This window comes from Pelodiscus sinensis, chromosome 3 (genome assembly GCF_049634645.1).
Source record: "Pelodiscus sinensis isolate JC-2024 chromosome 3, ASM4963464v1, whole genome shotgun sequence".
Lineage (NCBI taxonomy): Eukaryota > Metazoa > Chordata > Testudines > Trionychidae > Pelodiscus > Pelodiscus sinensis.
The window spans coordinates 97,889,125-97,961,213 of NC_134713.1; the positions used below are offsets into that span (position 1 = coordinate 97,889,125).

The following is a 72,089-nucleotide window of genomic DNA, read 5'->3' on the forward strand; positions in this document are numbered from 1 at the left end:
CTTAACTGGTCTCTGGACCAGTCCTATTGCAAATTCACCTCTGGGCTTGGCTTTTTCTTAGATTTTACCCAAACACATAAGTGAACTAGTCAGCTATTTTTCCTGTAGGCTGAAAAGGGGGGGGGGAAGCACAAGATACAGATATGGTAGTTGACACCAGAGAAATACCTTTTACTCCGGAGGGAATTGTGTGCCACTGCACATGTGCAGGGTTCATGGCCCCTGCAGGTTTCTTTGATTCCCTGCAGAAAAATGACTTGCCATGGGTGGGGGAAGGGGGAGGAGTAAAGGGAAGGTACAAGAGTGGTTATGAATCCCTCTCAGCAGTGCAGGCATGTTGGCCTGGGCACTCAGAGTAGCTGTTAGAGAAGTAAAAATCAATGTTGGAATGGAGGCATGGGTGGGTAGTCGGACCTGAGACACACACATTCTGTACTTACAGTACACGCAGCATGGAGGGGCTGGGCTTTGGGATGTTTGAGGAGATAGATGTGGAAGAGACTCCATTCCCCTTGAACGAAGCAGCCTGCCCACCTAGTGAGTTCCTCCAGAAGTATAAAATGGGTATAATAATTGTAAGGCTCCTTTAGATTGCCAGAGTGGTGTAAAGGAATGTTAGTATAAAGGACAACAAGGCTTTATAAATACTTATGGTACTTTAGTGATTAGAATTGGTCTAAATTTTTGGACTGAAAAATATTTCCTATCAAAATGTGCTCAGTGAACTATTTGTTACTGTCCTTTCTGGAGATGGTCAGTAGCCAGCATACATTTTGAATCTGAATCCCCAGCACTCATTTCTGCTTCAATTGTCTGATGTAGCACTGAACATTTGGATGCATATATTTGTTGACTAATAGCTGGAAGTAAAGGGTCGATACTAGTTATTAGAAGGGATTTCCTCCAGTGTTCCCTACTGCCAGTCTCACTCCATTGTACTGTAGTTTAAATAGAATTTCCAAAATAAATGAAACCAGCATGAATGTATAGTGTTACGTTAAGAAATAAAATATGCAGAATCTTGCAGAGTTTTAAAATATTGCGCACACAAATCTTTAATTTTTGGTACAGAATTTCTCCAGGACCAACCTTTTTTCCAAGGGCCCCATCAGTGGTGTGTTTTAATTCACCGATTTCTATAGAAATTAACTCTAGTTTTCCTTGATTGCGAGTGTTCATGTCAGTGAAAGATATAACTTTACACTTATTGTTCTTGGTGACGTTTATTAATGGTTCCCCATTAAAAATTCAGTTTGCTCCAAAGTAGAAAGATTGAGTATTTCAAACGAAATATCTCTACACATTGTTCCTTAAACTTTTTAAGACCGAGGAACACCGAACAATTTTTTTTTTTTTTTAAACAGGGAACACTTTTTGTTGAGGAAAAATTAAAACGCCCCCAGGGAAAAGCTGTTGAACGCGCGCACACACACACGCACAAAGAGGGTTGCCCTTTCAAGGGTGGCCATTCCCCAGGGAAAATTTGTTGATAACTCCCCACCAAAAAAGGCACTTATTCCTTTAAGGGCAGTCATTTTGAATTCTGTCCTCTCTGTGACACACCTCCAACTGCCTTCTTTGAGAAAAGCCGCTCTGCACAATGCACCCATGAAATAAAGATGAATGTTAGCATCAAAATTATACATTTCCAGACTTTTGCTTTATTTGGATCCCTTTTAAAAAGCTTCTGGCAAAACAATAAGATCTACAGGGGACATTACATTTAGATCGCAATCGTCAAGCCTTTAGAAGCATTTTTATAGTAATAAAGACTTGAGATATAAAACCTAAACATTCTAGCTTCAATTTGATAGCTTTATGCTTCAGAGATCCAGCAGGGGATCTAATTAATTACACCAAATTATATACAACAACAACAAAAAATCTGTTCTCTCAAGATGATTAAAAAGATGCTATTAAATTAATATTTTCAATTTGTAAAAATAACTACATTTTCTATCAAAATGCAATGGAAAGTTTGGCAATCCACATTTCTTCTAAGCATTTTTATCTTTATTCTTTAAAAGAAAAAGTGTTAAACATTTTTTTCAGAAAACAAGATGTGATTACACAACACAGCATCAGTATAGAAAATATGGATAAAGCTTAAGCACACGTGATAACAGTTTAAAAACATGTAAATGTACATAATATGGGTATTCTGAAGGAGTGGCATATGATTTTGCAATTAGTGTAGTTGTACACATTTATGCTCCACCATGCAAAAGCACTTCTAGTTCCAGAACATGCTCCAATTGTATCTGTTCTTGGTCACATACAAAACACATATGATGTATAGAGGATTCTTCAATACACTATTGGGAAGATACTGGAGAATCCTTCCTTCAATATAAAGATTTTTCTTTAATAGCCTAAAAGAATATGTCGAAGGCAAACCATCATGTGATTTAATGTGAGGCAATCTGACTAAATATTCTTGCTACATCTTCACAGTAAAAGGGAAGAACTCCATTTTCACAGTGGCAGAAGGGATTTTGAAAAGGAGATCTCATAGCCGATTTGCATTTTTTGGAGCCTTTATAGTCAGAGAAATGCTCTCCATACCTATGATAGTTTCCATTTGAATTCTCTTCAATTTCAGGATTCTGCTCTAAGAAGTCACACTGGTAATCCCATTAAGATGCTGATACTTTGAAACGACTGTGCTGTGGACACCAAAAGGGACTCCCTGAGTCTTCAATAATTCTCTTCCTGACTCAGGCCCTTCATCAGTATGTCTATATGCAATCACAGATTCCTCTTCATCAGCATCTATGAGATCCAACAGTACGTGAGGTTTGTCATAACCAGAAAACATGCTGCAGCTCTTTAGGACATTGGACTGTTGCACCTCAGTATTGGATGGCTCTGGGCTTGACTGAATACTACATAACTCTGTTTGGCTACTATTAGAATGAAAATAATTCTCTTTCACTTTTGGGCTTTGTTCATCATCAGGCGTTATTTCAGCAATGCTTTCTTGGATAGACATCTCTTCTGTTTTGTTTGATATCTCCTGGAAGATGACATCGTCTGTTTCTTCACTGCAGTCTTCAGAATTAGGGGTCTCTATTTCTTGAACTTGGTCTACTTGTTCCATCAAGTTTACCTTGTCACTTTCTGACAATACAGGCTTGGATGATGATGCGGTTATGACAGAGATATATTTTGCTTCTGGTTTTGTTTCTAAAATGTTGTGCGAGTTCAGGTTTCGTACCACAGTGACCTTAAGAGTAAAGAGGAGGTACTTTTAGTTGTACATAAATCACATGTTTAAGGTAATAATCTAGTTTATTGTGTCTCTAAATCAAAGTTTAGAAGCAAGACAAAATAGCACTTTAAAGGAATACATATGGTTATTTAACTACATTTCCTTTCAGTAATTCAATAGGAGTTAAGTGGAAGTCAGCAGCTGACATCAGTGTATAACTGACACCAACAAACTTGTTGAATTTTAGGCGAGATGCCACAAACGTGCAAAGTCTACAACCACACGTGAGGGATCTAAAAAGCTTCCTCATTCAGATTAAAGAGGTAGTGGTATGTAAGGAGAAGAGGAAGGGAAAAAAAGCAGGGAATTCCTCTTACTCCTGTTATTTAAGCAATCTTACAAGCTTCACCTACAAAGGAAGTCAAATCCTGAAATTAGCCATTTACCTTCACCCACTTTTAGCCTACCTACTTTGCTTGCAGAGAGCTGGTTTCTTTAGATTATTTAGGATTTGTCTACCCTACCACTTGTCAGCAAAACTTGTGTCAGTCAGGAGTGTGAAACCCCCCCCCCCCCACATCCTTGAGCAACATACATTTCCTTGGCAAAGTATTGATATGGACAGCGCTATGTGGGCAGGAGAGGACCTCCTGTCAATTTAGCTAATGCTGATTATTGGAAGTGGCTTAATTATGACTGCAGGAGAGCTCTCTTCTGCAGGCAAAGAGCAGCTACATAGTAAATCTCAAAGCAGCATAGCAGTGCCACTAAGTTCCATAGGTAAACAGTCTCAGTTTTACCAACAACAGCAGAGCCCTAAAAGCATCCCCTTTATTTTGTTTAGGTATGTTAACCTTTCAGGCCCTTCTCACATACTGCTAAGCACCTGTTCTGAGCCAGAAAGTGGTATTTCTCCTTGAAAATTAATCCACAAGAAGAGCACCTGTGCTTTGTCTGATTTTTAACTTTCTGAAAACGATGAATTGAGAGGTGCTTTAAGGCTCTCAAATTAATTTCTTGGGACTAGAAACTGAAGAAAATAACGTAATGTTAAACTGTCATGAACCCTGCTGCCTTTCTGGCAGCAATAAACATTTACCATTTCTTTGGAAATAGGTATTCAAGGATTTTTGTTGTTTGTTTTGCACATGCACGTTCTAAGTGTTCTGAAAGTGGCCACTGGGTAAAAAGTTGCTAAAGGACAGTCACAGAAAATGTGTGAAGAGAGGCACAAGAGATAGGAGTGTTCATGTACATCAAAGTATTTATGAACTGCTGCGGTTAATCCCAAATGTATTGTACCAGAGTGAAGGATAGAGAAAAGAATCTTAGATTGCTACTTCTAGGACACAAAATAACTAAAGGTACAACATGTCAAAAGTATCGTGGTCCTGGAGTGAACATAGACTCAACTCAACTTCTGGAATCAAATTACAGTTAACTCCTTTCAGGCACTGGATGTTAAGATCTAGATATACACTACGCAGAAATAAGAACCACAAAGCTCCTCTCTTTACTCCTAAAATAATTTTATGCTTTGACATTTATTTAGTTCCTTGAAGTAGCTACAAATCCAACTCCAACAGCTCTTTTAATTGGTGGGTAAAGAGAAAATTCCATATATAAGCCTGAATATGAACTACAGGAATTAAACTGAAAGGATATTCTATAAAAGCTGTTAGCAACAAAGAACAAAAGGTACATTTGTGATAGGTAAAACATCTGTATTTTGGCTATACTACAGCTTCCAACATTTTATCATACAAGCAAAGAACTCTGCAATTTTTTTCTAACAGTAGAATGTGCCGATGAGTGAAGAAGAGAACCTTAATCATGGTGGTAGTGAGACGGGGCGTCTACTCCGCACTGGCCCTTTAAAGGGTTAAAACCCACCCCTGAGTGAGGGATGGAGTCATGGAGCAAGCATCTGCAGCAGACAGCAGCCAATTAGGGCCCAGCTGTGGGCTGTATAAATAAGGGCTCCAGGAGGGAGGAAGGGAGAGACATTGTTGCTCTGACTGGGGAGCTAAAGGCTTCTTGATTTAGAGCAGGGCTGGGCTGGGGAAAGACTGGCCAGGCAAGCTCCTAGGCTGCAGAACCTGAAGCAAGGCCTCAGAGTAGTAGGGCTGCGGAGAGGCAGCCAGGATAGGCAAAAGCATCCATCGCTTTGCCAATGATGAGTGGCCATTTCAGACTGCAGTTTGCCCCTGTGGCAGGAGCTAGATGAAGACTGGCAGCGGGTCACTGAGGCAAGGTGGGCATAGGGGAATTGAGGGTCCCCAGGGGGCAGGACTCCAGAGTGTGGGGGCCACTACGGTAGGGCAGTACCCCGGTAGGAGGGTGCCACAGTCTGGGAGAGATGTGAGCCCTGACCTAAAGTAGTGGAGAACAACCAGTAACAGCGGGTGAGACATCAGCCAGAAGGAGGTGCTCCAGCACCTCAAAAATGCTAATTCCCTGAATGACCAGCAGGGAGCACTCTTGGTGGTGAGGCCTGCCCTTTTACAGGTGTTAACAGATGTTCAGGCCAGAAGGGACCATTATCATCCATCTAATCTAATCTTGACTTACTTTGAGTTTTCAGTGTTGTGTTATGCTGCCTTGACATTAGTGTTATATTAGCAGTGGATATTATGACGATAGAGACTTTGTTTAGTAACACAGAGATTCTTAGAGCTCAGGCTTTTGTAATTGACAGTGGAACAGACTTTTCTTCAGTTAGTTTTTGAACAAAATAAGCCTTGGCGTGCACACAGAGTTATGTCTACATTGCAGCTAGATACCTGCTGTTGGCCTATGCCAGCAGACTTGGGCTCACAGGGCTTGGGGTGAATGGATGTCAAACTGTGGTGTAGATGTGAGGGCTCAGGCTGCAAACTGAGCTCCAGAACTCTTCCTCATTCACATGATGCTAGAGCCCAGGCTCTTTAGACCGAGTCACCCGGCACAGACCAGCCGCAGGGGTCTAATTGCAGTGCAGACATACTCATATACTTACCTATTTCTCTAGTCACAAAACAAGGAAGTAACTTGAAGGAAAAAAGGTTAGAAGCAGAGGTTGTTTAATATCACCGGATAGATTTCCTGACTAAGTCTAAAGGTTCCTTATAAAACACGACTCTGACTTAAAAAAATAATTTAGCAATTAAAACAAGTAGTTTGTAGCTCCCATGACAAAAACATAAGCACTACTCTTCCCATCGTATAGGCCTGTCCAGTAACACAAAGAAAAGTGCAATTAAGACATAAATTAAGGTTTTAAGAATGGAAACTAAATACTTGAACCTGGCCTACTGAAATTAACTCATTTAGAAAGGAAACAGTCCTAATAAAGGAAATTCAAAGCATTGAGCTACAGTAAAAAGGCTACAGGTGTGTAAATCCAGAGCATATTTAGGATGAGACAAGTGCAAAATCATTTAATTTAAGAATTTATACATAGCGACAAAAGCTATTTAATTAGTTAACATTGTGGCTATCTGGTATGAAATTTTGTTTACTGATTGTTTTCTCCTACATGTTGCCCACTATGTATTTCAATAAAAATACTGGCTGTAAGACGAAGCTCGTTCGATATTAAAAGGTGCTATACAATAGTTGACTAACCAGATGGTTCTACTGAACAGTTTTGCGAACTTACCAATGACTTGGGTAGTTCAATTTTTCTCTTCTTTAGTTGTTTGCAAAGGCAATACATTGCCAAAATAAGTCCAACGGCAAAGACAACAGCAACACCAATTATAATCATTTTGAAGTCTAGAAAATTAGAGCAAAATATAATGAGAGGTTTGCAATCCAGGATGTTATTTTGACGTTCACAAAAGTCTTAGAAATGGCACACAATTTTTAGAGTGATTAAGTCCATGAATTAGGGTTTTCACATTTGAGTGTATATTAATATTAAAACATATGGCTTGGTCCATGAGAATTCTTTAGAAATGGCAGTAGGGTTTTTTTGGGATCATGTTTCCTTTAATTTTGAAGAGGACGAGGAAGTACATGACTAAACTGTGGCTTTTTTTTGCTCTTCCTTAGAAAAATTCAATGTAGATAAATAACTTGATTTAAAAAAAAAAAACACACCCAAGTGCTCCAAAACAGGAGAATTATAGAACTATTGATTACACATGTAATAGTATATTTGGCCCCTTAAACAGACTTGGGTCTAGCTTTCCCATTCCAGTTTAGGTGTGCCCTCATATGGAGTAATGAGGATGGGACTGTCCCAGGAATTATGAATGAGAGAATCTCAAAGACAAGAGAATTTAGAACTGAAGAGTTAAGAGAAGGATCAGAAGAAGAGCAAAGCTGGGTGGAAAGCTTCAGAGAGAGGATGCCTGTAAAGAAGGGAACACTGAAAAGTTCCCTAGATCAGCAGTGAAACCAGAACAGTCTGGTGAAAACAGAAAGGCCAGAGGGAGGGGATTGTCACGTAAGTTTTTCCAGGCCAGAGAGGGATGAAGGCCCAGAGAAGCAAAGGGAGATACCCGCTGGCTCTCTCAACTCGAGTATTGAGGCAGAGATGGATGAAGTCTAGAGAAACACAGACTAGTCCAGGAAAGGGCTAAAACCATACCTGAGGAGGAAACAAGATGAAGTACCCCAAGTAAAGGGGTTGGAGTGAGGCATAGTGGGACACACCAGAGCTGTACCTGGGATTCTAAGCAAGGTGAGAATACTGTAGCATTATGAGATGCCACAGGTATACTTGGTACATAAATGGACTGTTGGAACTTGAAAGATTGAAATGTGCTGTTTTGACTGTGCTGGAGAATTCTGGATTACAACTGAGACTTTTTGTCATGAACTAGTCCTGAAAAGGGCTATTTATATCCTGAAAACTTATGTAGCATTACTAGGAGAAAGGGGAAAACTAAGGCTGGTGCACTAGTCATATCACAGGCTGCAGCAAGAGGGCATCCTAGGAAGGGGACGCCCTAACCATGTGATGGCAAATACAGGCAGTTAGCCCCTAGGAAAAACAGGAAGTGCAAGTGCCCAAAAGGCAACTACTAAGGCATGAGGTGACCTGCAGGGACATAAGGGTGTACCCTGCCGGTGGTCACCTTAGGACAGGATCTCATTATTCACATATCAATTTTAGATCACAAGAAGATACAATTTATAATATTCATGAGATAAAGAAAATCCCATTGGTCCTCCAATAGGGAGTTCCTCGGTATATTAAGGGTTGCTGGAAGAAAGTCTGGGGGATGTTCTCAAAGGCACAAAAGGAAGTTGAAAGGGGCAGTTCCCACTCCATTCATTTATAACACATTTCGGTTACCAAGCTCTAAGCCTCAGATAAAGCACAATACAATGCATCCAATAACCAGCTGGGAGAAAAAGGCTCTTTTATTTAGTCTAAGATTTTCCTTTACTTTCAGCCTGAATGTGTGCACAAAGATGTTTCTGAGGTTGAAGCTTACTGCTTACATTGTAAAGAGAAATATGGAATAGGAAAGGCTCTCTAGTGCAGTAGTTCTCAAATTTTTTGGCCCACGTCCCATCTGGCTCAATGTAAACTTTTCCATGGACCACATGCTGCTAATGGAAACTTGTTGTTAACTATACAATTACACCTGAGCCATTTTGTTTGTGCTGTAGCTAGGGAGAACAGTTTAATTCAACCAGTAAGAAAAGAAATATTAATCGAAATTTTTAAACAGATTAAATGTTTTAAACTTTCCCATGTTAGTTTACAAAACTATTTTAAAATAAAGTAAAATACTGTGTCTAACACAAAAGGTTTCAACATTGTCTTTATTACAAGAGGGCGGGGGACCTTTTTTGGGTCTGGGGCTATTGACTCGGGGGGGGGGGGGGGGGAATTAGTCAGGGACCACACAAGTAAGATGCAAAAAAAAAAAAAAAAAAAAAAAAAACCCTCCAAAATCCCCAACCCTCACTGTTGTGACCCCCAACTAAGAAAACTCACTCTCCTGGTGCTTCAATTGCCGGGGGACAGAAAGGACTGAGGTTCAGGGCTTCCCACAGTCCAGAGTAACTCTTCTGGGGTTAGCGGATTTTGTGGACCCCCTACGCTTTGGGATGGGGCCAAAACGAGGGGTTCAGCGTGCAGGACAAAACTGCCAGTGAGTGGGATAGGAATGAGGGTACAGGATCTGGGCAGGGGTAGGGTATAGAAAGGGGTGAGGATGCAAGATCTGGGTGGCAGGTAGGTTGCAGGAACAGGCTGAGAGTAGTGTCTGGCCGAGGTGAGGGGGCAGGAGCAAGGGAGAGGGCAGTGTGTGGTCTGGAGGGAGGATGCAAAAACAAGGGTGGGTGCAGAGTCTGGCCAGTGGGGAGGCTGCAGGAGTGGGTGGAGGACGGGGGAGTAGGGTATCTGGCAAGGAGGGAGGATGCAGGAGCAAGGGAGGATGCAAATGATCTGTGGCACGAGCTCAGTACCCAGCCAGGAAGGAAGTTGGTGCTGGCACTACAACCTCATGGGAGGACTGCAAGGTTGGAGCATCAGTGCGGGCTCCCTGCTGGCAGGGTAGGAGGTGTGGACTGAGCTCGAGCCACGGACCACCTGCAAGATGTCCCCAGTTGGAGAACCTCTGCTTTAATAGGATCTTAAGTGGTGTAAGACACATATAACTAATCCACTGTTTGGGCTGCTAAAATTATTAAGACTGATTTTAAAAGTGTAAATTGTGGGTAACAGCCCCGGAAAATCAATCGAGGTCCTCACAATAGTCCAGAGGTTCTCAAATTGGTTTCAGGGAGTTTTGATTACCCTATCCATTCTACCAAATGCAAGGCAGAGCACAGCAGAGAAATGAACAAAAATACCATGCTATCAGATTTCACCAGGGTCTGTTATTAATGGGAATTTTTAATAAAAACTAAATTAAGACTAAGAATTTGCATACTCTCCTTAACTCACATGCAATATGTAGGTATTATGGAACACACAGTAAAGAAGTTTAGCCAGCCTCCCCCATTTTTAAGTAAACCAAACAAGTTCAAGAGGTAAATAATAAATAATAATAATAATAATAAAAGAGAGACTTGCTTTATATCTTTATCATAAGCTTATGGTTATCTTAAATTCAGAAAGGTCTACACATTTTACTGGTTATAAATTTCAACTAGCATTTGTGCAATTCCAAAGTTTATCTTCGAACAACTAATATAATGATTCATTATTTCCTAATTACACAAGTCTAGCTGCAACTCGAACAAATTATGGAACCAATCAAGTAGATAATGACAGGAAGGGCAGAGTCTTCAGAAAAGTGGATTAGACTTTTATAAATTACCTCGTGGCTGGGTAAAAGTAACATGAATGCAACTTTCATTTGATTGGGAAAATCCTCTATCTGAAACCATTGACGAATGTCCTTTAGCTGACACACAGTAAGTGGACCTCATAGAAATGAGTGGAATGTATATGCTACATGTATTCTTCTTACATAGGTCTGTTTGAAACTCTTTGATCTGAAAGAAATGTAAAAAGTTAGATTAGGGCCTTAATTTGAATTTATAATATTGACTCAACATGTAAAGACAGCATTGTCACCTTAATGCTAGAACTTAAAATGCTAGGGATCAGACCTGTTACTGCTACAGATCTGTGCACTGAAACAGCTGTGCATCTCTGCTAACAGTTATTTGCAAGCCAACAACCTTAACTTCTAGTAGTATTAACAAAAATTAATTGCACAATAATGAGACTCCAGCTGACCCCAGGCATTTCAAAGGGGCAGCGCCGTGAGAACCGGCCTCTGCTGGAGTCCCCAGCTGACCCTAGGCTTGAGTGAATGCCTTCTACTCTCCTTTTGGGTGTCAGTAAATAGTGTATTAATATTTGCAAGGAGAGCATGACTATTTATAGTTGACTCAGATTCGTTCATCATTTTAAAGCTAAGGTATGTGTGGATAATATGCAATATGTTTACTAACTTGAGCTGGTAGAAAGGATGATAATACATGTACTCCACGTGTAGTGTTAATTTTCTTTTTATTTGTTTTCATGTTAAATAAACATCATAAGCATTGCTCCTTGTTAATTATCCCTTGTTTTAATATATTTTCTTCCACCCTATGGACTGTTTAATATATATATTTATATCTAGGTTGATTTGTTTGTACTGGTGGTGTACATCCACACACTACCTTAATATCGGTGTTGCACATAAGAAATTTCACCCGCTCAAGAATGGAAAATGTAGAGGGAACACTGCCCAGGATGGCTGATTCACTGAGCATACAGAGCAGACTGGATAATATCCAGTGAATGAAGTAACTCAATGCAATAAAGAAAATTTGGGTCAAGCCTTATATGGAATCACATTCTACATATCATTGTCATGCAGTAAAATTAATATAAATTAACAGATATACTTTGAATCCATAATGTAGTGACTCATTATTTGGGCAGGATAAGTGGAATATAGTAAGTGAGATAGTGGACAAGACATTTAATTAGGTGGATAAAAAGCAAATACTGAACAACTCCTTCCATTCAATATAAGGTGCTCAAACACCACAGTGAGGGACAAGAAAAACCTAAATGGATTAGGTGTGAAAGGCACATTTAGTAAAACAGGGGCCCTATAAAAATAACGGCATGTGACCATGTGATTAAAAATTACTACAATGAATACTCAAAAGACAGGGCTGTGATTGAGGTTCCACAAATCAACATTTCAAGGATTCACTTGTGTATTAGCAATGTTTACATTAAAGATATTTCTCAGTATCCCTTGGATGTGTGTGTAATTTAAAGTAATAAAAACTTATTTGTTACTCTATCCCCTTTCTAAAGCTATGTATTTGTTTTTTTAAAAGGCCAAAAGGTATAGAATCATGGAATACTAGAACTGGAAGGGACCTCGAGAGGTATGATCTAAAACTTTCAATTTCAGAGGTATGATCTGAAACTTTCAATTTAAAACATACCGGATCTTCACTGGACCGCAAAAACACCGTGTAGGTGAAGTCTTTCTTTCTTCTAACAGTGGGAGGTAGTTTCCGATATGGGTGGTGAATCTCAACCTTGATTTCATTTGTCTCAATTGAAACATTCAGAGTAGGTGCTCCTATTTTTCCTGAAACAAACGTGTACCTTCATTATTAGGCTGAAGAATTCTGAACCGGAATTCAACGACAAATGTGGGGCTAACAGATAACAGCATTCATGGTTTATTTTCAAGAGGAAAAAATTACTTCCGAAGACATACCAAAATAATGAAAACGATTACACACCTAATGGGAGGGATGCTGCAGAGGAACTGAGTCTTGGTTAAAGGAATATACTTTAGGCTGGGCACAAACCTAGCAAGAATGGGTAGTATCAGTGAGGTCTGCCAAGTGGCTTATAAAATTTAATAGAAAAATGTAAGCATATAGTTGTTTGAAAAAGTGTCAAGTGGGCAAAAATTAAAGTACTGAACAGAAAAAGAACATGGCAAGTGAACAGATGTGAAGAATGTGTAAATAGGCCTATTTTGGTTAAAGGACGGCTTTTTATTTCAATGTAGCTATATCAACTAGGAAATTAAACTGGAGTAAGCCATTTTTAAACCAAAACAAGAACAAAAAAAACTGTTTATACAAGAGTTAGTTTGCACAGATACAAAAATGACAGGAGACAACAATTTAAATGTAATCAAGGGCCACAAAAGCCACTAAAAATCTTTTGGCAGGCCATTTTTATTAAGAGGCTTCCAGATGAAGCAGAAAACAAAGCTGTTGTGGTCCAAAAACCAGCAGCTCTTGTTATCTGGAGGGCAGCTCACTTGGCTGTTGCTGTGAGAACATGTGCCAGAGCAACAAGTCCTGCACTGATACCACAGTTCTGGGCTCTGCAAAATATATTAGGCTCTGTGCCCACCAGGAAGGGAGCAACCCCACCAAAACTGGAGAGCTGCAACCTCCTGGCTAACTCCACCAGGTCCTGGGGAACACCCTTCTCTAGATGGTGGAAAGAGCTCCATCCTGTTAGCCATCTTCTGGCTCCATGATGGCAGAGCCTCTTGTCCCTTTCCTCTGGACACTGGAAGAGCTGCCTTCTCAGGTTCAGAATTAGGTAGGCCTGGGCACTAGGGCTGCCAGGTGTTCAGTTTTCTACTGGACAGTCCGGTAGAAAAATTCAGAAAATACTGGACATGTGCAATGTCCGGTATTTTCTGAAATTCTGGCTGGGCGCCAGACGGAAGCCTGGCAGGGGTGGGAGAGCAACTGGGAGGCGGGCTGCGATTGCCGCTGGGAGTCCTGTGGTCACGTGCAAAAGCCCAGCGGGGGGAGTGGGGGCAGCAGCCGGCACTCCCAGCTACTCCTCCCACCCCGCTTCTATTAGCAACTAGAGGGAATGACTGCCGGGGGCGCGGCCTGTTGGACTCCGGCTACAGCCAGTGGCTGCACCCCCTCTCCGCCCGTCAGCTCTGCTTCCCGCCCCACCCCTCCTGTCCAGCCCTCCCAGCCCCCGATATCCCCCAGCTCTGATGCCCACCCCTCCCTTCCTCCCGGACAGCCCATCCCGTCCCTCCTCCTTCCCTCCCCCCGCCCACGATCAAGTGTGTCTGGTATTTTGTGGGGTGTCTACCTGGTAACCCTACTGGGTACTACCACGGGAAAGCCTAGGTAATCTATGGTTACACCCCCTGGTTAGCAGGCCAAATAAAATGTATCAGAGCACCAGTTGTGGCCCAGGGCTGCCCATTGCTTGTCCCTGATTTTAGCAAATCCAGTGTAACTTCATATATATATATATATATATATATATATATATATATATATATATATACACACACACACACACACACACACACGCACACCTTAAAATTCTGCCCTTGACAGAAAACAGAAAAACAAAGCAAAGCAAATGATGTATACATGAGTCTAAATCACAAAATATAGGACTATTGCTTGATGAAATCTCACTCAAATATTATGCAGGATCTACAACCACCACATAAAAATCAAGATTATTAAATTTGGAAAGAAAAACAAGCTAGGACAATAAGCAATCTCAGTAATTACCATGGTAATAGGATAAGAAGTTGCTTATAAAAAATAGTACCAATTTATGTCAGATTGGGCATTGGACACGGACGAAGGGCCTTGCAGACACTCTCTCTTTTTTGCTGTAAAGCTAAATGAAATGCTATTACAGGTTGAACCTCTCTGGTTTGGAACTCCCTGGTCTGGCAGGATGACAGATGTTGCTAGACCTGAGAGCCCCAGCTGCAAAGGTTGAGAATGGGCGGGCGGAGGGGGGGCACGGAGCGGAGCAAGTCTGGTCAGCAGCAGCCTGCAGGGGCTGAGAGTGGAGGTTAGAGAGCCCCAGGAGCAGCTGCTGTCATGTGTGGAGCTGGGGGCAGCAGAGCCAGGCTGGTGGGCTAGAGGAGTTCAGGTGGTGCCAGATTATCGGATATGCCAGAGTATTGGGACGTACTCCAGCGGGGGGCTGTGATGGGTCTGCCGGGACCTGCACTGTGTCCGGGAATGGTGCGGTGAGGGGCAAACCCTCCGCCGTTTTGCAGGAAGGCGGGGGAAGCCCCGCACTGCCACCGAGTTTCTGGGAGGGGAGCGGGCTCCCCACTCCCGAGACTGCAGTACTGTAGTTAACACCAAGCAGGCGAGTGAGGGGCAGTACTACGGGACCAACCCGGCAGCACCCCAGCTGCTCTGCAGCTTCCCCAAGACCGCCACTAGTCAGTTTCAGCAGCAGCAGACTTGGGGAAGCGGCGCAGAGCAGAGCAGAGCAGCTGGAGCGCTGCCAGGTTGGTCCCGCAGTGCCGTCCCCACCCCCCTGTTCGGCGCCCAGCAGCACCCCAGCTGCTCTGCTCCGCGCTGCTTCTCCAAGTCCGCTGCTGCTGAAACTGACGAGCGGCGGACTTGGGGAAGCTGCAGAGCAGCTGGAGTGCTGCTGGGTTGGGCCCACAACGCCGCCCCTCACTCCCCTGCTCGGTGATAACTACAGAACTACAGTCTGGAGGGTGCGGAGTCCACTCCCCTCCTGGAAACTCTCGGCGATGGCGCGAGGCTTCTGTCGCCTTCCTGCAAAATGGCAAAGGGTCGCTCCTCGCCCCGCCATTCCCCGGCCACCCCCCAACCCACAGTCGGTTGCAGTGCAGGTCCCGGAAGACCCATCATAGGGGTATAATCCCCTTTCCCTCTTCTCCCCTTCCCTTTCCTCGCCGGGAGCACCCATGGGGCTCACAGCAGCTCCAATTGTCCGCCTGGCCGGAGCACTTCCGAGTTCCAGTTGGTGCCGGACTATCGGGAGTGCCGGACAATTGGAGTTTTACTGTACTACAATGCTTAAAACTTTAAACACAGGACATTATGCTATGCAGTCATACTACAGTGGACTTCCAGGTAATCATTTTGGTTGATCAGCAAGTGGATAACCGAAGGCACAACGAACAGGGATAACTTTGTCTAGCATTGTAAGACAGCACATCAGGGGTGCAAAATAAGGAAAGTATGCTAGTGAGTCCATTACCAGCACCATTTCTCATTAAATATTTGGAAAGGCGCTTAGATATTCGTGAATGGGCCATACAAGTAAAGAATGCTAGTAAGCAACCTGTATGTTCATCCCAGCCCCAAGTTATTACTATGATATTCTGAACCAAATATACAGTATTGCACCAGAAAGGTTTTTATAGTCATCTTTTAATGTAGAAGAAATGCTATGAATTCATTTGAATTCATTCAAATCACGTTTCTGGATATAAAATGTATGTTTACATTTAAACTTACCATCCCGTCGCAGGACAAATTCTTTAGTCTCAACAAACTCAGACTCTTCAGACTCAATTAAAGCTTTAACTCTAGCCCAGTAAGACTGACTGGGTTCTTCTATTTCATTAGAGAGGTCACAATAATGTTTTATTGTTTTCACGCAGGTGCTGACTGTCTTATATTTCCCTAACCTGTAAAACAGATTGAAGAGTAATTAAGGTTATTTTACAGTCTTTTACAAAACAGATGTCAGAATGGAGAAATTCTGTCTTCATTTATACACATACTGAATTCCATAGGGACTGCATGATTTCACTGTGTAGAAATAAAACTTTCCTGGTGATTTAGCAAAATGAAAGGAATCACTACATGAATGCTTTTAAAGTAGAGATGTAAAAATAATTAAAAAATGTAACCATGATACAGCTAAGAATCCTAGGATATGTCTACACTACCCTCCTAGTTCGAACTAGGAGGGTAATGTAGGCATACCGCACTTGCAAACGAAGCCCGGGATTTGAATTTCCCGGGCTTCATTTGCATAAGTGGGGAGCCGCCATTTTTAAAACCCCGCTGGTTCGAACCCCGTGCAGCGCGGCTACACGGGGCACAAACTAGGTAGTTCGAGCTAGGCTTCCTATTCCGAACTACCGGTACACCTCATGGTACACCTAGTTCGAAATAGCGGGGTAGTGTAGACATACCCCTAGCTATTACATGCACTGTGTGCACTGCAGTATAAAGTTGAAATAAGCAAACCCACCCTGGGCTTCTGGTCCTGCTCCTGGGGAGGCTTCACTACAGACTTTGCAGCTAGCTTCCTAGAAGCAGAGGCCCTCACAGGCCCCTCTCCCAGGGAGCTGGTATGTAACCTGTGGTGGGGGAGCTGGGCCAGGCCTGCTAAGGACAGGGGCTGCTCCAGCTGGCTGGCCCCTTTCTGGAGTGGGACCTACTGGTTAACAGGAACTGGTAAGCGGCACCTGTTAAGGGTGAGTCATACTGGTTAACCAATTAGCCAATTAAATCCCTATTTTAAAGAAAATAAAGTATAGGCATAATGCACGACACAGACACTCACTCATAAGGTTTGATTTCCACGATAAAGTGAGGGATTGAAGGCATGCTCATGTAATCCCAGCGCAATCTAGTTACGAAGTTCAAAGATTCTATTACAACGTTTGTTGGCGAAGGCACTAAAAAAAGAAATAACACAATCAGTATCTTGATGGAGTAGATTTTGTGATATATGAGAACAATCATCAGTAATCCTGAAGTAGTCAAAAAGCAATGCATTTACAAAAAGCTGTTTCAGAAGTCATTGAAGGTAAGATGCTACTTGCTGCCAGGGCCTACATGAACAGGACAGAGCCTGGCAGATCCGCATTGGCTGGGGTAATGGCTTATGTGATATGCTACCTATTTTCCCAACAGCTGCCGGGTAAAGGTATGATGCTGTTCCTGGACCCCCATCGAAGGCTGCCTATGAGATATGATAAGGAGCATTTACTGTTTCTTTCTCTAATCACAGATGTCAACTCCTGTGATGGTTGTAGAATCCCATTATTTCCACTCTTTTCAGCCTCTTGGCTCTTGTAAGAGAGATTGTTTTATTATAACTACATTGTTTTCCAGAGGGTTCTCAATCATTTTTAGGTTAACATAAATGGGAGTATTGTGAGCAAGACACAAGAAGTCATTCTTCCACTCTACTCTGCGCTAATTAGGCCTCAGTTGGAGTAATGTCTCCAGTTCTGGGCATCACAAATCAAGAAAGATGTGGAGAAATTGGAGAAGGTCCAGAGAAGAGTAACAAAAATGATTAAATGTCTAGAAAACATGACCTATGAGGGAAGACTGATAGAACTGAGCTTGTTTAGTCTAGAAAAGAGAAGACTGAGAGGGAACATGAGAGCGGTTTTCGAGTATCTAAAAGGGTGTTATAAGGAGGAGGGAGAAAATTTGTTCTCCTTGGCCTCTGAGGATAGGACAAGAAGCAATGGGCTTATATTGCAGCAAGGGAGGTTTAGGTTGGACATCAGGAAAAACTTCCTGTCAGGGTGGTTAAACACTGGAATAAATTGCCTAGGGGGGTTGTGGAACTCCATCACTGGAGATATTTAAGAGCAGGTTAGACAGACACCTGTCAGGGATGATCCAGAGTGACAGTGTTTGGTCCTGACAGGAGGGTAGGGGACTGGACTCAATGACCTCGAGATCCCTTCCGTTTTAGGATTCTATAATTAACCTCGTCCTGTCTTACCTTTCAAGAGGGAAGCCTACTTGAAAAAAATAGGCTTGTCTCAAGTGTTTATTATACCTTCTGTTGATTGCATATAATTTTTTTAATCACTTTGGAGCAACATGCTTTTGCATACCACTATGAGGTCAGGTGCCTTTCTTTGCTTATATTCTGGCTATCCACTTGAAGTGAGCAGCAATGGTTCTAAGAGAAACATTTTGCTTCCCCTATCTTGTAATCGTTTTAAGTATCTAAGCATGGACAGAGCCTGAAAATCCACTTCCCTTGGCAAGTAGGAAGTTTTTCTAAGCAGGTGTCATCACTTCTGTAGATACAGCTTGTGAGTATCGGACCAAAGCCTCATGTAAGCTGGACACAATTTGCATGAGAAACAGATTCCAAGTTAATAGGTTTTTTAAAGTACATTTCTAGCTTTTATAATTTCAAAGAAATTTTAAAGAAAGAACCAAAGAAAAGCAATGCAGTACTGTCTTCATCAGTTTGCAAACCGAGTGAAACAGCATCTAAAACTGCTTCTCCTATATCACTGGATCAACCTCCTCTGAAATTTCATGAGAACCTGGATGCAAAATTAGTACTTCAGTGCCAGTAATCTAAGCAGAAATATCCAGTTTATCCATCATTTACTAGATGTAGTTATGGCTATTGAATTAAAGAAGGAGTGGCTGTTAACGACTGCTGAAACTGGCATCTGAAGAATGGACAATAGCAAAACTTCTTTTGATTCCATTTGGGGACCGACAGGCTTTTAAACCAGATTCAGAATCCCAGTGTCTCTTTCAATACCTCTAATATCACCCATACAGGGTGGGAAGAAATGCATCACCTCCTGTTCATGGCCCCTTAATCGCTGGCCTGAGGCCACAACCTCAAACTACTTCCCAGGCTTTCCCTAGTGCCCAAAATCCCAAAAGCTCCCCACCTAGTAGCCATAATCTCCCGTTTCCTCCTGATAACTTTTGCAATGCTGCCAATACAAGTCTCTAGAATGTAATATTAGCTCCACTTCATTTTACGCTGTACTAAAGTTTTAATGTCAATACAGCGCAATGTATTGATTGCATTCATTTTTATATTAAAGTATCTTCCCTGTCATTTTTAATTACTTGGAACTGAACCAGAATTTCCAGTAAACCAAGGATTTTGCTGCAGAATTCAGGTTGTTTACTGCAAAGTTAAACAGCCGTTCATGGTAACTTAATAGATTTATTCTCTGATTTTCATTCCATGCGTTTCCCCCCTCAGTGGGAAGACAAACTCTGTTTTACTTACTTTTATGGAATCTGATCAAATGGGTCTGCCATGCTGTTGACTTAAGCATCCTAATTAATGTGTGTCTTTATTATGCTATTACAGAAATCTGTCCAGTTAGTTAAGTTTCAGTTTCTTGTCCTTAACATTGTTAGAGATGGGTGTCTGGAAGACTGATAGAATTGGACAGGGATGAGATTGGATCTTAGAGCCGTGAAAGTGCCTCTTTGCAAACATTGGAATGGTTAATATTAAGGGTAAGAAAATAGAGAAATCAGGAAATTCAGCAGTAAATTGGGTCATGCGACACATCCTGTGTTAATATTCAACATGACCCAGTTTACTGCTGAATTTCCTGACTTCTTCATGCTTAACTTCTCACTGTTAAAAATGATTTCACATCTCAAATGCTGTTGCACTTTGTGCACATTTTCTTTATATTTAAAGCATTAATCAGAAGCTTTTATCTTTAAGTAACTCACCATGTCTATAACCAATATTGATTGGTGTCCCAGAATTGTGGCTAAGCAAGCAGAGCACAATGGGATATTATAGAAGGGAGAAATGTTTAATTATGTATTTTGTTTTTGGGGGGGAGGGGGCAGGTGCATAAAAATAATGTACAAGTTCAAGACCATGATACATTCTCTGTAATGGGTAAAACTAATATTCTGGAAAATTCTGACTAATGATCATATGGAAATGGTTGCTTTAAGCATTACAATGGTTAGCATTCCTGGCTAAACTTACTGTGAAGTTTTTGTGCGCTCTACTTGAGAATAGGGACATAACTGATTTAAACAGGATTTTAACTGGGATCCTGAGAGCGGTGGGGGTGGGGGGATCAGCCCCCAAACCCACTGGACTGAAGTCCCTGGCCCCACAGGGCTGGAGCAGCCTGCCTACGGTGGGCCCTGGGCAGGGGGGCTGCTCCCAGGCAGCAGTTAACCAGTTACCTGTTCACATTCCTAATTGAGAAGGCCTTGTGTTGTCTGTCCCCCCTCTCCCTCTCTATATAGTGTTTTCTGCTGGATGACAGAAATGTTCCTGCCAACCAACAGAATGATGGCATCACATTATCAGTATCATCAGCATCAACAGGCTGTCTTAGCAAGGCGAAAGTGGCCAGAGAGAGGGGGGTAAGCGAGCGTAGTGAACAGAGTGTACAGGCTCCTAGTAGTCCTTTTAGTTTTGTAGCCTTTGTTGGGCAGGGGGCTTCTAAATATTGTGAAGTGTTATCTTCAGATGAAAGAAAATGAGACAAAATGGATGAGTTGAGGTGGGGAACTGGTTTTGATAAGCTGAGTGAATAGCCTAGGACCAGTGAAGTAAGGAAAAATGGGACTAGGATGAGAAAGTAGAGGCAAGGAAGATGCAAGACAGTGCAAGTAGGAGGGGATGAGGCAGGAAGGAACAAAGTTCAAGGAAACGCAAAGAAAAGTCTGTGCCCACTATGGTATATACTCTTCAAGAGTCTGGAATGGAATCCACAATTCCCAAGTCTCACTATTCCTATGCTATTGACACAAATAGCAGGTTTCACAGATGGTAAAGTGTCTCATTCCTCTCCAGTGCTGGTCCCCCATTGGATAGCCTCGTACTCCTATCTCCTATTCTCTTAGCTCAAGAAGCTGAAATATCTGAAGTGGACTTGAATGTTCTAACCATGCAAGTGTCAGTGTAAAGTCAGCACTCAAATGTTAGGAAATGCCAGAATTAAGGTGACCTGCACAATTTTAAATTCACCTTCCATTGTGCACATAATAGGATGTGATCGTGTAATCGAAGATAGTTTTTTCACCACAGCAACCTGCCTCATTCAATGCACAAGATGGACTACTCTGGAGATTAATATATTCTTTAATGAATTTGTTCCAGAAGTTTGAAGGTGTTCTGTAGTGAACAACTTAAGGGATTTCAGGTAGAGAAAGGATGCTCTCATGGTTTTAAGCTAAATGAATGGTACCCTGAAGAACTGGATTCTATCCCTGCCCCTGCTGGTCGAGTTACTTAAACCAAACTTTGCACACGTCATTACCTCAGTTTTCTGGATTTCTGCCCTGAGGCCCTATGGTGTGAGGTGCAGAACATTCAGCAGCTGCAATTGGAGCCAATCAGAGTGATGCTTTGAACATACAAAATGCTATGTAATGCCAAGCATTCAGAAAATCTGGTTTGGGTGTCTCAACTTGGACACCTAAAATTAATAGATACAACATTAAAATAAAAAGTGTCTCAATTCCCTGTCAAATAGGAATAATACCCCTTCAATTTCACAGAGGTGTCTAAATTCATTCATGAATGTTTATGAAACCACCATATTAAGCCTAAGATGGAATTAATTCTGTCTTTATTGCTCAAACTGCTCTACAGGCAGTCCCCGAGTTACGCGGATCCGACTTATGTTACGAACGGGGTTCCTCTCCCTGGTCTCCAGCAGACCAGGGAGAGGAAGCAAAGCGGCGGAACACATGGGCAGCGGACAGGGCTGTCCGCTGCCCACGCGCTCCGAGGCTTGGCTCTGCTTTGCCCCCCCATCTCCACCTGGTCTGCAGACCGGGGGGGGGGGGGGGGGGGGCAAAGCAGAGCCAAGCCGCGGAGCGCCCGGCCAGCTGACAGCCCAGAGCGTCTGGGCTGTCAGCTGATCGCGCGCTCCGCGGCTTGGCTCTGCTTGGCTCTGCTTTGCACCCCCCCCCCCCCCGTCCCCCTGGTCTGCAGACCAGGAGGACGGGCGGGGGGGGGGGGGGGGCAAAGCAGAGCAAAGCCGCGGAGCATGCGGGCAGCGGACAGCCACAGCGCATCTGGGCTGTCCCGCTGCCCCCGTGCTCCGTGGCTTTGCTCCAGACACCTGTGGTACAGCAGCTGGGGCGCTGCCAGTTGGTCCCGTAGCGCCGCTCTGGGCGCTACTGGACCAACCGGGCAGCACCCCAGCTGTTCTGCCCCAGGCATCCTGATTCAGCCACTGCTGGTCAGATTCAGCAGCGGCTGAATCAGGACGCCTGGGGCAGAGCAGCTTGGGTGCTGCTGGGTTGGTCCAGTAGCGCCGAGGAGCGGCGGCGCTACTGGACCAACCCAGCAGCACCCCAGCTGCTCTGCCCCAGGCGTCCCCAAGTCAGCGGCTGCTGAAACTGACCAGTGGCTGACTACAGGAAGCCCCTGCCCCGGGCTTCCTGGAATCAGCCGCTGATCAGTTTCAGCAGCAGCTGACCTGGGGATGCCTGGGGTTCTTAAGTTGAATCTGTATGTAAGTCAGAACTGGCGTCCAGATTCAGCCGCTGTTGAAACTGATCAGTTTCAGCAGCGGCTGAATCTGGACGCCAGTTCCGACTTACATACAGATTCAACTTAAGAACAAACCTACAGTCCCTATCTTGTACGTAACCCGGGGACTGCCTGTAAATGTAAACAAGGCCAGGAGGAACCCACTGGAGAATGAGGAGAAAACACATTGCATAGTTGCTCATTAAGTGAGCATCATCCCTCCCGTACACACCAGGGATGTGAGGGTTTAAACAGTTCACTGGTAAGTCTTACTGGTTAAGGTTAACTGGTGGGGCTGAAGCAGCTCCCTGCCTGCTGCAGACAGAGGCTCCTCCAGAGCAGCTCCTGCTGGCGGCATGCCTGGGTGCCCTGCAGGCAGGAGCTACTCCAACTAGGGTGCAGGAACAGCCCCAGCCCAAGCAGCTGCTGCCTGCGTCAGGGATCTGCAAGCAGGGGCTAGTCTGGGTGAGCTGGATCAGCCCCTGGCTGCAGTGGGCGGTATTCTAGTCCTCCCTGCTCATCTCCCTTTAATCCGTTACATCCTTACTGTGCACCTAATGAGGCAAGAGGGTTGTGGCAAAAATAGTGTATGATCATGTAATTTAAGACTATATATGTGCAAGGAGGCTGAATTAAGGTTTCACAGGCAGCCATGATTCTGGCATTTCCTAACTTTTCAGTTCTTGATTTTGTAATCTTACTATTTTTAATGTAGCTTTGTAAGTACATTAATTTGCCATTTGTATTCTGCATAGCTTACTGCAGTAAGTACTGTATTTACTGTCAGACATTTCAGAATAAATACTTCCAACACCTTTTTTTCTTGTGGTTGAGAATCTGCTGCTGTTTCCTCCAGTTTCCAGTAACTGAAATGTCACCTTCTGTCTCTTAACAGAATTACTAAACCACTTTCAAATCTTGAACATTTCAAATATTTGTGGTCTCGTTCTTAAGTTGACCAAAATGGTTTTTTACTTTCCCTTATTAGTATAACATGAAGGCTGTCTAACATATAGCCTCAAGTCGTTCTGCTAGGTTTGTGTTTGCTCACCAATCTGGCAGAGGTTGGGTTGGTTTATGGTCTACTGTGATACTGCAATCTTATTTGAATATAGGTTTTTGACTATAAAGTCAAACATTTGAAAGTTAGGAAATACCAGGAATAAAATTTCTCATTCAACCTTAATACTACAGACACACAAACTACATAATTAAACTTTTTTTTAACCACATGTTCATTGCTTTATCAGTGCACAGGATGGGTGGTGGTTTTTTGGGGAAAATTATTCAGTGTTACTCTCAGGCTTATAACTTAGGGTTAGTCCCCATATTGTCTTTGACTACCAGCATTCTATATTATGCTGGATATAGAATTATTAGTTTCTAACGCCTAACAGTTTTGTATGGTATTAATGATAATAGTATGAATGGTCTTTATAACTCTACTGAAATAAGTTATCCTCATTTTACAGATAAAGAATCTATGCTATATTTAGAAGAAACATCCACTAATTAGGGCTGTTTCCATGACTGAATACCTAACTTGAGAACTCAGGATCCCATCTTTAAAGTATTCTGCATTTTTAATAATGATATATGTTCAAAGGGCTGTACAGACACTAACCCCTGTCATTAGCTCTGTAAAGTAGGTAAACATATCAGTTTTAAATACAAGGAGACTGAGGTCACATCTTCACTCCACGGAAAAAAATCGATGCTGCTGTAACTGATCTTCTGGAGTTTGATTTAGCAAATCTAGTTAAGACTCGCTGAACTGAACTCAGTGGGCACTCCTGCCGGCATCCAATATTCCTGCTCTTGGGAGGAATAAAGGAAGCTGACAGGAGCATTTGCTCTCATCGGCCTCCTGCTTTTGGGACACTGCCAAGTTTGGCTTAAGGTAAGCTGACTCCAGCTATGTATTCTATGTAGCTGGGGTTGCGTACCGTAAGCTGAGCTGCTGGGTCTAGTGTAGGGCTGGTCTTAAATGGATAGTGAGTTATGAAATGCCACAGAATGAATCAATAGTATAATCAAAATCGGAGCCTAGGATTTCCCAACTCCACACCTTCCTCATAGAAACACTGAGCATCTGCAGTCCCCACTGACTTTTCTTTAGTTGAGTGCTCAGCAACTTTCAAAACAAGACCCCAGTTCTCAGGGCACCCAGAAAATGAAAATAATGACTGGCCACCTGTGGAAAACTTCATTTAAGTTACTGACCCAACATCCTATATGAAGTTTACAGCAGATATATGGATGGAACCCAGTTCTCCAGGATGGCATTCAGTTGCTTTCACACACTTTCTGCAGTCCTACAGATAGCTGCATTCACTATACAACACTGATTCACCTGCTGAACACTTACCAGGACTTCTAGGTCTGTAGCACAAACCTCTATCTCTTGAGCTAAAGTAGTGGTGGTCAATCTGTGGCCCACTGGGGCTCCACCTGTGAACCCTCTGGATGTCCCCTTCCCCATGTGGGGCCTATTTCCGCTCCTCCCTTCTGTCACGAATCCGGGCAGAGTTCCTCTGGGCGGCGTCCACTGGCTCCATCGACAGCTTTGAGGAGCAGTGGGCGCTGTCCGGGGTTCTCTGCTCGGTGTCCCCATCCGGCTCCCTTATTTTGAACCTCTAACCCGCACTCCTTGATCCTTTATTCATTATTTGTCCCAAGCAATTAGTTGGACATGGGTCCAGTGTCCCTCCCATAAAGCTGGGGAGGGGCTTTTAGAAGGTGGGCGGGCTTCGCCCGCCCACCATCCCATGTTTTCAAATAGACCCATGTGCCTTTCACCACTGAAACCCACTTTCTACACCTCCTTCCTCCCTCCCAGCACTTTTGTAGGAGCTGCAAATCTCCTGATTCAGGCTCTATCCCTGTTCCACCCTCTCCCTCCCAGAGCTGGAATGCCACAAACAGGTGATTCATGGCAGCTCTGGGAGGGAGGAGGAGCAGCAAAGACAGAGCCCAAATCAAGGGATTTCAAGGAATTCTGAAAGTGCAGGGAGGGGGAGAAGCAGATAAGCGCAGGACTCTGGTGCCCCAGTGTGTGAGACGTGTGTGGAGGAAAAGGGGGAAGATAGTAGGGATGTTAGCCTGTAGTCATTTATACAATTAACCAATAAGCCTGTCTCAGAGGTGGGGGAAAAAGGGGGGGGGAGAGGAGGTAGGAGCTGATGTCCATGGGGAGTTGGTTTTTAAACTTGCCATGATAATTGAGTAGGTGACCTCACTAGAATTGCCTTCAAAACAAATGAGTCCCAGAGGTCACTATCTAGCAACTGTTTTTTGTGTGCATTCAACACCAAAATAATATTTCTCAGTTGTCAAAAAATTCAAAATTCCCTTAATGTGACTTATGCAATACATACCATAAGAATGCTGAATTGGGATGGCTAAATTATATTTAAAAAATTAAAGCATAAACATTTATCCTATAAGAGCATATGCACTATATTATCTTGATTTCCTTTTATTTCTGATGTGTGTTTAGTTTATTTTTAAAATACAGTTTAATTTAATATTCATCCTTTTTAAAGTTCCTGTCCTAATTTTAATAAGTCTCTCTTTTTGGATCAATATGTCACTTAATTTGTTGAGTTCTTTTTGCTCTATCTAGGAAGCATTAAATACTCTCAGCTGCATTTAGTTAAATAGTACATTGGATTTAGAAAGGGTAGTGAGTAGAAAAAGTGTACTTTTGCATGTTTTGTTGAAAGAGGGAAAGTTTATATTCAAAATCCAACTGCATTTTCAGCACCATTTGGTAAGATTGATTTAAACTAATTCCTATTAATTACAGCATGTGTTTGGGTAGCACTAGGTTATGTGGCATATATACATATATATATGTATATATATATATATATATATATATATGCAGGGCTCGACAAATTCTGGAAAACCCTACTCGCCAGACAAAAAAGGGACTCGCCACCCTCCCCCCCAAAAAGTGTTTTTTTTTAATAGCATAAATTCCTAATAAGAATAAGAACAGCAATTACTAATAAGTTATTAATAAATATCACCCATGTTATTAATAAATATCTTATAAACCTCTACCTTTTCCCTCTGCTGCCATGTCTCCTCCCTTTGCTCCATCATCTCCCCTGGTGCCTGCTGCCCCCCAACCCCTCACCCTCCCCTGCTGTCGTGACTCCTGCCCTTCTCACTGCCCTCAGCCTTCCTGAGACCTGCCCCCCTCCACCAGCCCTTCTCTCCCCACCCCCGTGCCCACTCCTCCAGTAGCCCCACTCTGATCACATGAGCTACCTCTCCTCATCCTCTCGCCTAACACCTCCCTCTACACACCTGCCCTGACTCTCTCCTCTGGTGCTGGTCCCTCCCCTGCAGGTGTCTACTCTTATGCTTCAACCCCAGAATCCCCTGGCACCTTTACCCGCCTGGTGCCTCCCCTGTCCCCCACTGCCCCTGCCCCCTTTGCTCTCTTTTTCCCTGATGCCCACTCCCTCACCACCCTCTGCTCCCATTCCCCTCATGCCCCTGTGCCCTCACACATGACTTGCTCCATCCCCACCTTCCTCATGCCCACCCCTTCTTTCTAGCCTTCTCTCAGCACCTCCCCCTCCTCCCTCTAGCCCCCAGTGCCCTTACTCTCTCCTCTCCCAGCATCACCCTGTCTCCCCTCCCACTGACACCTCCCCGCCTGCCCTTTTCCTCATTCTCTGCACTTGGCCCCCTGGCATTCGTCTCTTCTGCACCCCTGTCCCTTGGTGCCTTCTCCTTTCTTCTTCTTCTTCTTCTCCTGACCTCCTCCCCTCCCCTCCGCACAAGCCCCTTCCCCATATTTTTCCCCTCCCCTCCTCACAGTCCTGTCCAGCCTAGCCCAGCCCCTTCCCCTCCCCCAGGGCCAGCTCTAGGTTTTTTGCTGCCCCAAGCAACACATTTTTGGCAACCCTCCCCCCCCCCCCTTTTTTGGTTGTCTTTTACACTTTTGCATTTTTGCAATGGGTTTTTTCTTTTCATTTTCATTTTTGTCCTGGCATTTTAGCCCTAAAAATAGCAAATAGCATTTTCATTTGTTTTTTTCCATAAAGGCAAAGGCGCTTCAAGTGAATTCCCCCTTTCACTCGCTGCTGGATCACAGCAGCCTTTTCCCTGCCCTGTCCAGCCCCTCCCTAAGGACAAGCACCCCATCACTCCCGATCCACAGGGGAAACAGGATGCAGGGACAGCACAGAGCCAGAGGGGTGCAGGGAACAGTGTGGGGGAGGGTGTACAGGGGCGGTGTGGGAAACGGGTGGCAGAGCCAGAGGGGGGCAGGGATCAGAGAGAACAGGGTGTAAGGGCAGCGCAGAGCTAGAGAGTCGCAGGGAAGAGGGAGAGCAGGGGATCTGGGGTACAGGAGAGCAGGGGGGAATGGGCGGCACGGAGAAAAAGGGATGTGCGGCAGGTGCAGCGAGCCAGGTGGTCAGCTGGGAACCGTCTCTCACTGGTGAGGGGGTTGGGGCCACAGCAAGACTGGATCTGGTGGGGTGGGGCCGCACAGCCAGAGCTGAGCTGCCGCGGCCCTTTAAAATCAGGGGGCCATCCCGCCCTCTGGCTCGTGCCCCGCCTCCTTGTGCCAAAGCTGCATGCAGGCAACCCACTGCTGGGAATCACTGTGCTTCCCCCTTCCTGGCGGCGCTCCGCCCGTAGTTCAGGCTTTGGCCAGCCCGTCACAACCAATAAAATCTACTTGCCACCGGTGAGCGGGCGAGTACATTTGTTGAGCCATGTATATATGGAATACTATCTATCTGAAAAAGTGGGTTTTGTCCACAAAAGCTCATGATACTATATATCATGGTGGCAAGGTCAGTCCCACTCCTGGGTTCCAGCCCCTGGTGAGCCCACTATCCCAGAGTCTAGGTCAGGATCAGCAACCTTTCAGAAGTAGTGTGCCAAGATTTAACTTATTCACTTCTAATTTATCGATCTACATGCCGTGGATACATTTTAAAGTCAACAATAGTCCTACTTAGAGCAGCTTCATTAATAAATAAAGATGCAGATCTTATTTTAGTAACACAGGATTTTAAAAGGGTCATTAAGATCAGAGTTTTAGATATTTGCAACACTCCAAAAAAATTGTTTTAAAATTTTTTTCTCCTTACTTTGGGATACACAGGCTTAATTCCTGGCTCCATCACAGACTTCTTGAGTAAGCTCAGGTAAGCCCCCAAAGGTACATCTACACTACAGCTGGAGGTGTAAGTTACAGCTCAACAAGACATACACACACTACCTTTAGCTGAGCTAGTGCACTGAAGATAGGTCTGCACTGCAGTTAAAAACTCACTGCTGTAAGGTGTGAAGCACACACACCTCCTGGTAGCACTAAGGGGAGCTGAAGATGCACCTGAGTGTCTGAATGTTAACACTGAGCTGGTTGAAAATTTTTAAAGGGTTTTTTTTTCTCCTTTTAGGGAACAGAAAAGGACTCTTTTCAAAACTCTCATCCCAAACTGTTGACATTGTCAAAATGGTTCCTCTTGTGCTAAAAAATGCCTTTTCACTGACTCAAATTTCAAAGTCTTTTATAACTAGTTAGCACCAGTTTTTCGAGGAACATTTTGTAAAGGGAAAATGTCACTAACTTCTTTGGGGTGGGGGGAAATAGAAAAGATGGATGTTTTGAAAAAATAAAAAATGGGTCCTTTTGGCACACACTGAGTTGAAAACAAATTCCTCCCCCCGACTATGAAAACAGGTCGTCATATTTCAGCCAATTCTGGTAACATGGAAAAATCATGAGTTATGCTTTTGTTGATAATTCCAACAAGAGCCTTTAGCTTTGTTTTTTAAATCTAGATCCAGACATACAGAGATATTTGGGTGCCTGAATAGGCAGATACACATGCCTAACCTGATTTGCATGCCAGAACCCCCCACCCTTTCAATTTCTAATGCCCATTAAAAGTCAAATTAAAATAAATGCAATTCCCATTAGGAACCTGTCTCTTTAGGTGTGTATAAATTTAAGACTTTAACACCTCTTTATCTTGTTGCTCCCTTTCAAGCACTGGAGCACCTCCCTTTAGCAGCTGTTTGACAATGCCCCACCCCCCGCTAATCAGCTGAACTCCCTGTCTGCACCAACCTGCTGCAAGCCACAGTGCAGACTCCCTGCTGTGTACGGGAAGGCTAGGACTGAGCTCCTGCCTGCGTACCAATGAAAACTGGCTGGGCGTGCCACTGATGGGATGCTTGCCATAGGCTGCTGACTCCGGTCTAGATATTGCGGACTGGGCTCTGCCTGCCCTTGATGGGGTTGGGCTTCAGGTTTTCCAGCTACAAGGGGGTGGGGCAGGTGCCACTTGGTCTACCTGGGCTGGATAACTAGCCCTCCCCAGCTGGAGTCTCAGGCTATTTGGGGAAGGAAGCCCAAATGCTCCCTGTCCGAGCCCCTCACCTTCCTCTGTGGTCTCTGGCAACATTGATATTGTCTCTATTACAAGTTCATCTCTGCATCTACTCTCTCTGCTCTCCCCATCACAGCAAAGGCTTTTAGAAGGTCCTGGTGCAGCCTCAAGTGAAATCAGGGGGCCCTTAACTGATTTATAGCTGCCCTGCCCCTGATAACTCCCAGTCAACTGTTTCTGGCTGCCCTGAATTAGGTTCTACCTAATTAGGAGAGGGTTTCCTGCTTTTTAGAGTAAGGATGTTAAATTGCAGTTAACTGACTAATCAAGTAGTAAATGGGGCTCTTGTATATTTCAAAGGAGGAATGCAGAACTCCAGGTGCACCCCCCGGGGGCCAGCAGGAAGTCCGGCTGACTCCAGGCCGCATGCAGGTGCCAGCTTTGAAATGTACAAGAGTCCCCCACTGACTCTTGATGACCCCCAATGATTTGCATTGCCTATTCAATTAGTTGATAAGGGCTCCTCTGCCTTTGGAGTTCCAACTGGCCCAGGCTGCATGTGCTGTTCCAGGGTTTGGCCCCAGACTTCACACGGCACTGCTACTTTCAAGCACCCCCCCTTTCACTTTTTCCTCCTTGATGCCTCTTGCTGGGGGGTGGGGGGGAAGAAGAGCAACCAGCCTGTCAACTAGTTGTACACATCCCTATCTGATCCTAGAACATCTGGGCTACGTCTAGACTGGCCCCTTCTTCGGAAGAGGTATGCTAATTTCGAACTTTGGAGTAGGGAAATCCGCGGGGATTGAAAGTAGGAATAAGAGATCCTCTGGAAAAGGGCTTTATTCCGGAGGATCGCGCCAGTCTGGACGCTCTTTTCCGGCTTTTCCCCAAGCCGGAAAAAAAGCGGCGGCCATGTTTATTTAAATCCCCCGCGGATTTCCCTATTCCAAAGTTCAAAATTAGCATGCCTCTTCCGAAGAAGGGGCCAGTCTAGACGTAGCCCTGTGGTCTAGCAATTACCTCCAGCCCATTCCGTTCTGGCCCATTGCTGGACCAGAGAGTTCTGGTTTATAGAGGTACAACTTGTGTTAGGTGCAACTGGAATATTTAAAACAGAGATGGGGAACCTCAGGCCCTGGGGGCTTGCTGCAGCCCCCAGCTTGCTTGGATCCAGACCCCAAGGCTCAGGGCTCCCTCCCCCCCAGCATTGGGAAGCCCGCACCCATGCTCCAGCCCCCCCCACAACTCCACCATGGGGCTGGAGCACACTTGCCTGGACCTCTCCCAGGGCCTGGTGTGTGAGAAGGATGTGGAGAGTGTCTTTCTCCTTCTAAGTAAGAGGCTACTTCAGTGAAAGTTTGTTTTGCTTCTTGTGGGGGGGCCCTGACAGATTCTCTGTGAGTCAGCAGCACCAACCCATAAAAGTTTCCCCACCCCTAATTTAAAAGATCATTTAAGCGGCTAAGAATGGACAGATTGCAAAACCATGCAACAAGGTTTACTGCCAGAACTGAGCCACACCTATTTCGGTCATTTTTAAATAAAAGCTTTACCCGATCACTACTAGTACATATAAATTATTCTTAAAACCTGTCAAAATGTCAATTATACAATGTTCCCACAACAACTAGTCTCAATCAGGCAATTGTTTTTGGCTTCTGGCAATACCCAGAGTTGTTGCTCTTATTTGCTGTACTTTAGGAGCCAAAAGTTCCTCCTAAAATGGAAACCATCTGGAAGCAAGAGTCAAAAAAAAGTCTTCGATTTTAGTTGCATTGTTTGTAGCCAGGAAATCTGAACAAAGCCAAGGCAATAACGTAAGCGAACAGGAAATAGGGATAAAGAGGTGGGGAATACAAGCAGGAAAATAAATAAGCAGTACCCCCACGTCCTAAAACACAGCTAGGCTCACACACACACCTTACAATTTGCTAACTGTGACCTACCAAACCCACTATGAGACAGAACCTTGTCTTCGCTACTTTGCAACACAGAGCCTCTTGAACAGTCCTAAAACCCACCTCAACCCCTCAGAGTCCTTTCTTGCCCCAGAGCCCACCTCAACCACACACCCCGTACCATCATTCCACCCACCCAAAACATACCCCTCTCCTGTCCAAACACCCCCTAGCATCGCCGCCTTCCCCTAGTCCCTTCTCACTATCTCATCCCCCACTTTCGTGTCAATTACCCTCCCTTACAACAGGGCACTGCTGTTGTTCACAGCCCCAGATTCTGCAGGCAAAGGGATTACTAGACCGCCCCAGTGTCCCTTTCCAGAGCAGCCTGCGTGGCTGGGCTACTCCTGGCTGGGGAAGGGGGCTGAAATCAGAGCCCAGGGGCCCCTTCGGGCTCAGGAACCAGGGGGCCGAGACAGACCCACCGTCTGTCTGCTTTTAAAAAAGTACCAGATTCTTCTACCTTTCTTAGAGCGGAAAAGAGCCCGTGGGACTCTGGGGCTCACAGGGCTGGCGAGTGACCGCTGCCCCCCGCCGCCCCACTGCCCCCCCCCTCGCCTGCCCCACTGCCCCCCCCCCCCTCGCCTGCCCCACCACCGTCCCCTCCTCCGGTACCTATTTCCCAGGGCTCCCCGGAGCTGGCCAGGCTGCAGGGCAGCAGCAGCAGGAGGAGAAGCGGGGCGGCGGGCGGCGCGGGCCGCATCCTGGCGCGACTGGGACCCGCAGGAGCGCAGCGGCCCCGGCGCCACGTCCGCCTTCCTAGGGGCCGCGCGGCCGCACCGAGTCCCGGGCCGGCGGGGAAAGCGGCGCGCGCCCGCTGCTGCTCACGTCACTTGCGGGACAGGCTGAGATTCCAGCGCGCGGGGGCGGCCCGCGGCCCAACAAAGGGACCCGCCCGGCAGAGCGTCGGGCCGCTCCCCTGCCCGGAGCCGTCTGCAGCGCAGCTGCGCTGCCGTGTCTGGCCGCGGGCCTGCGCACTTCGCCGCCGCTCTCCCTCCAGGCCACCAGGGAATAGCCTTTGTCACTAGCGCCGCTCCAGCCCCACGCGTGCAAACTTCCTGCGCCTCCTCCAGCCCATCAACAGCAAGCGATGTTCCTGCAAAAAAAAAAAAAAAAAAAAAAAAAAAGGGGGGGGGTTATTAAGTCATCCGTTTTGGGCTCTTCCTGATTGGTCTCTTCCTCGTCCTCACTACCGGTGGTAACTGCCATGCGGCACATGCTCCCCAGTCGGTAACACGCAGTGCTTTTTTTGTTTTTTTAAAAATGGTGCTGGTACTCCAACTGGGCTGCGTCTAGACTGACCGCTTTGAATTTGCACAAAAACACTGACAAGCTAATGTAAGATTGTCAGTGTTCTTCCGCAAATACAGTGACTCTCCCATTCCGGAATTGCGGAAGAGGGCCAGTGTAGACAACTGAGAACTGTTTTGCGCAAAAAAGCCCCGATGGTGAAAATGGCGATCGGGGCTTTCTTGCGCAAAACCGCGTCTAGATTGGCATGGACACTTTTCTGCAAAAAGTGCTTTTGCGCAAAAGCATCCGTGCCAATCTAGACGCTCTTTTCCACAAATGCTTTTAACGGAAAAACTTGTCAGTCTAGATGTAGCCCAGGGGAAAAAGTTGTTGCGCTCTGATTGGAGGTGCTGGTACTGGTAACAAGTAATTTTTTTTACAAAAAAAGCACTGGTAACAAGTAATTCAAAGCCAGACATGGCAATTTTTAGGCCTTGCTGCAAGAGCTCTTGCCAGAAGACCCACCTGAGTTCTCAATTCATATTGCACAAATGCGTAAGAAACGCTACTTGACAGTATAAAGCTTTTCAGTTTCTCCCAACTTCTCAGTATCAGAGGGAGCCCTGTGAGTCTGTAACTAAAAAAACCCAGCAAATAGTCCTGCAGCACCTCAAAAGAAGTAGGTTGTGCCAAAGAAAGCTCATGATACCATCTACATTTTTGTTAGTTTCTAAGGTGCTGCTAGACGATTCGTTGTTTTTTAAGTTCTCTCAGTAACAGTTCATTCTGTGCCCTCCCAGCCCTACTTCTGCCCTAGACCTGCATTCATCAAATCAATCATACATCCATGTATGGAGGTCCAGGAGCTCTGTGCAACCCAGACTTAGGTGAAGATGGATCAGCTGCAGGTGTTGTTGCTCTTTATTCACACAACCATTCCCCTAACCTGGTGTTACAGTCTGGGAACAGTAGTAAAAATTGCTGCACCCCTTTAACCTCCCAGCTGTGTTGGCAGTCTGTTGGTTTGCAGCCCCAAGTGAAGTTTCGGTTTACGCTGGGCTCAACACATGGCCCACAGGTAGGAGCCTAAACAAAAAAGTAGTCAATATAATGGTCTTCTGTTGATATGCGTTTTAGTAGTTAAATTCCTGGACCGTCATTGCTCATTAAAAGTGCTGTCATATGGGTGAAAATTGGGTAAATATTGCATTTTATTAATATCAGGAGAACTGACTCAAATGGGGCCTGCATGTTGGGTAGTCTTGCCCTAATCTTTGTATTCATGCCTGTCAGTATGAAAGGAGCTATTTTCATATATATTTGCATGTACAGGCAACCATACTTATGTTGCAGCCCTTGGCATGTGCTGTGAGTATCATTATGACCCCCGGAGCTTCCACAGTTGAGTAGCCCTGCTTTAACATGTGGCAGGAACCCTATGTTCCAAAACCAGTTCCCAGCCCAGTTTGTGGGAAAACGTAGGTACCCAAAATGGAGTTCATTATCATGTGGCCTTGCTGAGTTACAGCAGCCATTACTTTATAGACCATCTGAAACAGGAGGGCTATTTTTCTCTAGCAGCCCATGGTCTTTATGGATGAGCCCTTAGCACTGTCTAGCTTCATCCCTGTGGAGGTTTTCCAGAGTAAACACATTTGAACGATCTATAGTCAATATTCAAAACTTCAGATACAAAAATGATACATGCATACAAATAGGATAGTCATATTTAGCAAATCATAACTTTTCTAATGATACCCCAGGTCTCTTCTTGTACAAAGTACATCATAATTTTATCATACAGCTATGAAGAATATGGGGTGTAGTATCACATATCCAATCTGCAAATAGTACCCTATTAATCTGGAAAACAAATTGTTGCATAGACAACATTCCTTAGTGTAGATGGAATACAGTGGTCCAAATTGTAAAAGTTGTTAATTTAACAGTCACTGTCCAACATTAAACAAGATTCAGCATTTGGTTTACCCAGACCTCAGCCTGCTTAGTACCTTGGCAAATAAATCATTACAATATTTTATTAAAGATACAGAAAAGGAAAACCAACATCCTTTGCAACACAAAGTATTAAATAGAACTTTCATTTCAACAACATCTCTTGTTTTCTTTAGCTGAAGACAGCTGAATGACATTTTGCCTCTTCCCCCCCTTAAACAGAATTTTAGATTATACCAAAGATAGTAATACTTCTCCTGCAGTGGGGGAGGGGGAAAGAAGGAAGTTAAGTGCCTGTGGGGGGAGGGGAACTGTTGATGTTAACAAATGCAGCTGCTGTCTCTGGTGTTAACTCTTACTTGCAACTTTTCCTGTGTTTTTCTAGCAGCACAGTATGTGGTCTTAATAGCCACTCTGGGACCTGCTAAACTTGTACCTGTTTAGGACGTTACTTTTAGTTGTCTGTTTCTGGTCACTGGCTTTCAGTACTACTGCAAAATATATGGTTGGATGATTAAGCCAAACTTAGGAAGGAAAAATGTGAGGAAGGAAAGAAGAAATAAGACGAGAAAGGAAAAGAACACACAAGGGGGAGGGGAGGGAAGTCTGACAAAGTCTCTCATCCCAGGCGGTGGTGGGGATTCAGCCACCGCAGGTCAAAGTGATGTTATCTGTGTTCCTCTTGTTCTCCAATATGGTCAGATTATCTCTCAGGATCAGGATGATAAAGGCCTGGCGTTCCAGGAGACAGTGGGGGTGACAACCATAACACCGCAACTCACTTCAGTAGCCAATTTTTCTCCCCAGCATCTTTCTTAAGGACCCTAAAATGCAGTGATGGATCCATTATTTTAGTCACCAGTCAAGCCTAATATCTATAAATCTGACATTAATTTTGATTCATTATTTTTCAGGTTCACTCTAGTAGACTACTAGGGTGAACAGATGTCCAGTTTTAGACCAGAACACCTATCCAAAAGGATCCTGGTGGCTCTGGTCAGCACTGTTCACTGAGCTATTGACTGTCCACTGCATGCAACACAATGAGGCTGGCAGGCTCCGTCCTAGCCATTGCACGTGGCAGCTAAAAGTTCAGAAAACAGCCGGCATGTCCAGCTACTAGCCTTAAGGGAGGCCGGGGGGTGGGGAAGGTCTGTGTGCTGGCCCACCCTGTGCCTACAGGTGCAGACAGAGCTCCCATTGGCTGGGTCAAGGCAGGGGAGAAATGAGAGTGACTAGTGAACGCTCAGCATGCAGCTGTTGAGGGGTCTTAGGATGCACGCCACTCTTGCTGCTGCTCAGACCTCTACTCCTTGCAGTCCTTGTGTGGCTGAGCTTGAGCTGTGGCACATGCCCTATAGTGAGCTGCAGCCTGTCAGTTGCCCCATCACCAGCACCAAGGAGTTCAAGGTATGTGTATCTCTATCTCCAAGTGCTGGGAATTGGGCTGCATCTCTCACTGCGTCCCTCCCCTTCCCATTCTCCTCTCATTGAATCCCTCTCTACCCCACCCCTTTTCTTTCACTGCATCCTTTCCCCATCTTATCCTCTTCTGCCCCCCACACCTACCCTTTACTCCTTACATCACTCTCCCACTGATCCCATCCACCTCTCAGAGCCACCACTCCCATTACCCCTAACAATCATGCACCCCATTCACCTCCATACACTGGTGCATTTCCATTATGTCTATGTATACTCCTGTGCCCCTAACATCCTCATGCACCTGTAGCCTTTAATGTTTTCCATTAAAAGCATTTTTGGAAAAGCGTGTCTAGATTGGCAGGATGCTTTTCTGAAAAAGACTTTTGCCCGAACGGGAGCAGCACAGTATTTCCGCAAAAGCACTGACAATCTTACATGAGATCGTCAGTGCTTTTGCGGAAATTCAAGCGGCCAGTGTAGACAGCTGACAAGTTTTTCCGGAAAAGCGGCTGATTTTCCGGAAAAACCGGCCAGTCTAGACACAGCCGTACTGTATGTGTGTAAGGGCCTGTGTGTCTTTGTGGAGGGAGGTGTGTGTATTGCCACATATGTGTATACCTGTGAGAATAAAATGTACAGCCTCTATGACTTTTATTCATTTTGCTGACTTGTGCACAAAAATTGATGACATAAAATATATATTTGCTTCATAAAAAGATTTTAAAAGAGAAGGGAATTCTAAAATAAATGTTGTTGACTAGTAATTGCAGAAGAGCCAGTGTATCAAACTTTTCTCCCCACTTTTGTCTAGGTACATTATACACTTTTTGTTGCAGACTCTCTCTTTTAATGTGTATGTCCAGCATCTTCCACTCTGGAGCCATGATCATAATAAGAGGCTGTTGCAGGGACTGGGTGGGGGGAAGGCTGCCGTGAAGCAGCCTATTTCTGCAGTGGTCTGGGGCTAGCCAGGGACAAAGGCTGGTCCCTGGTAGTAGCCCCTGTCTAGAGCAGCCTCTATCTGCAGGCAGCTGATACAGAGGCAGCAAGGTGGGGGGAATGCAAGTAGTCAACAAGATTAACCAATAAGCCTAGGCTTATCGGTTAATCATAGGGTCAACTACTTGTTTATATCCCTATTGTTAAGAAGGCTCAATTAAAAGGCAAACTCCGTAGCTGAAAGTGGCTTGACTCAATTCCTTGAGCTACCTCTACTAATATTACCACAGCAACAGTGGTGTTTAAAACCATGTTAGTTGACTGTAGTTATTGATAGCAGTTACATCTCATCCAGTAGTCAGTTATGTCTCGTGAGATAGTCCTACAGTAACCCGCACACCTACTGGATGTGGTGCATTGTCCCATGTAGTGGCACTTAGACCACTCACAGGGTATGTCTACACTACCCTCCTAGTTCGAACTAGGAGGGTAATGTAGGCATACTGCACTTGCAAATGAAGCCCGGGATTTGAATTTCCCGGGCTTCATTTGCATAAGCGGGGAGCCGCCATTTTTAAAACCCCGCTAGTTCGAACCCCGTGCAGCGCGGCTACACGGGGCACGAACTAGGTAGTTCGAACTAGGCTTCCTAGTTCAAACTACCGTTACTCCTCATTTCACGAAGAGTAACGGTAGTTCGAACTAGGGAGCCTAGTTCGAACTACCTAGTTCGTGCCCCGTGTAGCCGCGCTGCACGGGGTTCGAACTAGCGGGGTTTTAAAAATGGCGGCTCCCGGGCTTCATTTGCAAGTGCGGTATGCCTACATTACCCCGCTAGTTCGAACTAGTGGGGTAGTGTAGACATACCCACAGAGAGAAAGAATGAATGTGCTCTACAGCCTCAGCTGTGAATCTGCTGCTTTTTAGCTCAAGCAGTAGAGGCTCATGCATGAAACTCCAGAGGTCCCAGGTTCAGTTCCACCTGTCAGCATTACGCTAGTCCTCCACAGAGAGCTCACTTGAAATTCAGTGTTGCAGTGAGTCTCACAAGTCTTGGGTTTAAGCAGGTCACCAGTATTGTGTAGTAAGATGAGGCCCTGACACAAAAGCCCATGTAGCACAGACATGGTTTGAGGTCTAGCTAACAATGGTCAAGACTTTGCTAATATAAAGCTAAGCTGTGAGCAAGAGATAGGCCCCTACTCACAGAACTTGGCATATACAGGGCTGATAGTGTAAAACACTAATTGGTAATAGGCACAGGTGTAGAGCAGTAATTGGTACTAGGTACTGGCTATAAAAGAGTAATTGGTACTGGGTACATTTGAGAAGGATGGTAACAACACCTCATTAAAAGGACCTTGGTACCCACATTCCCCACAGATAATAGGGACATACTGACCCAAGTTCAAGAAAGGGCCTAAAATGATAGCATGATGTATAGCGATGTTCTAATGGAACTACCAGGTCCAGGGTGGTATCTAAGTAATGTCAGAGGGTGGCAACCTGATACGTCAGGAGTGATGTGTAACTTGTTTGTACCTGTGAAAGACTCTGCCTCACACTGTATATAGAGTTGTGTCTTGGAGGGGCTGTCTGGCCTAGGGAGCAATGGGACCTCCTATTAATTGAGGTGATCCTTTGTGGGGGTTACATATGTGTAGAGGTTCGGTAGAGTCTACTGACAACTATTACTATACTTTGTTTGACAATAAACCTGTCCATGTACCTTAAATCCTTATCTGATTTTTGTGGTGTTTGTGGGCTCTTTTGGTGTCTGCTGTGTTGAGTATTTGTACAAAGTCAATAAAACACAAAAGTAGTTCACACGTATGCAGCTGCATGGTTATCGTCATTGACGGAGCAGGAGACCTGTCATGGCACCACAGTGGTGACTTCTGACGACTACAACTTGATTCTTGGAGTCAAGTAAATGTTTCAGTTAAAATCTGAAATTATTGCAAATGATCCAAACATTTTCTAATCCTTGTTGTTGCAAAGAAAAGCTTTTAAAAGGACAACTTGGAAAGCTAAAACCCAGAAAATAAATAGTAACACTTATTTTTTAAAAAAATCATTCTTTCTCAGGGTGTTGACTCTTGATTTTTTTTGAATGCGTGCTGGTATAGATTCCTGGATAGAGGTTTTTCAGCCTGGATTAATGGCACAAATTTTCCTACCATAAAGTGACAAAGGAAATTATTAACATTGGGCTTTGGTTGAAGCTCTTAAAAATACATGAAGTTAAAGTGCCCAGGTACACTGTGTGGACTAACTGGCTCAAGGACCAGACATGACATGATTGTACAACTTCAACCCAGGAAAAACTTAGCATTAGGTGCTCAAAATAATAGTATGGATGTTGCAGCTCAGGCTCTCTCAAACCTAAGGAATCGGATGTGGTTCAGAGCCTAAACTGCAGCCCATACTGCCCTAGTCACAATGCTTTTTTTGAATGCTAGCTTGAGTCCACCAAGGCTGTGTCTACATTGGCAAGATTTTGCGCAAAAGCAGCTGCTTTTGCGCAAAATCTTGCCACCTGTCTACACTGGCCGTGAGTATTTGCGCAAGAACACTGACTTTGTAATGTACAAAATCAGTGCTTCTTGCGCAAATACTCTGACGCTCCCGCTCAGGGATAAGCCCTCTTGCACAAGTATTCTTGCGCAAGAGGGCCAGTGTAGACAGCAATGTTAATTTCTTGTACAAGAAAGCCTGATGGCTAAAATGGCCATCCGAGCTTTCTTGCACAAGAGAGCGTCTACACTGGTACGGATGCTTTTGTGCAAAAGCAAATCTTTTGCGCAAAGGCACATGCCAGTATAGACGCTCTCTTGTGCAAATACTTTTAACAGAAGATTTGTGCAAAATCATGCCAGTGTAGACGCAGCCCAACTGTGTATCTGTCCATCCTCACAGGAATGCTCACTCCCAGTTGCAGAGTTATTTTGAAATAACAAATTTATGTATGTCTACACGGCAAATCATTATTTTGAAATAATGTTGAGCTGGAGGACTTCTTACTCCAACTCCTGTAACCCACATTTCACAACGAGTAAAGGAAGTCAGAGGAAGAGTGTTCTTCCTTCGACTTCCTGCTGTGTAGACAGCATCAAAAGCCAAATTAAGCTATTTTGACTTCAGCTATGCAATTGATGTAGCTGAAGGTGCATATCTTAGTTTGACTTTTGCCCTGCTGTGTAGACATACCCTTAGATAAACAAAGTGTCGTGGGCCCACCAGCAGCTTACCCAGGCAGGTCCATTATCCAACTTTGAAAACTACTGTCTTAATAGATTATACTCTTCTTCCTGCTTAGACTCTGTCTCAAGGACTATGCCTTTCCATTGCTGGGTCCCACATTTCTCAGGGCCATTATTCACTTCCCTGAAGTCCCACTCATCTAAAGGGTATCCTTTTAATAGGTGTCCCTCTATCCTACATCCAAACCTCAGAGTGGTCCTTCCTCTGTAGTTAGCTGATATGTCTCTCATTGTTTAGGGGATTAGCAGGGGGATCCAAGCCTTCCCCCGGCTACAATAGTTCTGCATGTAGCTGCACTCCATTAATGGACACTCACTTGATGTGCCAAGGCTTTTTGCATTGGTAACATGCTACCAGGATTTTCCTAGGTTTGGGGACTGGTAGCTCTTCTGAAAGCTTTATTGTGACTCCCTCTAAGGCTACCCAGCATTCTGTCTCTTGGAGCCTCTTCCCCCATCTCTAGTTCAGGGCATCCTCTTCTTTTGCCTTTCCCAGTAAGACAACTCTCTTGTTCTGGCATGCTGTTCAGCCCCTTTGGCCTCCAAGTGGGCCTCCATTTTCTCTTGCACCTCAGTACATGGAAGATGGCTGAAAATGCCTTCTCCAGCTTTGGAACTATAACCAGTGAGTAGTAACAGCTGGCCCAGCTTATATATACAGGAATGCTCCTTGTAGAAATGGCAAAATGCAGGACAATGTAGCACTTTAAAGACTAACAAGATGGTTTATTAGATGATGAGCTTTCGTGGGCCAGACCCACTTCCTCAGATCAAATAGTGGAAGAAAATAGTCACAACCATATATACCAAAGGATACAATTAAAAAAATGAACAAATATGAAAAGGACAAATCACATTTCAGAACAGGAAGAGGATGCGGGGGGGGGGGGGGAGGAAGGAAGGTAAGTGTCTGTGAATTGACGATATTAGAGGTGGGGAGAGTGGGATGTTTGTGAGTTAATGGTGTTAGAGGTGATAATTGGGAAAGCTATCTTGATAATGTGTAAGATAGTTCAAGTGTTTGTTCAATCCTCTTTGGAGAGTGTTGAATTTTAACATGAATGACAGTTCAGAGGATTCCCTTTCAAGTGCAGATGTAAAAGGTCTTTGTAGCAGAATGCAGGTGGTTAAGTCATTGAGAGAGTGTCCTTTCTGGTTAAAATGGCAAGAAACTGTTTTTTCTTTGTGATCTTGTCTGATATCTGTTTTGTGGGCATTAATCCTTTGGCGAAGTGTCTGAGATGTTTGTCCAATGTACATAGCAGACGGACACTTTCGACACATGATAGCATAGATTATATTTCTGGATGCGCAGGAATATGTGTTCTTGATCTTATAACTCACTTGGTTAGGTCCAATAATGGTATCAGCAGAATAAATATGTGGACAAAGCTGGCAACGGGGTTTGTTGCAAGGGAAGGTACCAGGGTTGGTATTAGTGTGGTATGTCCTGTGGTTGTTGATAAGAATCATCTTGAGGTTAGGTGGTTGTCTATAGGAGACTATGGGTCTGTCTCCCAGAGCCTCCTGGAGTATGGTATCCTGTTCCAGTATAGGCTGTAGTTTATTGATAATGTGTTGGACAGGTTTAAGTTGGGGGTGGTAGGTGATGACAAGTGGTGTTCTGTTGTTGGTTTTCTTGGGTCTGTCTTGAAGTAGATGGTTTCTAGGTATTCGTCTGGCTCTTTCAATTTGCTTTTTTATTTCTCCGGGTGGGTAGTTGAGGTTTATAAATGCTTGGTAGAGATCCTTGTAGAAATGGTGACCCAGAATCACTTTCTAGACACCTTTTGGACTCAATCCTATTTGGTTGATTCAGTGGCAGATTTTACTTCAGTCTCTAAGCCAGGCTGGGCATTGCTCACGGCGTGATATGCTTTTGGGTTGTTTCCATCAGACACGCTGCCACACTGGCTGCCAAAGTTCACTCCTTCCAGGACTGGCTGGGAGCACTGGGGGCTTACTCAGAAGTGTGGAGAAAGGTTCTAACTCTACCTGCCCAAGCCAGGCCTGCCTAAAGTACCCTCCCCAGATCCCAGAAAACCTCCTGGTGATGGGCCTCCTGTCACTGCTTTTGAAAAGCAAACTGCCTCCTACTTCTCTCCAGTAGCTGCTGGAGAGCCTGTTGGAATCTGCTCCTGCTGTTCCTCTTCTTGCTGCCTGGCCACTGTCACCAAGCATAGGCTGTCCACGTTTCTTCCCTTAAAACAAACACCTGACCCCAGCCAGGGGAGACATGACAAACCATGCCCACTATCACTTCCACCTTGTCTTCCGTAGCTGTTTTTGTTGACTCCTCTACTTCCTCAATTTCTTCTCAGTTGGAAGGGCTGACCATCTGCCTGCATTCTCTGCTAGATGCAAGCTGGTACACTCCCTGTCCAAAATCACTACCCTAGGAAAAACTAGCACTACATCCATGCTTTTTTTTTGGAACTCTTCCCCATGGCCTCATTTTGCAAAGCAACGCAGCCCTGACCAACATCACCCACAGAGGCCTTTTAAAACCCTGTGCCAATTGCTCTCCAGCTGAGCTCTCTCACCCTTTATAGAAACTTCTGACCTCTTCTGATAATCAACTGTTAGATGGCCACAAGACTTTGTGACCCTTACAGAGAAAGAGAGAGAGAGGCAGGCAGGCGCCGCTCTGTTACACTAGACCCCCTTATTTCAGCTGGAGCAGAAGAGTTATTCTTGTGTTGCAGAAATGAGGAACTGATAGAAATGTAATTGGGAGTGGAGGGAACTGTTTCATTCATTTATAACCCTTCCTTTGCTGCATTTCTGCAGTTTCATGTGAGAAATTTTTCTTTTAGGCCTGGACTAAACTTAGATATTTTACCATCAGCTTTCTTGATAAGGGGTTGTGGTTTGTTTGTTTTTTTAACTGAGATAGTTCTAATGTAAACAAGGCCCGGTATTGTGGATGATAGACTCAAAAGATGCTGCAGTGGTATACAAGTACAGGCAGTCCCTGAGTTAGGCGGATCCGACTTATGTCGGATCCGCAGTTACGAACGGGGCCCTCTCCCTGGTCTTCAGCAGACGAGGGAGAGGAAGCAAAGAGGTGGAGCACGCGGGCAGCGGACAGCCCAGACGTGTCTGGACTGTCCGCTGCCCACGTGTCCCGCCGCTTTGCTCCCCATCCCCCTGGTCTGCAGACCAGGGAGACAGGGAGCAAAGCAGAGCAAAGCCGCGGAGCACGGGGGCAGCGGACAGCCCAGACGCGTCTGGGCTGCCCGCGTGTCCCGCGGCTTTGCTCCCCGTCCCCCTGGTTTGCAGACCAGGGAGACGGGGAGCAAAGCAGAGCAAAGCCATGGAGCACGCGGGCAGCGGACAGCCCAGACATTGACATTCCATTCTCTGAAGAGCTTATCTAAATAGACAAGACAAATCTGGGAAATAGAAAGTATTGCTGGGCAGAGACTGAGAAAAATGTGCAGCAGCTTCAGTGTTAATGGTAACTTATACTAACAGTTTTTTCTTTCTTCAGTGATGAAAGAAACCAACAGTCAGTGGTTCTTACCATTGTCCTATTGCTTCCTTCCATGTTACATTTTGCTGTGAAGACAGCATGTTTCTAATGTGCTTATGTGGTATGAGATTCCACTGGTTGAACAGAGCCAGAGAAGGAACTCAGGAGAGCAGTAAGCCTCATGCACAAATGCTTCAGTTCTTCTGCTGTTCAGTATTATTCATAAAGGCTATGTCTACACTACAAGGTTTTTGCACAAACCAGGCTTCAGGACGGAGTGTCAACACCTCAAGCGTGCTTTTGCGCAAGGAATCGGCAGAACAGAGGGCTTTTTGTGAGTTATTCCTCTCCTCACGAGGAATAACTCCTTTTTGTGCTACAGCTCTTGCACAAAAAGGCAAGTGTGAACACTCCGGAGGGGGTTTTGTGCAAGAAACCCCTAGTGGAAAAAGCACAGGTGCTCTAATGGCCATTCTATGAATGGCCATCAAAGCTTTTTGTGCAAGAGTGTCCAAGCAGTGTGGACACTCTCTCGCGCAAAAGCACATCACTTTTGCAATGCGCTTTGAGGTCTGGACGTGCTTATGTGTAAGAAGTTTTTGTACAAGAACTCTTCCACAAAAGGCTTCTTGTGCAAAAACCCTGTAGTGTAGACTAAGCCAAAGTGAAAGTGTTAAGTGCACTTTGTCAACTTTTCCAGTAGGCAGCAAGTAATTATATTTCCTGTTTGCAAACTAAGCATTTAACTGCCAAAATGATTTGTCTAAATTTCACAGACAGAAGAACTGCTAAATCTCAAGGGCCTAAAAAGCATCAAGTCCAGTTTGAGGGGAAAAAAAACTTCTCATGTTCATTATTGGGGTGGGGCAGAGGTGGCAGGTCTTATATTGCAAAATAGCAGTGGAGTGTACAATGTTGGCCTTAATGCATCGACTGTGCCACATTCCCTGTTCGCTACACTTCTGTAAACAAACAAAGGCTTCAGGGTCTTTTGTGACTGAGGATTTTTTTTTTACAAGTCTTTTTCAGTGTGAATATTCCAATGAAAGCCAGGATTCACAATACTTTAGTTAGTCAACAGAAGACTTTCACATTCTCTAATTTTGGTTGCCTCAGGATTTGAGTCCCAGTCTGAGAATCCTTAAGACTTAATTTCAGAGGTGCTGAATCCTTGCATCTCCTAAAACCCAGAGGCTCTCAAATACGTGGAAACCATTAAAAAATTTTGGCAAGCGTGTCTTGACTACACTGTCTATTACAGCAAAATTTATCTCAGATCCAGACTCACCAAAACATGTTCCTATTGGATGTCTTTCTACATTAATGGCTAATGGTATCTAAAAGGGTGTCACAAGGATGAGGGAAAAAAATTGTTCTTCCTGGCCTCTGAGGATAGAACAAGAAGCAATGGGCTTAAACTGCAGCAAGGGAGGTTTAGGTTGGACTTTAGGAAAAAGTTCCTAACTGTCAGGGTGGTTAAACACTGGAATAAATTGCCCAAGGGAGGTTGTGGAATCTCCATCTTCGGAGATATTTAAGAAAAGGTTAGAAAAGTGTCTATCCGGGATGGTCTAGACAGTAATGGGTCCTGCAATGAGTGCAGGGGACTGGATTCGATGACCTCTTGAGGTCCCTTCCAGTCTTAGTATTCTATGATTCTATGATTCTTTCAAGTTCCTAGTGAGCACTGAGTCTTTCTAAATGGGTATCCTCAATGGCATTCCCAACAGAGAGCCCACAGGTAGAGTAGGAATGGAAACAACTGAGATGCTCAACTCTAGATTCATTCCTTTTCTAGGATATGGAATCTGGAATTTTGAATCATGTACTACTGCTGTCTTGTTTTTGCTAGTGTAGAGAAAAGTATCTACCAAGCACCTTGCACAAGCATGCCAAACTTTCAACAGACATGAACCGGCAAATTATTGCCAAGTACAGATATTATTTCTCTCTTCCATATACCTTAGAACAGAATCAGTATCCCTAGAAATACTGGAATTGCGGGCTTATCATTCTGGGCATTGTACAGTTTATCTACACACGCAGCCCTATAGCTGGAGAGCAATTACTTATACCTAACAATCTGATATGGTTGAATGCTTATGATAAACAGTATCAGAAGGCTTTTCTGTGGTGGGTGTACTGGTTACTAGTTACACAATAAACAATTGGAAATTATAAAAGACCAACTGAGTGTAGCCCTATCAAAATAATGACGCCTATTGAAATAAAATACACATGATGCTGTGTAATTTTAAACAATTAACAAAACTATCCAAAGCCCAAGATTTGGTGGTGATGGGGGACTTCAACTATCCAGACATATGTTGGGAAACTAACACAGCGAGGCACAGGCTATCCAATAAGTTTCTGGACTGCATTGGAGACAACTTTCTGTTTCAGAAGGTTGAAAAAGCTACCAGAGGAGAAGCTGTTCTGGATTTGGTTTTAACAAATAGGGAGGAACTAGTTGAGAACTTGAAAGTGGAAGACGGTATAGGGGACAGTGATCACGAAATAATAGAGTTCATGATCTTAAGGAAAGGTAGAAGGGAGACCAGCACAATTGAGGTAATGGATTTCAGGAAGGCAGATTTTGATAAGCTCAGAGAACTTGTAGGTAAGGTCCCATGGGAAGCAAGACTGAAGGGAAAAACAACTGAGGAGAGTTGGAAGTATTTCAAAGGGACGTTGTTAAGGGCCCAAAAGCAAACAATTCCGCTGTGTAGGAAAGATAGAAAATATGGCAAAAGACCAGCTTGGCTTAACAAGGAGATCTTGCACGATCTCAAAATAAAAAAGGAGTCATATAAAAAATGGAAACTAGGACAACTAACAAAGGATGAATATAGGCAAGCATCACGGGAATGCAGGGGCAAGATTAGAAAGGCAAAGGCACAAAATGAGATCAAACTAGCTACAGGCATAAAGGGAAACAAGAAGACCTTTTATAAATACATTAAAAGCAAGAGGAAGACCAAGGACAGGGTAGGCCCACTGCTTAGTGAGGAGGGAGAAGCAGTAACAGGAAACTTGGAAATGGCAGAGATGCTCAATGACTTCTTTGTTTCGGTCTTCACCGAGAAGTCTGGAGGTGTGCCTAACGTAGTGAATACAAGCAGAGAGAGGGTAAGTTTAGAAGATAGGATACACAAAGAACAAGTTAAAAATCACTTAGGAAAGTTAGATGTCAGCAAGTCACCAGGTCCTGATGAAATGCATCCCAGGACACTCAAGGAGCTGATAGAGGAGGTATCTGAGCCTTTAGCTATGATCTTTGAAAAATCATGGCAGACAGGGGAGATTCCAGAAGACTGGAAAAGGGCAAATATTGTGCCCATCTATAAAAAGGGGAATAAGAACAACCCAGGAAACTATAGACCGGTCAGTTTAACGTCTGTCCCAGGGAAGATAATGGAGCAGGTAATTAAGGAAATCATATGCAAACACTTGGAAGGTAATAAAGTGATAGGGAATAGCCAGCATGGGTTTGTGAAGAACAAGTCATGCCAAACTAATCTGATAGCTTTCTTTGATAAGATAACGAGCCTTGTGGATAAGGGAGAAGCGGTGGATGTCATATACCTAGACTTTAGTAAGGCATTTGATACGGTCTCGCATGATATTCTTATTGATAAACTAGGCAAATATAACTTAGATAGGGCCACGATAAGGTGGGTGCATAATTGGCTGGATAACCATAGTCAGAGAGTTGTTGTTAACGGTTCTAAATCCTGCTGGAAAGGGATAACAAGTGGAGTTCCTCAAGGGTCTGTTCTGGGACCCGTACTGTTCAATATCTTCATCAATGATGTAGATATTGGGATACAGAGTACGCTTATTAAGTTTGCAGATGATACCAAACTGGGTGGGGTTGCAACTTCTTTGGAGGATAGGGACATAATTCAAAATGACCTTAGCAAGTTAGAGAAATGGTCAGAGGTAAACAGGATGAGGTTTAATAAAGAGAAATGCAAAGTGCTCCACTTAGGAAGGAACAATCAGTTCCATACATACAAGATGAGAAGCGACTGTCTAGGAAGGAGCATGGCAGAAAGGGATCTAGGGGTCATAGTGGACCACAAGTTGAATATGAGTCAACAGTGTGACGCTGTTGCAAAAAAAGCAAATATGATTCTAGGTTGTATCAACAGGCGTGTTGTAAGCAAAACTCGTGAAGTCATTCTGCCGCTCTACTCTGCACTAGTTAGGCCTCAGCTGGAGTACTGTGTCCAGTTCTGGGCGCCACATTTCAAGAAAGATGTGGAGAAATTGGAAAGGGTACAGAGAAGAGCGACAAGAATGATTAAAGGTCTAGAGAACATGACCTATGAAGCCAGGCTTCATGAACTGGGCTTGTTTAGTTTGGAAAAAAGAAGATTAAGGGGGGACATGATAGCGGTTTTCAAATATCTAAAAGGGTGTCACAAGGAGGAAGGAGAAAATTTGTTCCTCTTGGTTTCTGAGGACAGGACAAGGAGTAATGGGCTTAAAGTGCAGCAGGGGAGGTTTAGATTGGGCATTAGGAAAAAATTCCTAACTGTCAGGGTGGTCAAATATTGGAATAAATTGCCAAGGGAGGTGGTGGAATCTCCCTCTCTGGAGATATTTAAGAACAGGTTAGATAGACATCTGTCAGGGATGGTGTAGGTGGAGCTTGGTCCTGCCTTGAGGGCGGGGGGCTGGACTCGATGACCTCTTGAGGTCCCTTCCAGTCCTATTATTCTATGATTCTATGATTCTATGCTTGTTTTTTTTCTATGCTGATAAAGGACAAAGTCCTTTGGTAGGGAGGCTAGAAAGGAAGAATAAATGCTTCATTATTCCTCTTCCTTAATACAGCAAAACTGAATAAAAAGTTGAGTTGAATATCAGGAGAAACCTCATGACCTAAAAAGGATCAGAAATAAACTTTTTCTTTCATACGGATCCCTCTTTGCCGGTCAAAACACATGAGGTCATCACAGGAGCTGGAAGTGTATCAGTGGTAATAGGGGGCAGAAGTTGGACTCGTGTAGAGCTGGATCTAATGTTAGAAGTTTGTGCTGCATCTACAGGAAGCACAACACAACAGATGTAGCCCAGGTAGATTTAGTCCAGAATCTGGAGGGCACCACATGACAGGCCAAAATACCATCTGACTGCTCTGCCTTATGGTTTGTGCTGAGCTGAACTGCAATCAAAAATTCATGTAACACCTTGAGCTGTACGCCTGCCCTTTATCCAGGGACAGGAAAACCAAGGCAGCATTAAGGATTAGTGCCCTCATAGTGGAAATATTGTGGAGGTTGATGTATGTTTCTGCCTCCCATCCAGGGCCGGCTTTAGGAAGTGTGGGGCCCAATTCAAACAGCCCCTTTAAATCGCCAGCTACAGGGCAGAGTCCCGCCTTCCCACCAAACCCCGGGGCTGACTCCCCCTCCCGCAGTGCAGGGAAACCCCTGCGCTCGACTCATCCCTCCTGCTGCGCAGGGAAGCTGCTGTGCTCCTCCTCCAGGGCCGACGCCCCCTCCTGCAGCGCTCCCGGTACACCAGCACTCTTCTGGCTTTAGGGCGCGGGGCCCTCTTAGGAGCGGGGCCCGATTCAGGGGAATTGGGCGAATTGGCCTGAAGCCGGCCCTGCCCCCATTCTCCAATGTTTTACAACCCTCCAATATATCATGGAAGTGACATGAGACCATTTAATGATGCATGGGTTTGGCTGGACACCAGGGAGCCTGAAGGAACAACTGTCCTATCCTTGTCTTTTTTTTTCCACTCAGCCCAGAGGCTCCCACACTTTCAGCTGCCAGGGCCACATCACTCAGTCTTGCTCTTATGATGGGCTGGAGCAGGTCAATTATAGAAAATAATAGATATAGCTTGTACATAACTCTAAAGATGAAAGACTATTCCTACTCTGAAGTGCTTACAGTTAACATAGACAACACAGCAGAGCGTGACAAAAAGTTGGTAAATGGGGATAGTCATTTTATCTTAGGAGTGTGCACAGTGAGGTAGGAGCTCAGGGAAAAGCAAGAGGGGAGGAAGAAATGGTGGTGTAACGGGAAAGAGGCTGTCATGATTATGAGGAATAGTGATAGAAATGTAGCCGTGTTAGTCTGGTGTAGCTGATACAAAATACAGGACTATGTAGCACTTTACACTAACCATCTTGTTAGTCTTTAAAGTGGTACATAGTCCTGTATTTTGTTTCATGATTATGAGGGTTAGCCAGCAGCCTGGGGATTAAGGAGTTAACTACACCTAGCTAGGTGGAGTGACCAGTAGGAATGTAGGTGGGACTTTCAAACTGGGACAAAGGAATTTGGGTTTTTTTCCTTTCTCCTTTTGTGTCTCTGGGTGAGTCCTCTGCAGCTACAGGGAGGGACAAGCATGTCATTCTCTCTCCAAGAAACAATGCTTCACTTTCTGTAAGTAGGGTAAGGTTTAGGTAGTTTCGTTAGGCTTTATTGTTAAGGGTTGGGTATAGGATCTGATATCTGGCACTGCTTAAGAGATGTTTGGCTTTTCTTTTTAACTAAGTTCTAGCCCATGGTGTAACTCCTCCATGAGTATATTTTGTTACCTTTCCATCTGATCCTTATGCTTGCAACAGGAATATTGTTGTATTAATAAAAGTTTTCTCTTTTCTTTTTATTAACCTGGCACTGGTTACTTGTGTGTCCTGATTTTTATAATAGGGGTGAGATTTCCCAAATGATCTTTCCCCTAATCTTGTTATTAATATTTGGGTGGTGGCAGCGGAAGTTTTATTCCCAAAATCTAGGTTTTTTTAGATTTTGGGGAAAGTTTTATACCAAAGCCTGGTAGATAAGGCTTTGGGGTACACTTGCTGGCCCCCACTTCTGCATTTATCATGCCAGAGTGGGGAAGGAGCCATGACAGAGGCAATGAACACAGAAGATGAGATGGGCAATGGCAAGGTACCAGAAGAAAGAAAATGGAGAAGATTCCCTCTTACAGATTTAGTTTTGTCTTTGTTGCATCAAGTCCTGGAGTGTACTTTCTGTAGGAGGGCGTCTAGACAGCGGTGCTATTTCAGTATACTTCTGGTATCCTGAAAGAGTGTTTTCTGTGTCTTGACAGCGTGCCCATTATTTTAAAATAGCAAATATTTACAGAGTTCTTAAGGTGAGGTGTGTCAGGGGACTGTCTAGAGAGAATTGGAATACAGTATCTGAGGGTACTACATTGCCTGGGCCATTTTATTGAATGTACTAGTAACACGTTAGAAATTTGGATCTGGTTTTAGATAAATTAGGTAAGAGTGATATAGTACCAAGTAAAGAATCACTGTTACTTATATCTGTGGCAGCTAAGGCGCTTCTGGAACCAAGAGAAGTTGATCTTCTTTTTTCCTAAGGGGAATAGCTAGAGGATATTCAGAGAGTAGATTGCTCCTATTTTGCAGGGGTATTTATAAGGAACCCATATTTTCAAAAGTACTCACTATTTTGTGTGCCCCAGTTTTGGATTATCTTACCTGAGATGCTTTGAGTAACTTTTCTTAGGCTCTGAGGACCTGTGATGCCCACTGAACCCCAAAATGGAGGTGTACTGCTTGCTCAATATGCCCAAGATTGTGAGTCACTCCATTATGGCCCTGCCTTCAGCATGAGGGATTCCTTCTTGGAGCCAGGCTGCTACCAGCTCTTCAGCCACTCAACCACTTTCCTCGGTGCTCTGCCAGTCCCAACTTGGCTTTGCAGGTTAGCAATAGATGCACTATAGCCTTGGAGTGTCTTTGAAAACATTCCCCTGTAGTGTCCTGCTCCTAATACTGTTCTCTTGCAGTAATTACCAGGTTCAATATTCCCAGTTGTCTAATATACACACAATAGCTTGTTTGAGTCAGCTGAGTCCAGTGCTGTTTTATCCCACAGCTGGTAATTTGTTTACAGTGAGAATACAAGTTTGTTAGTGAAGGCTGAGATTATAAAACATGGTAAACAAGGGTAATAAGAACAGTAAGTTGCAAATACAGTAAAAAATACAGCATGCTTGTATTCATCTAAAACTTAACTTGAACATACTGCAATCCCTTAGTTTCAAAGAGTCTCTCACAGAAGCTTTTTCTGCAAGGCTTGCTGGCAGTGAAACCAGGATCCAAAATGTTTGTGAATCACTCCCATCCCCTGTCAAGTGTGCACTTTAGCAAAATGAAATAAATGGCTATTTTGCTGTTCTCCCTCTGTGTCTGCTGATGACTTATACCTTGATACAAACTCTCAGGATGTACTGTCACTATACACACAACTTTTAAAATATTGTTAGTGCATATTTTCACAATGATGTTAGGGACTAGCGTGCCACCAGCTTTCATCTGATATCTAATGAAACGCTATTAATGGATGAAGACCATGACGACTGTGTAGTGAGTTTGTTAGGCTTGCTGGGATTTGCTAACACCGTGATGAAACTTTTGCCAGTTTTCACTAAATGGCCTCTGGGTCACAGGAGGCTCACTTAATGAGTGAAAACTTCTGCAAATGCTGGTCTGCCCCTTATTGAAATCCTACTCCCAGTTGTGGGAGCGGGCATGTCTCTCATAAGCAAGTCCTAGATACTGATTCCAGTTGAAATTTTCATTCTCCAATTACAAGTTGAAGCATGCAGATCTCATAATTAGGGAGAAAATGATGGTTAAAATAAGGTTTATTTATAGATAAATGGTTGTCTCACATACTGATTTGGATGTTTTTATTAGATCTTTTAATACATATTGTAAGGCATTTTGCAGTAGTTCAATACTTGTTTAAGCACTTATTATTTTTGCCACTGTATATCTGGAACATGGACTAATTGCTAAAACACAGGACTAGGTTCCAGGAGTCACGACATCTATGACTCTGTCATGTCAAGCAAGTCATTTATGTTCTCTGCATCTCCATTTCCCCATTTACAAAATGAGTGTAACAATACTCGCTTCCTTGTTCTCTGGTTAAATTTGACCTCAGAGCACTTCATAGACAGAAGTTGTTGGGTAAACACAATGTATTATACTAAAATAACTTATGCCTAGGTGGCTGTAAATTTGCAGTTGATCTGAATAATCAAATATGTAGCTGTTAGAGAAATCCAAATAAAATACAATAAACATTCAAAACAAGCTTTTGAATAAATATTCAAACATTGATAAATATTTCATAAACATGGTTACCTGATACACAGAGAGTGGTGGTTTTGCCATCACTTGATGTCTTCATATTAAGATTGGCTGCTTTTCTGGAAGATAGGCATTAGCCAAACAAAAGTTAACTTGTTCAACATCGGACTAACTGGTGAAATTGCATGCTCTGATACACAAAAGGTTGAGCTGCGTGATCTAATGGTCCCTTTGGGCTTTTAAGATGCATGAAATACTTCTGTGTTGAACTACAAATCAACATATTACAAGACAGAAGCCAATGCAAAAGAGGAAAATTACTCCACATATTTTAAATGCATAATTGCATTGTACTTGAGAGTAAATAGAATGAATATTTAACTTATAAAGATATAGCTAATGCTTCAACATTAAACCACTTTCCTCAAAGTCAAAAGCACCTACTACCCTAAAGCAGAATATATTAATTTTATATAAAAGCTTCAAAAAATGAACTGGAAACAATTCACCAGTATCATAATTAACACTAAGCAAGATAATCACATACCCATTAAAAATGACCACTCATTATATATGTCACTTCTAAGGAGTTACTTGGTAAAATAAAGCACACAGCTTGATAATTTATTTTACCAAGGGTACATCTACACTGCATGCTTATTTCAAAATAGGCTATTCTGGAATAGCTATTCTGAAATAGCTTATTTAGAAATAGCACATCTATGCTGCAGGGAAGCCTCAAAATTAGTCCGAGGCAGGCTTCTCTAATGTAGACGTGCTATCTTGATTTAGAGCCCCAATTGGGGAAGAATAACTTCAAATGGCCCTCGTGAGGGGCTATTTCGAAATAGCAGCAATGGAGCTTCTACCCACGACTTACTTCAAAATAGCTATTTTGGAATAGGGGTTATTCCTCTTAGAAAGAAGTTTACAGATTTTGAAATAAGCCAGCCGTTATTTCAAAATTATTTCGAAATAATGGAATGGCTGTATAGATGCTCGCATTGTTATTTCAAAATAACACTTGTTATCTCGAAATAACGGTGCAGTGTAGGCGAAGCCCAAGAAAGAAATCCCTTATAAGCCTGGGGTTTATAAATAGATCAGATAGTTATGACAACCTAAGAGTATAATGTTTGGTTGGTTTCATGAAACCCAATATTTGATCAATTTTAAATCAAAATTAATAGAACAAATTGCTGAAGGGAAAATTCTTATGAAGTGCTCATAAATAGTTTTCCATATCTGTCACAGAGGTTGCAGAAGTCATGGATGCTATTACTTCTGCAGTGACCAGTATGGCTGACCTGCAGAAGTGCCTGAGCTGTGGTCCTAGGAGCAGCAGCAGTTCAATGGCTCCTGGCAATGGTCCTTGTGTGGTCAGAGCAGTCGCCGGTCCCCTGGGCCTCCCCCCACTGGCAGCAGGCTCTCTGGGGTTCCGTCCGGCAGCTGGTGCCATGGCTCCCCCAGAAGCTCCCTTTCAGCTGGTGTTGTGGGGTTCTCATCTTCCCCCCAGAATACAATCAAGGCTATTTATGGTATAAGTCAGAGAGTGAGATTTGTTTCCTGCCCGTGACCTGTCCATGGCTTTTCTCAAACATATCTGTTATAAAATCACAGCCTTAGTCATAACTAAACAGATTTAAGAAACAGATGGGAGCTCAGAAAGGGAAAAAAGAGATTTTGCAGATATTTTAGGTTTTTTCATGCAGTGCTTTTATAATATATTCCCATAGGAGGAGGCGGGAGAGAGGAAAGAACAAAACTCTGAAAAGGAAACTACAACCAAGATGTATAACACACATAGCCTTTGTTATCATAAGAACGTCCGTACTGGGTCAGACCAAAGGTCCATCTAGCCCAGTATCGTGTCCTCCAGCAGTGGTCAATGCCAGGTGCTCCAGAGGGAATGAACAGAACAACCATCAAGTGATCCATCCCCTGTCATCCATTCCCAGCTTCTGACATCTTTTGTTGAATGCTGTGCTTTTTATTCATCATTGCTTTGTGTTTTGTGTGCTAAGATGTATACAGAGCAGATGATAAACACTACCATTCTGATTTAGAAGCATTTTACACCCACTTTGCACAGAGATAAAATGAGTACGTTAATAAAGGAGAATCAGGTCCATCTTATGGAGATCTATTAACCTCTTTCTCAAGATATTAATCTCTTCTCAAAATAGATTTATTTTTAATCCAAACTTTCCAGTGGAAAAACAGAGATGTCTGGAAGCCTAGATCCAGACATTTCTGAACTTTGGGAAACCCAGTTCCAGTTCTGAAGTCATATTTCTACAAAAAAAAATCATTTCTTGTCTCAGAATAAGCACAAGAAATTCTATTCCATGGGGTAATTTCTTCCATAAATTGTAGGTGCCTGAAATTAGAGGTTTCCAATGGAGGTGTCTTCTCAACAATATGTGCTACAAAATGTATGTTGTAATGTGGGCAAAAAAATTGGTGAAGTGCTCAGTAATGATGAGGACAGGTCAATTATTCAGACTGATCTGGGTGATTTGCTAAATTAGGCTCATTTGAACAACATATGTTCAGCTACTTCCAAGATGAGGGACAGTACCAAGAATACAGTCTTACTGAAAGGGACATGGATGTTACGGTGTCATAACCAGCTGAACATGCACTCCTAGGCTGTGTCTAGACTACATGCCTCTGTCGGCAGAGGCATGTAGATTAGGGTTGTAGGCAAAGGTAAATGAAGCCACGATTTAAATGATCGCGGCTTCATTTACATTTACATGGCTGCCGCGCTGCGCCGACAAACAGCTGATCAGCTGTTTGTCGGCTCGCCGCTAATCTGGACGTTCCCCCTGTCGACATCAAAGCCCTTTGTCGGCAGCCCCGTTATTCCTCGTGGAATGAGGTTTACCGGGGCTGCCGACAAAGGGCTTTGATGTCGACAGGGGGAACGTCCAGACTAGCGGCGAGCCGACAAACAGCTGATCAGCTGTTTGTCGGCTCAGCGCGGCAGCCATGTAAATGTAAATGAAGCCACGATCATTTAAATCGCGGCTTCATTTACCTTTGCCGAATAAACAAATCTACATGCCTCTGCCGACAGAGGCATGTAGTGTAGACGTACCCCTAGTGTAACAATATGATCCTTGCCCCTGCTTTTACAGCCATCCTGGATAGAATGGTGGTACTACCTTAGGGTATGTCTACACAGCAAAGCTAAAGTTGAATTAAGCTATGTTGACGTAGCTGAAGTTGAAATAGCTTAATTTGGATTGAGGCACTGTCTACACAGCAGGAATTCAAAGGAAGAACACTTTTCCTTCAGCTTCCTTTACTCCTTGTGAAATGAAGGTTATAGAAGTCAGAGTAAGAAGTTCTTCAGCTCGCTATTATTCTGAAATAATGGCTTGTAGTGTAGATGCACTCTTTGTTATAATGCTGCTGTGTAGACATACCCTTAGTGAGACTATTACAGGAATGCTGTATCCAATTCTAGTGTCCATGGTTCAAACAGGCTATTGGAAAAAATTAGGAAAGGATTCAGAAAAGAACTACAGGTTGAACCTTTCTTATTCGGTACCCTTGAGATCTGACCGGTGCTGAACCAGAGAATTTGCCAACCCATGGGAGGTTAATATTATCTAGCAGCATTACAACACTTCCACTGTTTACTGGGCTCTTTGAAGACATTTAGGGGTAAGTTAGAGCTAAATAACAGCACAGAATACTGACAGCCAGGACTGGTGGCTAAAAACAAACTTTATGGGACCACAGGAAACGTGGCCATGCCCATGATAAGTGAACATCCAGCTAACTAAAATCATGCCAGACCACTGATGTTGCCAGACCAGAGAACAAGAATGATTTGAGATCTGGAAAATCTGCCTTAGAGAGAAATAAAAAGCTCAGTTCATTCAGTTAACCAAGAGAAGGCAAAGATGTTTGGATTATGATTAGGTGTATCTGCACAGGAAAAATATTTATGATAGTAAATAGTTCTTTGATCTAGCAGGGAAACACATAACAGGATCCAAAAGTTAATGAAGCCAGCAAATTCAGATTAGGAATAAGGAACACATTTTATTAGAATAATTAACCATCAGGACAAACTACCTAGGAACATGACAGAAAATCTGTCAAGTTATTAAAATGAAAACTGGCTATATTTCTAAAAGATGCTATAGCTCAAAAGAAGTTATGAGGTTGATCAGGGGAGTAGACAGCCTGTGTGGGCTGGTGGGCAAGGGGGAAGGGAGAACCGGCTCCACATTCCAGAAGGGGTGGGGTTTCCAGGAGAAGCGGCAGAGTCAGCGGTAGAAGCCCTTCACGTTGCCTGGAGCACAGCACTCTTCTCTCCCCACCCCCAGCACTCAGAGCCGCATGCAACACTGCACTCTGGCAGCATTTGAAATGGCCCAGGACTCCACCTGCCATTGCTGCTGCGCACCATGCCCCTTTGAATCACTGGGCCGCAGGGCAACTTCTCCCTTTTCCCCACTGTCTTAGGCTGGCCATAGGTTGGTGCAGAATTATTGGGTAATATTCTATGGCCTGTGCTAAACAGGAAGATGCACTCTAGATGACCACAATGGTCCTGTCCAGCCTTAAAATCTAGGAATCTACAAATGGAGTTTAAAAAATAATCATGAAGAACACACAGACTGAGACTGCATACTACGTGCAAGAATGTTAAGTAAGATGGGAAGGCAGTGACTGTTACTTCCCCAAAAAAGTGTTGAAATATTTTCTGTAAATAAGCTGAACCACAGAACTAAGAAGATGAAATAACTTGTTCCAAACAAGCCAATACTAGATTTGTGACTTGAAAGCCAGCGAGCAAAAGACTCCACTAAGAGTTAAAAAATTATTTTTCCTGCCTCCCCCCCCCCCCCAACTCAGCCCAGAGAGGAGTTACTGCCAGCCTCTTCCAGTAGCCCAGCTGGGATTGTGCATGCCTCCCCTACAGCGGTGCCTCAGCCAGCCCCTTTAAAATGCCTGTCTGTCTCCTGCAGAGTGGAGCTGGCTCTTACCAGAGCTGCGCACTGTGCCCATCCACTTATTTTCACCTCTGAGCAGACACTGCTGGTGTGTGTGTTGTTATCATTACTGTCCACGTGTATTCCTGTGCAGTTTTGTGTTTCCCCAAGCTTTGATTGTATGACTGGCTAGCTTCCTCTGGGGTAGGAAAGAGCTGACTGCACACATCTGTGGATGCCAAGTCATCTTTTGGCTTTGGATCCCTGTCCCCCTCAATACTCTGATCCATGATATACTCTTCCTGGCTCCGCCCACTCTCGGCTGGCACAGCCCCACAAGTATCTATAGAAGAAATCCCGGAGTGGAGGTGGGAGTCACCTCCACTTATTGGGACCAAGTCTTTGTAGAACCACTAGGCTATGGGCACAGCACTGGAGAAGTAGTTTGCCTCCTGTGCTTTGGGGTAGGCATTTCACAGCTTCTTCACTTTGATCCTGAACTGCAGTGTGTCCTGGTCATGCCCCTTTCAATTATGCATCTTGATTTCTGCTCATAGCTGTCATAATCCCTATGACTGGAGTGCATCTGGGACTGCACAGGCTCCTTTTTCCAAATGCTCCAAGCAGGGTATCTCGGTGTGTGGAGCAGGCGTGGTCACCTGGAAAGATGCACTGAGAATCCAACATGTGTTGCCGAGCAGACAGGAAGGGGACTTTCCAAACGATCAAGGAATGTAAAGACTGGGTCTGAGGGCTGGTCACCTGGCAGCAGGGCAGTAAAGTTCAAACCAGTGACCAGAGAGGCAAGAACAGGCATTGTGGGACAGGCACTGGAGGCCAGTCACAGTTCTGTAGAACACCAGGTATCCATAGTAGCACTGTAGCCACTGTGCAGAAAGCTACCTCCAGGAGTGGCCAGAGGCCGGCTGCAGCAGCTGGCATCCTAGGCAGGGCGGTACAATCAGCACCCCTGCCTGCATGGCTGTCAATGGCCGTGACGTCATCATCGGGCGCCCGGGCCAGCGGTGCCCTAGGCAGCTGCCTAGCTTTCCTAGGCTCACGGGCCGCCCCTGGCTACCTCATTGAGGTAGTTTGCATAGAGTGCAGTATTTGCAGTGTTTGTGTGACTAGGCCCTGGTCTGCACTTGGGAGTATTATGAAATAACACCCTTTATTTCAAAATAACAAGCAGAGCGTCCACACAACCAAACCTGTTATTTCAAAATAACTGGCAGATTATTTTGAAATAATAACTCCTGCTTTCCATGAGGAATAATGCTTATTTCAAAATAGTGCTAGTGTAGACACATCCACATTATCGAAGCCTGCGTTGGACTAATTTCGAGGCTTCCCTGTAGTGTGGACACAGTATTTCGAAATAGTTGTTTCAGGAGATATTATTTCAAAATAAGTTATTTCAAAATAATTTCCTAGTGTAGACTAAGGATGTTAAGGACTAGTCGACTATCCAATAAGCAAATGCTTATTGGCTAGTCAGTTGACTAGTCGACTCCCTCCCTTGCTGCTTGTATCAGATAGAGGCAGCAAAGCGGGGGGAAGCGGGGTACTTCACAGCGGCAGTGCCGCACAGCTGAGCCCAGGATCAGCTGTGTGGCATTGCCCTTTTGAAATGCTGAGGTGGCGTTTCAAGGCGCCAGTGCTGGTTTCCATGCAGCATTTCCGTGGAACCTGGGATCAGCTGGGAAGTCCATGGCTAACCCCAGGTTCTGGGAAAATGCTGTGTGGAACCCACAGTCAACGGAGGAGTCCCCAGCTGATCCCGGGTTCCGCTGAAATGCGGACTCTGAGTCCCCTGCTGACTCCAGGTTCCATGTTGTGCTTCCGCTTTCAAATGCACAAGAGCCCTCATAGCTGGCCCCGGGCTGCATGCAGAGTTCCGCATTCCTCCTTTGAAATGTACAAGAGTCCCAAAATGTACAAGAGCCCCAACATTTCAAAGGAGGAATGCGGAAGTGCCTATCGACTAGTTGAGTAGTCGATGGAAATTCCATTAACTACTCAACCAGTAAAATAACTGATAGTTAACATCCCTAGTGTAGACATGCCCTAAGTTCCATGCCAGTGTGAACACCTCAGAAGTTACAGTGCAGTAAATAAATCAGCCCCCAATGTTGTAACTTATCATTGTAGACAAGGCCTGAGTGAAATGCAACAAGTAAGCAATCAGTATTAAAGGGGAAAATAAGATGTTTAAAAAATGCTTTCAGCTCTAATAATCTATAATGTTAAGAGCCAGTTTCTTTGTGCTATTTAAAATGTTTTTAACTTGTCAGTGCCCTCTTCAAACTCACAGTACAAGAGACATTGAAAACATGTTTGTTGTCCAGCAGGCCTCTACAAATCTTGGCTTCAGTTGGGTAGATGGAGTTAAAAGTGAAGTTTCATCTGGTATAACATCTTGAATCATCTGGGTAAGAGCCAGACTTCATTTATTTTATATTCTGTGTAGCTTGGAGACAGTAGAAGAAGAATATTTGAGGTGGCTGATCAGCTTCTGGCTAGTTACAACTAAGTTGTGCACTGATGGCATATCTTCTCTGCAATCATGCCTGTGAGTAGCCCATGCTGGCTGATTTGGGCTTCTACGGCTCAGATTGTGGGTCTATAATAGTTCAGCATAGATGTTTGGCCTGTGGGCTGAAGCCTGGGCTCTGATACCCCACAAGGGGAAATGATGCCATTTTTTCCATGTAGCATGGCCTTGTACAGATGATGCCATATTTTAGAGCACATCCATTCATAAAGAAATACAAGCAGAAGGCCTCATCCCATAGCTTTGAATGCTGGAAGAGGAGAAATAAAAATATTTGACATGAAGATTGTTCATTTCTTTGGGCCTGTGAGAGTTCAAACGGCAAAGAAACCAACCGAAGCCAGAGATTCCTAGGCATTATCTTCTGGGTCCACCCTGAAAGAGCTCTTCAACTCTATTACTTTTAGGATTTTAGATGGTCACTCTTTATTGCACAGGTACCGACTTTTTTATTGCACAAGCTCCACGTCTCATTTCAGCAGAACCCGGGATCAGCTGCCAGCTGACTGTGGGTTCTGCTCGGCATTTCCCCAGAACCCAGGGTCAACTGGGGACTCCCCAGCTGATCCCGGGTTCCGTGGAAATGCTGCATGGAGCCTGGAAGCAGCTGGGGAGTCCTCAGCTGACCCTGGGCTCCATGAAGAGCTGCTGCCTTGAAACGCTGCCTTGGTGTTTGAAAAGGGCAGTGCCGCACAGCTGATCCTGGGGTCAGCTCTGTGGTGCTGTCGCTTTGAAGTATCCCGTCTTCCCCCCCCCCTCCTCTTTTGCTGCCCCTATCTGATAGAGGCAGCAAGGGAGGAGAATCGATTAGTGGACTAACTGACTGACTATCCGATAAGCATTTGCTTATCGTATCGTTGACTAGTCGACTAGTCCTTAACATCCTTAGTTTAAGGCCCTTAGCTTGCAATCCTGCAGCCACTTATGCATGCGTGTAACTTTACTCATGTAGCCACTCAAGCAAGTGGGGCTATTTGTGACCAAAGCTATGTACGTGCTGAAATGTTTTCAGAGTGAGATGGTAAATCTTCATATTAAGTATAGATCTAGCTTTTGATCTGGAATCATGCACACTAATAATTTTAAGTTAAACCTTGGCTACATACTTCGATTCAGGAATAGGGTCTTATTCAACATTAATGAAACTATCTCTGAAGCTCACGATAGACTGAATTTATTAGACATTGTAATAATACCACAAATCCACTTGGAGTCACTCTAACACAGCAACCAGTCCAACTATGGCATTCCATTCAAATTATTTGCTGTGCAGGACACAGAACTTTATGCTGGGGAGAAGAGGAAGAAGGAGGAAGAAGGGAGAGGGAGAGAAGTGCAACCATTTCGAATGGACTAGAACTTCATCTTGTTAAATCTTCAGCCAAGACTTTCCGTGTCGTGTGACCACAAACATAAACAGAATGTTGTACAGTATGCAGTGGTGGGGCAGTTACACTGGTTTTTTGGATTATATTTGGATGGACTCATTATTAAAGTCTTCAGTGTTATCTATTTAGGACAGACATTCCATTAATTTTTTTAAAAAGTACTTGCACAACTAGGTCAGTGAAATCCCGAAATAGTGAACATTTCAAGTAAGTCAAGCTAAAGCCACCCCCCATATTTGTAGTAAAGTAAGGAGTTCCATTTGAGACTATATTCTGGCTTCAAAGGAAGATACCTCTATCTAATGAATTGATCTCATAGATGAAAGTTATCAGGGATTTAAGGAATAGGTGACTATACGCCAAACAGGTTAAAATAAAAGATTTGGTTGATTATTAGATGTTAATTTTAAAAAATACCCATGTATGCACTGTTAACCACTGAAGCTAATCGGCCTATTCAAATGCTTATTCTTAAATGTGCACATATCTTTGCAGAATGGAGCCCATGATTAGGAGCAGGCTTCAGAAGGAAGAAAAGTAACATTTACATTCTTAATTCAAATTCATGAAAAGAACAGATTGAATATAATATAAACTGAAAATAGCTAATGGTATACTTTAACTTGGTATCCCCCCTCTCCCAATAAAGTTTAGGACTCTTCTGGTATGTGAGAAATTTCCTTTGTACAACTAAAATATTATCCATGCTAAGTAAGGTGGCAATTTTTGCAAGTCTTTTTTTTAAACAATTGTTTTTTTAATTTTTTTAAGATTCTATTCACTGGATAGAGAGGGGAAAGGCAAAATACATTTTAGATGAAGTAAACAGTACCAAAACTGTCATCTTTCAGTTTCTTAGGGGATAATACTGGTGATTTTAATTTCAGTGTCTTATTACAGACAAGAGTCTTTCAATGTACAAGGACTGAATGTGGATTTTGGAGCCAGTGGGAGTTTTCCTCAACAAGAACTGCTTCACAGCGTAATCTTCTGTTGTTCATTCTCCTCCACCCTCATCTGCACTCCTATTTTATGTTTTGTTTGTCTGTCTCATGCAACTGTGTACCGTATTCCTTCATTTCTAGACACCAGCATCTTTTTCTCTAAGGTATTCTAATTTGAACAGTATAGTTGTTTTCAAACAACAGCATTAAAAGAAATTCCTATTTGTATCAAAATTTGGAGTTTCAAACAATGTTAAACCGATGCTGATAAGGAAGTGGCTATGGTCTGTTTCAGCATGAGCTGAAAAGTGATTCCAGAAATAGCACAACACTTACTTAATAATGGTGGATATGCATATTCTGTACTATGCAGTATGGACCCAATCCTACTTTTGTTTTCCTATTAATAGTAATGAGAGTTTTGTTATTCCTGTGCAAGGCGATTGGGCTTAATTTTAAATACCAATGTTTTTGATGTATAAAATTAGTTAATATAAATAGGAAGCTAAAACATATTTCCTCTTCACTCCTTAGTCAAAATAATTCAACTGTGGCTCTGATGTAAGTTAAATTCACATATTTGCTGTTAAACCCTTTCAGCATTACACTTGCTATGAAGATTAAAATTACACCATTAGTTCCTTTATGTACTGAAAATTAAATTTAAAAATACGAAGTTAATGTTCTTCATAAAGCTGACATCTTTTAAGCCTTACTGTTACAGTGCAAATAGGCTGAAAAGAAGCCCAGAATTTTATTTTGAACACTTGTATCTTGTTACCACAACGATATAACACATACAATTACATGTTATTAACACACATGATACAAAGGATCTTACAGTATTATATAGAGTGACATTGTGCAGATTTTCACCTCATTTCTTGAATTATCATTTTTAAAAAGACTTAGCATGTCACCATATAAGGACTCAAGCCAACTCCCTTTAGCAACTGGAAAAATCTCTCATTTACTTCAACAAGTAATGTTGTTATCAAAAGTGTTATCAAAGCTTTAAGATAGCAACTGACAATATTGAAATCCTACCAAACATTTTTTTTCATCGCTGTATTGATTTAAAAAGGCTATAGATGAAAAGCCTAATTTGTCTTTTCTAAGTTGGATGAGTTTAACTGTTTTGTAAAATTTGTTCTTTATAATTACTTACCCTAATGGCTATTGCAAGCATTAGAGATCGTTTTTTTTATCTTTTTTATCTAAAAAGGTAGTTTTTTATCTTTATTTAGTCTTCCATAGCACATAGTTTATAATCTACCTTTACAATAAAATATCATGTGTTGCAGTGTATAAATCAGTATAGTATTAGGAAGGTCTGATGCAGTATTTATTGATTACTAAAATTTCTGACTTAAAAAAGTCTGAGTTTGTAGTAATTGGAAGATTGGCTCTCAAATATTCTCTAGCAATAGTAATACAAATAAATTAATACAGTAGATATCGATCTCAGCTTTATAAAAAAGGGGAAAATATCCCAGGGAAAGGAAAATAGAATCTCCCATGTAATTGGGCTACACAAATAACTGTAATGTAAGAAGAGTGTTTCTACTGTAAATATGTTAAATTGGCTCTTTTAAACATAACTAACAGATAAATGACTCAAACAGCAAATAACTTCTTAAAATTCTTGTATTAGCCTTCACAGATTTCAATAGGCAGCAGTATTTAGTGGATAATAAAAAGCAGGGTTTATGAATAAATAAATTGGTATTTGCTGCAAATATAAAGAGCTACCTATTTTTAAAATAGGTCAATTTTATTGTCAATTAAGAATTTCTTATTGAATACAATTTTCAGGGCAAGACTTCTAACAGATGGTATTAAAACCATCCTGAATGTCAATCAGTGGTGTTACACTTGTTTTTGCTTTTGCTCTTATTTCTGGGCTATCTGTAAGATTAACCCAATATTAAATTAGCTGTAACTGTGAAAACTTATGCTTATTAAGTCTCAAGGGGCATTTGCTCGGTTCCCCCTCCTGCAGACTCACTACACATTATGAAGAATGACAGAATTCCTTAGGTAACAATGCATGGCTAAAATTTTCAAAGTGGATTACTTTAATCTGAGCACTCTACGTACATATCTAGGTTGTTTTATCAGGAAAAAAATCTATGGCGAACAATGGAACTACAGTGGTTACCATCATGCAAGTGTGATCAAAATCACTCCCTCTGTTTCATCATTTGTACAATGAAAATACTAATACTCCGTAACTGGACTATCCGTAGGCATACACAGTTGCATAGGGCACCACTAATTCTGGGGCACCAACAATACTCCAAATTTTAGAGTGCCCTGTGCTGAATATGCTTAGGCCCACCACAGGTCTTAAGCAGCACTGACCCCATTGGCTCTAATTGCCCCAGTTCCAATTTCCTGGCTCCCTACCCTCTGCTCAATCTCACAGCCCAGTTAGACCGAATTCCCAAGCCTCTGGTTTCCCCACCCCAGTTCTCTGCACCTGTTAGATACTGGTGTCACAACTCTCTCCCATCTCTAGTGTTCCCTGCAGGTATTCATCCCAGCACAGTTGCTGTCTCCTTGTCAACATTAGGTGACGCAGTCCCCTGGCCAAGTCACTGGTTGAGTCCATCCCCTTCTGTATGGTTGAGTCCAGTGTTCTAATTTTTTCTGTCCTTGTGTAGAATAAATTTTGTGCTGTGTGCTGAGGCACGTGTGCATTAGAAACACATGCTGCCAGCTCTTTGCATTCTGCTAATCAGCTGGTTGGCATTTGAATCTCTTCTGGGTGGTTGCCCAAGCGCTCAACTTACAAGGAACGCTGAATCCAATGTTCTCCACAAGAGAGAAGCTGGAGCCCACACCTTTGCCTCAAGGCTCACAATGTCTCTCTCCCTCCCTTAGCTCTAGTGAGGGGTTTGTGGCCTTTCATTGGAGTGGGTGTGGTAGGGGAGTCCAGGCCCTCGTCTTTCACTGGGCTCCTTTCCGGGCCCCCACAAGAGGCAGCAATATCAAATATCCAGAGAGTGCTTTGCGGCTGCCACCCTGGGCCTCCCTACCACTTCCTGCCCTCCTCCCAGCCCAGGGCATCGTTAAAAGTCTCACAAATGATCCATAGGAAAATGAGGTGAAGGGCTTGCTAGGGCTAAGGAATGGATACTCACTCCTTTAGAGTCTGTGGTAACTGCCACTGGCAGACCTCTCCCTTGCAGCTAGGACTCCAGGACAACCCTTACTCAGGTCCTCTTGAGAAAAGTCTCCTCAATCCTGCCTGCTCACCTTCAAGTGGTTCTTTTAAGCTCCTCCTGCTGGCGCTGGTTCTGCAGGTTCAGTGGACTGGAGAGGAGCCACAACCGGGGCTAGAAGTTTCTCTTGGTCCTGTCTATCGCAGTGTGGCTATATATCCCATTGCAAAAGAGGGGTTTTTTGGTGGCTATAAGAGCTCTGACACCACTCATTCTTCTGTCTCTCAGCACAATGGTCATGGTCAGAGAGAAGAGGTATGGCTGGTGCATGCTTCCATGGGAGTTATGGCTGGCACTTGACCGCTGACACAGGATAAAGCATACAGCCGTCTGCTCTAATCTCTGCACCCCATGGATCAAGGGAGTTCAGGGTCAACGTCAAATCCCAAACTGTGCTGAGCATGCCTGAGGAGCATGCACTGGAGGATGGGAACTGAAGAGATCAATATAAATTCTAAATAGTGATGATTTTGGTACAGATGTATCAGCTATTGTTTCATAATGTGTAATATTTGAAATAAAAATGGTGGGCTTTTTTCTGTTTCTAAACTGTTGCTTGTGTGCTCATTAGTATGCAAAATCCTATCATACTTTTCCACTTAAAAAGTTTTACTGTATTTTAATTGAGGCAATAAAATTAAACCTTTTTGGGCTCATAGATGGAAAATAAATCCCCGCTCTGCTAATGAAATGGTGAAAAGCTTTCTTGTCTCTTAGTACAATATCACTGGGAGGGTCTGCTCACTATGCTTGCCTACCTCCTTCTCTCTGGAGGTAGGTGTCTGGCTGGGGGAAGGGAGCAGGAGGGGGGGGGGGAAGGTATCTAGGTGGGGGAGGAGGCAGGAGGGTCTCAGTGGAAGGCGTGAGGGGGCTGGGGCAGGGTTCAGGCTCAGATGGCAGAGGGGATAATATGGAACAGCCTTGAGAGGAGGTTTCGGGCTCAGATGGTAGAGGGGACACGAGGTGGCCTGGGTACGTGTGATGAGTTTGGATGGCAGAAGGGACACGGCACAGGCCCTGGGCGGAGGGTCGGTTTTGGGCTTGGATGACAGAGAGAACCCAGCCCTAGTGGCTCCTACTCAGTAACACAGCCTCCCGGGGCATGAAGCAGGAGCCGGAGCTGGAGCAGCCTATGCCTGGAGTGGGTGGTGCCAAGGCTGGCCACAGCAAGCAGCTGAGGACGGAGGCAGAGGTGGGCTGCAGTGGTGGGGATGCATATGAGGTGATGATTTTATATAGAGAGAGATAGATAGATTAGATTAGATTAGATTAGATATAGTGAGCTAGAGAGATATTATTATGCTCATGCTGGACTAGAATCTCAAATCCACCTCACTCTGGTAATAAGGCTCTGATGGTTCTTGAAATCTGAATATGTTGCCCAGCTGCTTTAACTACTTGATTTGAATATCTGATCCTTGGTACTACTTGATCCTGCCAATAAGGCTACCTCAGGGTCTGATCCTGCTTTCAGTGAAGTCAATGACAAAGCTCCCATTGAGCCCAATGTGGCAATATCAAGCTCTAAATTGAGGGTTGTATCAAGTCTCTGTCAATGTTTTGATATGTACAGCAGTCTCCAGAATGCTTTCTTTAAGCATGGATCCTTTTGCTTGAATGCCCTAATCTCGAATATTAACAACTGATAAGTTTGCATGCATGGATTTCTTCAGGGACTCTTCATTTTTTTAAAAGAAAAATATGTCCCCCAGACCTGCAATTTTTCCCCATGGGAAATATGAGCAAAAAATCAGAATTTCTTCAAAAGTTTGTGGGTTATCATCAAAAACTGAAAATTAGGAAGCCTTTGGAAATTGAAAACTGAAATTTCAGCTGATAGCAATAACATTTTAAATTTGTGATGAACATTTTTTTTGTGGGGCAGGAATTGCAAAAATCCATCAACTTCTTTAAACAAAAGAAGCTATACATTTACTAAGTCAGAGAAAAAAAGCTATTTTCCATTAAATCTCTTTGGTGGAAAATTTAAACAAATGTAGTTATGGTTGTTAAGAAATGGGAAAACTATCTCAATATTCCTTTCTAGAGTTAAACTGGAGCAACTGAACTGATAAAAGCATGAACTTTTAAATAGCCATATTAAGAGCACCAATTTATTTTCCTCTTTCACGCTTATGTGTACCATTATTATTTGTGACTCTGAACAGGTACATCAATAGGCTCCCATTCAGGAAATCACTTAATCACATTTCAGTGGAACTTCAATATGATTTAAATGTGTGCTTAACTTTCAGTAGATGTTTAAGTGCCCTGCCTAAATAGGGATGAGGTCCATAGTGATGAGGTCTTTCTTGAATCAGGTCCATAGTGCACAGTCCTGAGGCTATGTCTAGACTACAAGCTTCTTATGGAAGAAGCTTTTTTTAGAAGACTTCTTCTGAAAAAACTTCTTCCTAAAGAGAGCACCCACACTGCCAAAGTGCATTGAAAAAGCAATCTTCTTTTTTGAAAGAGTGTGTCCAGAGTAAATGGATGCTCTCTTACATGTAAGTTGTGATCGCTATGGATGGAATGGCCACCAGAGCCCCTGTACCTTTTCTTCTTTCTTCTTGTGCCGAAAGAATTTCCTCTTCCCCTTCCACACATGCCTTTTTGCGAAAGATCTCTTTCACAAAAAGGCTTCTTCCTCGTAGAATGAGGACAACAATGCGGGAAAAATCCCTCTGTTCTATTTTCTTGCGGAAGAATGCAATTACATTGTAGACGTTCCTCAACTTTTGTCGGAAAAACAGCCATTTTTTGGACAAAACTCTGTAGTGTAGACATACCCTGAGAGATGCTGAACACCTTCACAGTCCATTTTCTTCAGAGGGAATAGAGGATAGTTGGTACCTTGAAGGATCAAGCCTTTACTTTTTAAAAAGATTTCATGGTCTCTGAACTGGCAAAAGACAACTGTTCAATTTCAAACATTTTTTCTTGCTCCAGAAATCAGATTTTCCCCAGAATAAAACGTACACGAGTAATATGCACAGAGACATCAGATGTCTATGTGCTTTAGCATCTTGATGACACATATGGGGCCTAATCCTGCAGTCATTAAGACATGGCAAGATGCTTGTTGATTTACACAGGTGTAAGATCAAACCTTTTGACTTAAAAACTATCAGAATAGTTTCTGAATTTACCATATGTAGTTGCTGTCTGGTGCTGCAAAGTGTTTATAGCTATATTAGTTCTCCAGGAATGGTGGATAAAGTTCTATACCTAATAGGCCAATTTTAATAATACACTGACAAATGGCGTCTCTTGTCTTTTCTAACTCAGACAATGAATGCATCTTTATATTTAAGAAAATAATATGTGTTTTGTTCCTTTATGCCATGATGTTCAAGGATATTAAAAGTGATCTGGCTTAATGCTACCAATTGTATCATCTAGCTACTTTAAAAAAATATTGCATATATGCATCTTTAATCATATATACTATGCACTGGTATTTACAGTGAAACTTGGTGTACACTCAAACTTCTAGTCTAATTTAATACACGAAACTGTGAAATCCAGTTGCCACAGGATTTCTCTTCTGCTTCCAACCTGTGCAATTTTTTTTTAGCATGAGTGTCATATTTAATGCTTTTCTTAAATCCCGTCTCACTAAATCCAGGAGCAGAATCTCAACAATTAGTTACAAAAATAAACTAGATTTCCAGTTCTCATGGTCAAAGAGAAAAGCTTGAAAATGTGAACTTGAAAGTTTGATATCAAAAGACAAATGAAGATAAGCCAAATGTTATTCTTAGGAATCTCATGATTTTGAATCCAATTTCATGATTTATGAGCAGCCTGATTAATCACTTTTGAATAGTTATACTCAACCATGCTGCTTTCCCCATTGACTGTCACTAACCTTCCACATTTCTCCTGATTTCTTCTACATTTTTTAAATGCTCAAGTGACTAAGTTCTATCTTTGCTTGAGTTCATTCTGATAGCTTTAAGTTCTATCTAGTGCTACCTAAACCCTCTAATTTATTTTCATTAAATAGCACAATATGTGTGTATAATAATATTTTTTCAGTTATAGGTGTTTCTTGTGAAAGGTTTACCATCTAAAGTGCTAATCCTGCAATGAGCTCTGCCTATGCAGATCCTGCTAACCTTACTCTTACCTGTAATTTACAGTTTTTAAATTTTATGTTAGAATACAAACTACAATCACCCCATCTCTGTCAGTGATCAGTTTGGCCATGTCTACTCTAGGAGATTATTTCAAATTCACTAAATTTGACTTCTGGACTCCCAATTTTACAAATTTGAAGTTCTGTGTCCTCACTATGGGGAAGAATCAAATGCGGTCCGAGGCAGGCTCCGTTAATGTGGATTCGCTATGTTGGACTCAGAGGCCTATGAAGTATTCTGGGGGGCTGCAGGAGGCCTCCCAGAGGCCAATTAGTTTGAATTAGCGGCACTGGAGATTCACACTAAAGTTATTTCAGACTTACAAGTTTCTCAAGAAAAGCAGGAGTACAGAATTCAAATTCCACAGCCCCTTATTCTGGAATAATGGGGCTTGGTAGTGTGGATGTATCATTTACAAATTCAAACTTGGGGGAGCAATTTTGGACTATGGTCCTTGTGTAGACCCGGCCTTCATGAATAAGGCTGAGCAGAGCCTTATGGGTAACAGGTAAATGGAGATACTAATGAGTAGAGACTCCAAACCATGAAAAGAAGAGGAAGAACAGTGGGAGTTGACAATACAGAAGAAGGAGAAGGGAATGTTTTTTTTGTGGGGGAGAGGAGGAATACTATGGGTTGAACAACAAGGAGTCCCATGGCGCCTATGGGTATGTCTACACTACCCCGCTAGTTCGAACTAGCGGGGTAATGTAGGCATACCGCAATTGCAAATGAAGCCCGGGATTTGAATTTCCCGGGCTTCATTTGCATAAGCGGGGCGCCGCCATTTTAAAATCCCTGCTCGTTCGAACCCCATGCCGCGCGGCTACACGCGGCATGAACTAGGTAGTTCGAACTAGGCTTCCTAGTTCGAGCTACCGTTACTCCTCGTGGAATGAGGAGTAATGGTAGTTCGAACTAGGAAGCCTAGTTCGAACTACCTAGTTCGTGCCGCGTGTAGCCGCGCGGCATGGGGTTCGAACGAGCGGGGATTTAAAAATGGCGGCACCCCGCTTATGCAAATGAAGCCCGGGAAATTCAAATCCCGGGCTTCATTTGCAATTGCGGTATGCCTACATTACCCCGCTAGTTTGAATAGCGGAGTAGTGTAGACATACCCTATAGACTAACAGATGTATTGGAGCATAAGCTTTCGTGGGCAAAGACCCACTTCGTCAGTCGTCAGATGCATGTAGTGGAATTTTCCAGAGGCAGGTATAAATATGCAGGCCAGAATAAGGCTAGAGATAATGAGGTTAATTCAGTCAGGGAGGGCGAGGTCCACTTCTAGCAACTGATCTGGAGGTGTGAACACCAAGAGAGGAGAAACTGCTTTTGTAGTTGGCTAGGCATTCACAGTCTTTGTTTAATCCTAAAATGATGGTGTCAAATTTGCAGATGAACTGTAGCTTAGCAGTTTCTCTTTGAAGTCTGGTTTTGAAGTTTTTTTGCTGCAGGATGGCTAC

General features: G+C 43.6%; 1 protein-coding gene and 1 long non-coding RNA gene across 2 annotated transcripts; one reads left to right on the forward strand and one right to left on the reverse strand.

Annotated features, from left to right (window-relative positions):
• Positions 1-1,638: 1,638 nt before the first annotated feature.
• Positions 1,639-33,103, reverse strand: IFNGR1 (interferon gamma receptor 1). Its single transcript, XM_075924263.1, has 7 exons — positions 32,629-33,103; positions 16,992-17,106; positions 15,932-16,104; positions 12,122-12,270; positions 10,480-10,657; positions 6,852-6,967; positions 1,639-3,226 (listed from the first exon to the last, which is right to left on the reverse strand). The coding sequence occupies exons 1-7, from the start codon at positions 32,714-32,716 to the stop codon at positions 2,612-2,614; spliced, it is 1,434 nt and encodes a 477-aa protein (XP_075780378.1). The 5' UTR covers positions 32,717-33,103; the 3' UTR covers positions 1,639-2,611.
• A 17,551-nt stretch (positions 33,104-50,654) lies between these two features.
• Positions 50,655-62,328, forward strand: LOC106732908 (uncharacterized). Its single transcript, XR_001369165.3, has 3 exons — positions 50,655-50,717; positions 60,720-60,800; positions 62,196-62,328. It is a non-coding gene; the product is annotated as an uncharacterized LOC106732908 (long non-coding RNA).
• The last annotated feature ends 9,761 nt before the right edge of the window (positions 62,329-72,089 follow it).

Excerpts from the sequence above, each read along its gene's own strand:
- IFNGR1 (XM_075924263.1), bottom strand. The coding sequence starts at position 32,716 with ATGCGGCCCGCGCCGCCCGCCGCCCCGCTTCTCCTCCTGCTGCTGCTG. Across the intron at positions 12,271-15,931 it reads ATTTGTCCTGCGACGGGATG|GAAAAATAGGAGCACCTACT; the intron begins GTAAGTTTAAAT and ends CGTTTGTTTCAG. Across the intron at positions 3,227-6,851 it reads TTGAACTACCCAAGTCATTG|GTCACTGTGGTACGAAACCT; the intron begins GTAAGTTCGCAA and ends TTTACTCTTAAG.